The sequence below is a fragment of the Euprymna scolopes genome, chromosome 45, assembly GCF_053919585.1.
Source record: "Euprymna scolopes isolate OS-2025 chromosome 45, ASM5391958v1, whole genome shotgun sequence".
NCBI lineage: Eukaryota > Metazoa > Mollusca > Cephalopoda > Sepiida > Sepiolidae > Euprymna > Euprymna scolopes.
In genome coordinates, this window is record NC_136526.1 from 28,968,030 (window position 1) to 29,040,118 (window position 72,089).

Sequence of the window (72,089 nt, forward strand, 5' to 3'; positions counted from 1 at the left end):
TGTTGTTAAAACAATTTATTTCATTTATTTTTTCAGGTTATGACTGACATCAGTGTATTTACTGTTGAGGAGCGCTTAATTGCTGCTGTTTTATTAAAAATACATGTATAGTGTCCTGGGACTTTTCGGCCACCCTGTACTTGCTCAGAAGAGCGAGAGGTATGGGTTTCTCAGAAATTAGTATCAACATCGTTCCACTGATGTAGTACTTGATTAGCTGAAAAATCCAAACGTCCAAAATCTACATCAACATCACGAAACAAGAGCCAGCAGAAGTGTCTCCATTTCAAAACTGGCTAAACCTTTAGAAAAATAATGTCTTACAAATGAGATAGAATCAGAAAACAAAGAACCGTCAAAAATATACCAAAAACTTCCATGAAAAAATTGCCAAGAACTTTGCAGCTAATTCTACCCATTGCGACCAAGGCAGCCCCCCCCCCCGAATATTTCTACCTGTATCAGAAAACACGCTATATGACATGTACATATTTGTACTTGATGTTGCCAATCTTTTTTTTTTTTTTTTTATTCATTTGTACTTGATGTTGTCAAGCTAATCAAAATCCTTGATTTCAGTAAAGCAACTGGCCCTGACAGCATTCCAATTATAGTGTTCAAAAAACTTCAACCAGAAGTAGCGCCCATACCTACAAAATTGTTTAAGCGTTGTCTTAAGGAGAATTGTTTCCCATCACTCTGGAAAATCTTATCAGTATGCCCTGTATTTAAGAACTCGGGTGATCGCTCATCTCCCTCTCAGTACAGGCTAATAAGTCTCCTGCGCATCATGAGTAAGTTGCTGGAATCTGTGTTAAATAGAGAAGTAGTCAACCATCTCAGCAAAAATAACCTTCTTAGTGACATGTAATATAGTTTCTGTTCTGCTAGATCTACAGCAGATGTGCTTACAGTTATATCTCATAGGATTAGGGAATCTCTCGATGGAGGCTTCCTTTCTAGGGCAATTGCTCTTGAAATATCAAAGGCCTTTGATAGGTTGTAGCATAAAGGTTTACTTTACAAGATCTTCAGCTACGGTATAGCCGAAATGTCTTCTCAATTATTAAATCATTTCTCTCTAATAGGTTCATAAGAGCAGTGGTTGATTGGCAAAAATCAGAAGCTCACAGTATTAATGCTGAAGTCCCTCAGGGGTCCATCCTGGGTCCAACTCTCTTCCTGATCTACATTAATAATCTTCCAAATCACATCCTTACATCATTTGTAGACATTTATGCTGATGACACTATTATCTATGGCAGCACACCAAAGACTGTAAATGACCAAACTTTCTCTGATTCTCTCTCCTCTGATCTTGAGCATGTGGTACAGTGGGGAAACAGGTGGCTGGTTACTTTTAATGCATCTAAAACCAAATTCCTTCTCTCTTTACATCATCAACGCTCTGACCACCATCTAGCATCAATTGAAATGAATCGCTCTCATCTTGGGGAGGCCTCGTGTTTTGACAAGCTTCTGAGCTTGACTCCTGACTTCTTGACTTCTAACTCCTGATCTAAAATGGAACACATACATCAAATCCGTTGCCAAGGTCGCTGGAAAACTGGTGGGATCTTTCGATCGATCCAGTAGATATCTCACTGCTGATGCAATTGTCTACCTATATAAGAGCCAGGTATGTCCAAGGATGGAGTACTGTTGCTATACTTGGGCCGGAGCTGTTAGAAAGGACTTATCCTGCCTTGATAGCGTTCAAAATAGACTTTGTAGCCTAGTAGGGGACGCCCTTTTCTCTTCCCTGCGACCTCTTTCTCACAGAAGAGATGTTGCAAGTCTGTCTCTGTTTTATCACTATTTTCATGGCAAGTGCTCGTCTGAGTGCTAATCACAAAACTTTCACGAGAAACACTCCTCTAACTGAAAACACTATCAATAATTTCCCCCACTCTTTATCTGTGCCTAAACCTAAACGCAGATTCCACGAACAAAGCTTCTTTCTTAGAACTGCATGCCCGTGGAATTGTCTTCTGTTTGCCTGCTTTCCAGCTGACTACAATATGATTGTCTTCAAGTCCAATGTAAACAAATTCTTGATGAGCCGTTCCATTTAACAAATTTACCGAATTTCCATTACTAACGATTACAGTATTGTCCAATTGACTACTGTACACTCTTTAACCCTTATCCTCGAGTGGCCTCTGTGCCTTGATAAGTGGTGATGCCTATGCAAAAAAAAAAAGAAAAAACATGGATGACTGGGCCAACCAACAGCATGCCAAGTGTTTTCTGGATGAATTATCCCAGGACTACATAGATAAGGAAGGCTTTATAAATTGAATAAAAAAAGATTGCTTTACTATGATCAGGAAGGGATGATAACGACTGCCAAAAATCAATACTCGATAACCAATGCTCTTAAAAAGATGAGTGGTCTCAGCATGGACAACAAGTGCAGGTAAAGAGTGCGAGCCAGCTGACATCCAGTCGTAATGTTCGGTTAAGGGGTGGCTACTATTCGACACAACACAATGGATTGTGTAAATATCTACACTGACGATCTGTTAAAAGTTGAATATCGAATGCAACAGCAAGCCCTGGGAAAATACACCAGAAAGAACAGGTGAAAACAAGTTGTACACAATCCACTATGATTATGCAATTCCTACAGCTATGTACCTAGGATACGGGCTATTAAACCTGGCATAGTCATATCGAACAAGACGGAGAAAGAATCAAACCATTGTAGAAGTTAGTGTCCTCAATGATGCTGGGTTAAACAGCTTTTTTTTAGGAAAGAATAACGAAATAATAAGGTTTCATGCATGATATGAAAAGAAACCTGAATCTTAGGAAGATCTCCATAATTCCAGTAATTATAAGGAGCATCTGGATTATTGAAAAAGAATTTTAAAAAGTACTTGGCAAAAATACCCGGTGAAATAAGCGCAAGAGAGATTCAGACAAATTGACATTCATAATGACCATTAAATGTAAAGGAAATACATGAAAGTATTCATGATGTACGTACCAGTCAGGAAACGAAGATGTCATTTTTTTTTTTGTTTTTTTACATAGGCATCACCACTTATCAAGGCAAAGAGGCCACTCGAGGATAATGGTTAAAGAGTGTACAGTAGAAATAAGACAATATAGTAACCGTTAGTAATGGAGATTCGGTAAATTTGTTAACTTATATGGAACGGCTCATCAAAAACTTGTTTACATTAGACTTGAAGACAACCATATTGTAGTCAGCTGGAAAGCATGAAAAACAGAAGACAATTCCACAGGCGTGCAGTTCTAAGAAAGAAGCTTTGTTTGTGGAATCTGCGTTTAGGTTTAGGCACAGATAAAGAGTGGGGGAAATTAGTGTTTTCTGCTAGGCGGGTGTTTCTTGTGAAAGTTTGGTGAGAGGGAACCATAGAATGGAGCTCAGTCAAGCACTTGAATCAGAGAGAACTTGGTCGTTTACGGCCTTAGATAAGCTATGATAGATAGTAGTGTCATCAGCATAGATGTCTACGAATGATGTAAAGATGTGATTTGGAAGATCATTAATATAGATCAGGAAGAGAGTTGAGCCCAGGATGCACCCCTGAGGGGGACTCCAGCATTAATACTGTGACCATATTGCGTGTCACTAAAACGGTTATTTTTGCTGAGATGGTTGATTACTTCTCTATTTAACAAGATTCCAGCAACTTACTCATGACACACAGGAGACTTATTGTCCTGTATTGTGAGGGAGATGAGCGATCACCTGAATTCTTAAATACAGGGCATACTGATGAGATTTTCCAGAGTGACTGGAAGCAATTCTCCTTAAGACAACGTTTAAACAGTTTTGTAAGGATGGGTACTAGTTCTGGTTGAAGTCTTTTGAGTACTATAATTGGAATACCGTCAGGCCAGTTGCTTTACTAGAATCAAGGTTTTTTTATTAGCTTGGCAACATCACGTACAGATATTTGTATATCACATAGCATGTTTTCGGATACAGGAGGAAATATTGAAGGTTGCCAGCCTTGGTTTATCCCAAAAAATACATAATTCAAGAAAATCAAATTTTATGAAAGATCGAATTGTAGTGTTTTCATCAGGCATGATTAAATCCAATAAAATAAAAAAGGGGAGACAACTCAAATCAATGTGTCATAGTAAAAAATCAGCCTTATGTTTACTGCCGTTCAGTACTAAAATCACTAAAATTTTGATTTTTTTTTAATTAAAAAAATACTTCATCGCTTTATGTAAATTTTGGAATATGACATTTTCGTCCTGTAACGTCTGCGTACATCATGCAGACTTTTCTGTATTTTCTTTACTTTTACGACATAAGTGCCAATTTAAATAAGCACTCTCCAAAAATAGCAGTCTCGTTTATGTGAGTCGAGTCACCCATTCAATCTTTTTTACCAAAGAATACACGCTATCCTCATTTATTTTTCGTTTATTTTTCATAAAAATGGTAAATATTTTAATTCTGGAAGAAAGAGAGAGCTTGTTTCCTCCGTTTAACTATAGGTGGCGTTACTGTCTGTCCACCCAGTTATGGAAGCACAAAATGTATATAATGGCACCCTTGAAATAAAAATAAATGTTTTTTTTTTTTATATTTTAATTTTAAACATGTTTTTGTTTGTTTGTTTTTTTTGCAAGCATATTTATTTTTATTTTTTTTTCAAACATATTTACGTTTTTTTTTTTGTTTTTGTTTTTGCAAACTTATTTAAGTTTTATTTTTCCAAACATTTACGTTTTGTTGCTTGTTTATTTTCAAACATTTACGGTTTTTTTTTGGGGAGGGGGTTACGTTTCTAAGAGAACATCCTTTAAGGAATACTCAAGAAAACACATGCCACTTAGAGGTAAAATGTTCCTATTTACAATGCCTCCCCACGGGACAGAATTAGACACCAGGGTCGTTTTTTAACGTGGAGAAAAGGAAAAAAAAAATAAAAATTGTCTCAGTCGTGAAGGATTTCTTCTCCGCTGACAGAGAACAAGAAATTGAAGTGCTGCACTGCTGCACTGCTCCAGTGCTGCAATGCATCTGAAGAACAGAGAGGTAAAATGTTATCAACAATTGCATCCATTATGTAGTTTGGCAAGGGTTAATTGGCGGCAAAGATCGTTATAAATTGCGCATGTTTACAAAATAATTTTTTTTTTTTTAAAACTATATTTGAAAAAAAAAATGGCACTTTTTACTGAGTGTGAACCCAAGCAAAAATTTTTTTTTTGCTTAAGTACGCATGCGCGCAATCGTAAGTCTGCGGCCAAAAAAAAAGTCAAATACACATTGAACACATTGACCTCAACAGCGATTTTCTGTAGATGTACCAACAAGTTGAGATTTTTTTTTATCCAAAAAGTTAAAGAAATGTGAAATGAAATTTTTACAAGTCAAATTTTATTTTAAACAATATACCACTGCGATATATGCAGCAACACATTGTCAAAAGCGTCTTTGCCACTTTTTCCGTAAACCTCCCTCCATAAAAATTCGTCCAAATGGGACTCCACTGTACTGGAGTGCACCCCCATCATTGTTTTGAATTTCGTTTTTGCGTTCTTCCAAAAACATTCCACGTTGTTGGTGTGCACGCCTGATACTGGATCGACGAAGTGTTGAGAATGGTTCACTTGTTTGTGGATTACCTGGGGTGGACATTTATCTGGTCAATTGGAGTATATGCTCTCCAACTGTCGGAATGTATGGTAGTTCCTGGTTTTATGTATTTTTTTATCAGTGGTATCAAGGTGTCGGAGGAGCGATCACTGACAAAAACCAAAAATCCGATTTTATCCTCTGTATCCCACCCACCGAAAACCCACCTTTGCTCTGGTACTCTACCGCGGTTATATTTCCGTTTACAGATCAAAGACTCATCAATTTGTACCACGTGGCCAGGTCCACCTATTTGGTATGGGTTCATCATCACCATATGATGGCTTGTGGCGTCGCGTAAATACTGGTACCATGAACAAATGGTCTTCCCGCTTACCTCGCACATGTAGGTACGTGAAAGAAAATTTCAAAGTTAACATATCTCAAAATGGAACAGCTCAGCAGAAAGAGTATGCAGAGAGCATTCTAATGATACTTGAACCACCTCTGTAGGAAAAATAATAAGAAAGTTACAACAGTTCTAAAGCTGAAATTTGAGGCTAATTTTTGACAATAGAATCAATGGATTTCCTTAACAAAGTTGTGACCGATATCAAGATTTTTCACAGTTATTTTGTCATAGCTTTCTTATTTCTTGTCCGATTTCAAAAAGACAAATATCACTGGAGAGCTTATTGAATGGAGAACAAGAAAAATATATTTTGAAAGTTTATTAATGAATTATTTACAAGATTAAGAGGTGAAAGGGGATGCTGGGGGCGGAAGATGCAGTCAATTACTAAGGCAATATTACATCCCCGCATATGAAGTCTACTGCTAATGCTGATTTTTTATGTCAAAATAAACTGCAGAAGCACCGTTTTTTTTATTTCTCATCATACAAACACCAATAAATATAAATTTTTTTTACATTTTTCATGAACTTTTAGCATATAAATTATTAAAATTTCTTTTAGCATATAAATTAAAATTTCGAAAAAGTTGTCAAAAAAACAAATATATAACAAATAAATGTTATCAAAGGCAAGATAAGTTACTTTTCTACCTAACTGGATATATTTTTCGTGTTTTTATTCAGCTCGAATACAGTGTTAATCGATGTATTGGAAAATTCAAAATGGCGCCCGACACTCTCTTTAACACGGTAAGTTCAAGAAAAGATGTTATAAATAATAAACTAGACAAAATACTGTTAGAAATTCGGTCATTATATGTTACCGTGACATAAGTTGGCATATATTCGGTGTTTTTTTAATAGTATTTTGTCTTGTTTATTATTTATAACACCTTTTCCCAAACTTACCGTGTTTAAGAGAGAGTGGCCGCCATTTTGACTGCATGTTTTTCGAGCTGAATAAACATGTTACATTGAATAAAAACAAAAACTGTATCCAGTTTGGTAGAAAAGTAACTTATCTTGCCTTTGATAATATTTATTTGTTATATATTTGTTTTTTGACAACTTTTTCGAATGTGTACAGTAATACAAACCCAAAATTTCTTTTAAATTATTAAAACTTTTAGAATTTAAAGTTTGCAAAATGTGCATAATAAAAAATATATTCATGAAAGTTTTATTTTTTTTAATTTTAAAAATAACTTGTATTTTTTTTAATTGTAAATTTGTTTATTAGTTTATCATAGAATAAAAAAGCAAAGTAACAAAATGGAAGAAAAAAAAAGCAGCTCGATAAAATGATAAAATAGAAAAAAATACATTTTGCCGGGGAGAAATGTTTTGGTTTAAAGAAAGTAAAATTTAAATCCTAAAAGTTCATTATGCTGAAATAAATTTTAATAATTTAAAAGAATTTTTTTAGCCAGCCGTAGTTTGGCGTCATTGCCGTTGTTGGAAAATATTTGTAAACAAAGTGCGTAGGTTAACGATATGGCGTTAGTGAAATTTTGAAAATTTTCGTAACGGCTTCACATTTTAGGTAAATTCAAAACCAATGAAGGTAAAGTCATATAGGCTTCATATTTCGCACAAATAAGGTTTAATATCTATATTAACGAATATATATAGTTTCAAAACTATTACAACTTACCTTCAGGTCTAATAATGATGATTTAAATGACACAAAACTTCACTTCAAAATTTTTTACACTTCTACTGAACGTATGGAAATAATTCAAATACCAGCATGTAGCGAAACATGTGTGCTACCTCATCAGTATCCCTGCGGTGTAGTTAACCCCCCGGATATAGGTGGTAGGGGCCAATTTATGACACATACCTCAGTGCACAGAATTACGGCTTACTCAAGTTACCAATGCCACTTAACCCTCGCAAAAGCCTTGGCATTTTCACATACCTAGCACATGTCAGAGGCGACAACACCAGCTATCTGTCTAGACCAGACATATGCAATTCGGATGAATTCTTGCAATGTTATTTTGGAGTCTTGCAAAAATGAACCCTTTTTTATCGATGCCTTCTGGTTCTTATGGGCTTTGCATCGGAAAACTTTAGTGTCGCGATTTTTGATAAGAGACATCTCCTGTTGACAAACAGTAAACACTGCATACCATTTTTTCTGCAAGGATTTTCCTCTCTTTGGGGAAAGTATAAGCGGAGTCAAAATCTTTCGTCCACTCAAAGAGTTGTGTGAGCATTTTTCGAAATGTGAAATAAACTTTTTAAAAGTGATAGAAATGTGAAATGAAATGTTTATAAGTTTAAAAGTCAAATGTAGTTTCAAAAGTGAAAGGAATGTGAAATGATATTTTTTAAGTGAAAGAATTGTGAAATGAAATTTGTAAGAAATGTGAAATGAAATTTTTAAAAGTCAAATTTGGAGTCTTGAAAAAAGTTCCGAGAGATAAAATCACTGTTGAGGTCAATGTGTTCAATGTGTATTTGACTTTTTTTTTTGGCCTTTTTTTTTTTTGGCCGCAGACTTACGATTGCGCGCATGCGTACTTAAGCAAAAAAAAAAAAGTTTTGCTTGGGTCCACACTCAGTAAAAAGTGGCAAAAAAATATATTTCCAAAAAAGAAAAAACGTAAATATTTTTGGAAAAACAAAAAAGAAACGTAAATGTTTCCAAAACAAACAACAACAAAAAATAAATATGAAAAACGAAAAAAAAAAAACCGTAAATGTTTGAAAATACACAAGCAACAAAAAATAAAACTTAAAAATGTTTGCAAAACCAAAAAAAAAATAAAAATAAAAAACGTAAATATGTTTGAAAAAAACAAACTTAAATATGTTTGCAAAAAAAAAAAAAAAAAAAAAAAAACATGTATAAAATTAAAATATAACAAAAACATTTATTTTTATTTCAAGGGTGTCATTGAATTTAGAAAAACTCGTCCCCGGAAAACTCGTCTCCAGAAAACTCGTATCCGGAAAACTCGACCCCGGAAAACTCGTACCCGGAAAACTCGACCCCGGAAAACTCGTACCCTTTTGCTAGGTCCCTTATTGAATAAATATCGATTGAAAACACATTTTATGACCGTTCTTGAAGAAGATATTGTCTTTAAAAGAGAATACACATCCCATAATATATTTTTTTAAAATATTTTACTTGTTTTACTGTTGTTTAAAAAACAATTAAATTGAATTTTCTAAGTGTTCGTTTTCTACCTAGCTTTGAAAGTTTTTGGTGTTTCAACTTATTTTAAAGAGTTTATTTAGTAAAAAAAAACAAAAAACAAAAAAAAAACAAGTAATGTAGAGTGTTACTTTTGTACAAAAAGTGCCCGACATGAGACAATAATCACATCTTAGGAGTCTCGATAATTACTCAAAAATAGAAACTTTAAAGAAAATACTGAGGTAGATATAGTTTTAAAACGAGCCCCCCACACTGATAATAAATTTGTATATTTTTAGGTAATGTTCAAGATCACTGCTCGGAAAAAAAATCAAGCTACTGGACGTGGATACGGTTGATTATGTAACGAAACCGAACGAAAGACACGAAAAACGAAACCATATATTTAAAAAAAAAAAAACTCTAGTTTTTAACATTCCTGGTGTTATTACGAAATAAACAAAAAAAGAAAACACTTCTTGTATTATCAAATAATAAAACAAATATTTTATTTAGAAAATTTGGTACTTCACGGGAACGTGGGTGTATCAGAATTTTTGTAGGAATTTTTGACACCCCTAACACGAAACTGCCAATAAAATATAAAAAAACTCGTAATTTATCTTTTAAAAATGGGGTTGTTTATTTTCTTTATGGATTATACTCCCAAAATAAACTATTAAAGTTGTTTTAAAAGTAATAGAAATATTTTTTTATTTTTTAAAAAACAGTAATGAATTTTACGAACTCAATATTTTTCAATTTTTAAACTTTAAAAATCTATCAAAATTTTTCTATTTACGATATTTTCAGGGTCAATGTGAAATTTTATGCTCTTTCCAATAAACTGCATGTAATATTTTAGACAAACGTTTTTTTAATTCACCCCCCCCCATTTTCAAGTGTCTATTAAAAAGTAAATAATTAATTTATTCACCAAAGTTTTATATATCACAAATTTAAGAGAAAAGGGTCAATAAATAATATATTCAAATTAAAAAAAAAAATAGTGTTTTTTTTTTAGAAATTTACCTGTAAAGTTAGAAGTTTAAAACCCTTTTTTTTTTTTACACCACGTTGTTTGTTTTTTCTTTTGTTTTTTTTTTTTAATGAAACCTTGGCCGTTGCTCCTTTAATTGAAAAAAAATAATTAGGGCTTGAATTACATCTTTTGAGTAGTTGGAAAGACAGGGGGTCGAATAATTCACGCCTCCCATTTTGAAATATCTATTAAAAAGTAAATAATTAATTTGCTCACCAGTGTTATATATCACACATTGAAGAGAAAAGGTCAATAAATAATATATTCAAATTTAAAACAAAAAAAGGTAGTGTTTTTTTAGAAATTTACCTGTAAAGTCCGAAGTTTAAAACCTTTAAAAAAAACAAAAAACGCGTTGTTTGTTTTTTTTGTTTAATGAAACCTTGGTCCTTGCTCCTTTAATTGAAAAAAAAATTAGGGCTTGAATTACATTTTTCGAGGAGTTATAAGCTTGGAAAGACGGGGTGGAATTATTCACTATTTTTCACGAAATTTCTGACACACCTGTGGGCCCTGGTGTTTTTATTTAATCATTACTCCTTCAAAGCGCATGCACAAAAGGTTTTCTTTGGTTTATTTAATCACGAAAACTTTTTGAAGGTACTATTTGAGGCCAAAAAAAGTGGGGGGAAGCATTAGTTGAATGTTGTTCGAACATATTTTCCCTTACATATACACACCCACATGTACGCATGCACATACACACACACACAAACACACACGCATATACACAGCCTCATACACACACTCACATTCATGCGCATACACACACCCGAGCTGTGACGTCACTTCCTTTTAAGTGAAAACAAGACATGCACACCCAGAACACTAACTCCAGTATAAAAGTCAACAAAACCTGTTAACTTCCCTTTTTTCGTCTGGACCAGCATTCGAGTTGCTTAGTCGACGAACCGACCGCGTGCTCCAACGTCATTTTCCCTGCTACTGTAATGTGGGGCAAGCGCAAGTACACTTAATACACTTTCTCTTTCCACGAACTGGATTGACTTTTCTCACTCTATCTCCCCTTCGCTTTGTCCCATCGACACAGACATGTGCGCGACATTCTACTGAGCTTAACCCTTTCTTTCTACAGACGGCTTGCCACTTCGTGTTTCTCTATTGCATTCCCCCCTTTCCTCCCACGCGCGTAGTAGTCAACGGCTGAATGAACACGTGTACACCGAAGACTTTCATTTCTCAACAGAAAATAAACGACGTGCTTATTTTATTCCAGCATTTGAGTTCTTTGTTTCTTTCATTTAATTTGTTTCATTATTTTTTCTTGTAGCGAGTTAGGGTATTTTATATCCTGGTCCGCAACATGAAATGGTGACCCCTTTATTTTAAAAATGAAATGACTAAATGAATAAACTAAACCCTTCCACAAAAATTCACGGCACGCACGAAAAATAATTTTTCTCTACCAAACAAGCAAACTTGTCGACCACGAGGAGGAACAGTTTCAAACCGCGCACACGAAATTGAAATATAAAAATTTCAAAACAAAATGGAACTTCAACGGATGGACTTCGACGAAACCATGGCATTAAACATTCGGCAACCTGACCAAAACCGAGACGAGGAATTAGCAGAATTAAAGTTGGCGATTGAGAAGCTTTCGAAGCAGTTAGCCGATGCACTTCAAATGCGTCAACATTCTCACAGAAACCACGACGACACGCGGCGAAATTACAAGCGAAGAAGCTCAAGCAGGAACCGATCCACGTCACGACATAGACAAGATGTGTGTTTCTATCACAGGAGATTTGGCATCGATGCAAGAAGATGCACTAAACCCTGCACGTTCAAAAAACCGGCACAGGGAAATGAACCTTCCAGCCAGCAATGATGACGACTGTAGCTGGAGCACAAAAAAATGGTTGTCTATTTTATATCCGAGATATCGTCTATTTTATATCCGGATATAACTTTTTAATAGACATCGGAGAGGAAATCAGCATCATACTGACACTGCATGGCCATCAAATAGGGACCCAATTTTTCAACTTACAAGCCGCCAACGGTACCAAAATACCCACTTTTGGCTAAAAAACCTTAGATTTGAACCTTGGAATGCGGAGGAATTTTTTATGGAATTTCACCATAGCCAGCGTGACCACTCAAATTTTTGGACAGACTTTTTAGCCCATTTCAACCTGTCTGTCGACATGACTCATCACACATTGACAGACAATGAAACGAAAATTTCGGTGAGAGGAACTACCTCGAAATTTTTAACCACCGGAATCAGCACCGCCCTACCCGAAGATTTACACGTCCGCTGGTTACTCTAAAAATTTCCTCAACTTTCCCAGCCGTTTAAAAACACAGACCCCATCAAACACAGCGCTAAGCACTATATTAAGACAACAGGACCGCCCATCTATTCAACCTCCAGACGCTTGAAACCAGACAAATCGGCAAAATCCGAGTTTCAAAACCTACTCCACATGGGAATAATACGGCCCTCATCAAGTGCTTGGTCATCACCACTCCACATGGTACAGAAAGCTGACAACACCACATGGCGACCGTGCGGAGATTTTAGACGCTTAAACGCAAAAACTGTTCTAGATAGATATCCTATTCCCCATATCCATGACTTCGCCAATGGACTCCAAGGCGCCACAATTTTCTCCAAACTGGACCTCGCTAAGGCATATTTTCAAATTCCAGTCGCAGAAGAAGACATTCATAAAACTGCACTAACCACACCATTTGGCCTTTACGAGTTCCTAAGGATGCCTTTTGGGCTGAGAAACGCCTGCCAAACTTTCCAACGTTTGATTCACAAAGTTTTCAGAGGTCTGCTGTTCATATTCGCTTATGTGGACGACGTTTTAATCGCCAGCAGAAACCTCGAAGAACACCGGCTACACCTGGAACAAACTTTTGAAAGACTGTCACATTTCGGTCTTAAACTAAACACCGATAAATGTGTTTTTGGCTACCAGGAAGTTCAATTTCTCGGTCATTTAATTGACAAGGATGGAATCTCCCCTTTGCCTAAAAAAGTAAGTGCTATTTCAAATTTCCCTCTACCGTCATGTCAGACAAGTACGCCGTTTTGTAGGCATAATTAACTGTTACTGACGTTTTTTGCCTAACTGTTCCACGTTACTTGCACCTTTAATGGACTTGTTAAAAAAACGAACCAAAAACCAACAGTTAGTTTTGGAAGGACCTGCACTACAGGCCTTCGAACAATCGAAAACTGCTTTGGCAAACTTCACCAAACTTACATATATCCAAGATAGCGATACAACGGAACTTACGCTTATGACAGACGCATCGGAAATAGCAGTAGGAGCTGTCATTCACCAAATTTCTGACAACAAAATGACCCCTATTTCATTCTTCTCTGCCAAGTTAAACAAAGCGCAGACTAAATATAGTACTTTCTCGAGAGAGCTACTTGCAATTTACCTTGCAATTAAGCACTTTAAACATCTCCTCAAAGGCAGAAAATTTTCCATTTGTACAGATCATAAATCTCTAACATTTGCTCTACACACACATGTCGAAATATATAGTCCATGAGAAATTCGACACCTGGACTTTATAGCCCAATATTCTACCGATATACTGTACATAAAAAGACACGAAAACATTGTAGCTGACGCTTTATCTCGCGCAACAATTGCTTTTGTAAATTCCACTCCACTAAGTATGGAATTAATAGCACAAGAGCAATTAACCAATACCACGCTCCCAGCTATAATGGACAAAACTTCACTGAAGCTGAAAGAAATGCTAATACCATTCAGAACAACAACTTTCTATTGCGATGTTTCACAAAAACACCCTCACCCTTATATTTCACCCAGCCTCAGATGACAAGTTTTCCAGCACTTCCACAATTTGTCCCACCCATGAAAAGTGCCACCGTGAAATTAATAGCGGAACGTTTTGTTTGGCCAAATATGAATACGGACATCCGTAGTTGGACCAAAATTTGCATTCCTTGCCAAAAAAACAAAGTTCACAGGCACACAAAATCACCTTCAGGAACTTTTAGTGTACCAGACACTAGGTTTACTCATGTGCATATCGACTTGGTTGGACCCTTGCCCACTTCAAAAGGACATACCCACATCCTTACTATAGTCGATAGATTCAGCAGATGGCTGACAGCAATACCAGTGAAAGACACATCAGCCGCAACAATAGCCAGAGTGATTTTACAAGATTGGATAGCGATTTTTGGAGTGCCTTCCGTAATCACAACGGACAGGGGCTCTCAATTCCAATCAATTCTTTTCACTGAATTCAACCATTTGTTGGGAACAAAGTACATTAAGACTACTGCCTATCATCCTTGCGCAAACGGTATGGTGGAACGATTGCATAGACAATTAAAAGCATCTTTGGCTATGAACGAAAACAAATCGGACTGGTTAGACAACTTGCCACTCATTCTCTTAGCAATTCGCAACACTGTGAAGGAAGATTTGCAAAGCACACCTGCAGAATTAGTTTTCGGATCAACACTGGACAATTCTGCGAAAACAATACAGACATTTCCCCAACGACAACTGTTGTGATAGACTTCAAACACAAAATGTCACAATTAAAATTTACCCCAACCAAAAAGCCAGATATGAACATTTTCATTCCAAGCAATATTCACACATGTAAATACGTTTTCGTCAGGAACGACGCAGTAACAAAACCACTATGTCCAAATTATTCCGGACCTTATTTAGTTCTCGACAGGAGTAAAAAGTATTTTACGATATTAAAAAGAGAAAAAAAGACACTATAGCAATAGCCAGACTTAAACCTGCATTCATAGACGAACAATTACACGTTTCTCCTACTCCAATACAAGAATATATACACTCAGAAACGGACAAATAAATTACAAAAAACAACATACCACAAACAACAACAAAAACTGGTCGAAAAGTTCATTGGCCAAAACATTTCAAACAATACATAACTTATTAAAAAAAATATACGTATAAAACAAAAACGGAATACGTTTCTCTTGAATATATATATATATTTTTTTCTCCCCAGGAGGGGGAGACTTGTTCGAACATGTTTTCCCTTACATATACACACCCACATGTATGCACGCACATACGCACACACACACACACACACACACACACACGCACACACACACACATGCATATACACAACCTCATACACACACTCACATTCATGCGCATACACACACCCGAGCTGTGACGTCACTTCATTTTAAGTGAAAACCAGATATGCGCACCCAGAACACTAACTCCAGTATAAAAGTCAACAAAACCTGTTAACTTCCCTTTTTTCGTCTGGACCAGCATTCGAGCTGCTTAGTCGACGAACCGACCGCGTGTTCCAACGTCACTTTCCCTGCTACTGTAATGTGGGGCAAGCGCAAGTACACTTAATACACTTTCTCTTTCCATGAACTGGATTTTTTTTGAACTTGGACTTTTCTCACTCTATCTCCCCTTCGCTTTGGCCCATCGACACAGACATGTGCGCGACATTCTACTGAGCTTAACCCTTTCTTTCTACAGACGGCTTGCCACTTCGTGTTTCTCTATTGCATTCCCCCCTTTCCTTCCACGAGCGTAGTCGTCAACGGCTGAATGAACACATATTTTCTGTTGGGAAATGAAAGTCTTCAGTGGAAGACTTTCATTTCTCAACAGAAAATAAACAATATGTTTATTTTATTCCAGCATTTGAGTTCTTTGTTTCTTTCATTCAATTTGTTTCATTATTTTTTCTTGTAGCGAGTTAGGGTATTTTATATTCTGGTCCGCAACAATGTGTACGAAAAAATAATTTAGAAAAAAATAATATTTAGTGGAGAAAACAATATAAAAAAATTAAATTAAGTTAAAAGAAAAGAAAAACAAGCACGAAATAAAAGTATGAATCAAATTTACCCCCCCCCCCAAAAAAAAATTCAAAAAAATAAAATAAATACACGCGCGATTAAAAATAAAGTCAGAGATACGAAGAAAGTGGAAGAAAATGCTTTGAGGAAACAATCATAAAAAAAATATGTTTACATTTAAATAAATGTTTTTACAATTATATATTGATACATTTCGATACAGTAAATGTTTTTACAATTATATATTGATACATTTTTATACAATAAATGTTTGTGTTTCAAATATTTTTCTGTTCGGAAAAAAATTTGTTTGTTATTTATTTGCTGCGTTATTTGACCAAAAAGAAATTGGAGTTATCGCCCTCTAACAATAGCCGCCGTAATGATTTTTAAACGATACCCTGCCCTTCCCCATGTTAAGAATGGCTTTCGAAATAATAACGTTATTATTTCAGTGCGGTACCAAAATTACATAAACCGTGTTTTCTTTTTTGTTGTTTAGTAATAACACAAGAATTATTTAAACTAAATTAATTCTTCTAAATAAAATAATTGCTTTCTTTGATAATACGTGTTTTCTTTCTTTTATTTTTGTTTCATAATAACACAAAGTGTTAAAACTAGAGTATTTCTTTTAATAAATATTTAGTTTCGTTTTTCGTATCTTGACTCACTCCGTGATCAAGTTTTTTTTTTTAAACAAGAGATAAAAATAATTTTTTAAAATATTATGGATGTGTATTCTCTTTTAAAGATAATTTCTTCTTTAATAACGCTAAAAAAAATGTGTTTCCAATCGATATTTATCAATAAGGGACCAGTTTTCCTACTTAGCAAAAGGGGGGTACGAGTTTTCCGGGCATCGTGCCATTATATACATTTTGTGCTTCCATAACTGGGTGGACAAACAGTAAAGCCACCTATAGTCAAACGGAGGAAACAGGCTCTCTCTTTCTTCCGGATCACCTATTTCACTCGTGATTATAGGAGGGATTGAAATTTCTTACGAATTTTTTTTACATTTTCTTTTGTGGTGGGTTTTTTTTTTTTTCATTTTCTGCGAACCTAATTTTTGGTCGCCATTCTGAATTTGATTTTGTTTGACCCAATCACTTCATCAAATTCGAAATCAAATTCTAAAGTAAGTATCAGTTGAATGAATTTCTTTTATTCAAAACGTTTTCAATTATTTTTAAAACGGATCAAATTTTAGTTATTCGAAAAATGTATTTGGTTTGAAATTACATTTTATTCTGAGATTTGCTTAAATGGGTGAATTTGTTTAAATGAGGCTTAACAACAATTATTGGGCAATTTCAGTGCTTGTGTAAATTAGTGATATTTTAAACAAACGCATTTCAGACGAAAATATTGCGTACTTACATGTCATGTCGAAATTAGTGTAAATTTTAAAGATTACTAAAAAATAACCGTGCTAATGCAGAGAGTGATCCGCGCTATTTTTTAAATCGTATTTCCACGTTTAATTAAAGTTTTATGATATATTTTTTTTTAATTCAATTGTAAGGTTAAAGTACAGAATAGGTACAAAACACCCCCTCCCCATGTTAAGAATAGCTTTTTAAATAATAACGTTATTATTTCAGCACGGATCGATCACTTTCTGCATGAGTACCAAGATAATTACAAGAAAAATATTATTTAGCCAATTATTGACCTTTATCGTATATTTTAATGTGAAAGAGTTGTGCGAATACTTGTGTATGACAAAATATCTTGTCTCTCTTGAGTCAAATAAAGAGTACACCATTTTTTTAACACAATATATTAGAGAGTGATTGTTGATTTTTGTGTGTGCGTGGGTTAAAAATACTAGGTACGGGCAAAATGAATACCGATGCTCAAAATGTATAAACCTTTACTTAAAAATTCGCCCAAAATCTGGAAATCAACTAATTTTAATTACATTTTCGGGTTTGTATTACTGTACACATAGATTCGAAAAAGTTGTCAAAAAACAAATATATAACAAATAAATGTTACCAAAAGCAAGATAAGTTACTTTTCTACTAAACTGGATATATTTTTTGTGTTTTTATTCAATGTAACATATTTATTCAGTTCGAAAAACATGCAGTGTTTACCGATGTATTGGAAAATTCAAGATGGCGTCTGACTCTCTCTTTAACACGATAAGTTTGGGAAAAGGTGTTATAAATATTAACCTAGACAAAATAGTATTAAAAAAACACCGAATATATGTCAACTTATGTCATAGTAACATATATTGAGCGAATTTTTAACTGTATTTTGTCTAGTTTATTATTTACAACACCTCTTCCTGAACTTACCATGTTAAAGAGAGAGTTGGACGCCATTTTGAATTTTCCAATACATCGGGAAACACTATATGCTTTTCGAGCTGAGTAAACATGTTAAATTGAGTATAACACGGAAAATATATCCAGTTTGAGTGAGATTAAAAATACAATTTTTTTTACATAGGCATCACCACTTATCAAGGGCAAGAGGCCACTCGAGGGTAAGGGTTACAGTGTACAGTTGAAATTAGACAATATAGTAATTGTTAGTAATGGAAATTTGGTAAATTTGTTAACTTATATGGAACGGCTCATCAAAAACTTGTTTACGTTAGACTTGAAGACAACCATATTGTAGTCAGTTGGAAAGCAGGGAAACGGAAGACAATTCTTTGTTCATGGAATCTACGTTTAGGTTTAGGCACAGATAAAGAGCAGGGGAAATTCTAGACAGTGTTTTCTGCTAGACAGGTGTTTCTTGTGAAAGTGTGGTGAGGGGAGGGCATAGATTGGAGTTCAGTTCAGCACTTGCCATGACAATAATGATAAAGCAGAGACAAACTCGCAACATCTCTTCTGTGAGAGAAAGTTTACAGGAAAAGTTTACAGAAAAGGACATTCCCTACGAGGTTACGAAGTCTATTTTGAACTCTATCAAGGCAGGATAAGTCCTTTCTAGCAGCTCTTGCAACAGTACTCCATCCTTGGATGTACCTGGCTCTTATATAGATAGAGAATTGCATCAGCAGTGAGATATCTACTGGATCGAAAGAAGGATCCCACCATTTTTCCAGCGGCGTTGGCAACAGATTTAATGTATGTGTTCCATTTTAGATCAGGAAGAAAGATCATGCCCAGAAGCTTGTCAAAACGTGAGGCCTCCCCAAGACAAGAACCATTCATTTCAGTTGATGTCAGATGGGTATCAGAGCATTGATGATGTAAAGATAAAAGCTTGGTTTTAGATGCATTAAAATTAACAAGCCACTTCTTTCCCCATTGTACCACTTGCTCAAGATCAGAGAAGAGAGAATCGGAGAGAACTTGCTCGTTTATGGTCTTAGATGTGGTACCATAGATGGTAGTGTCATCAGCATATGATGTACGAATGATGTAAAGATGTGATTTGGAAGATCATTAATGTAGCTCAGAAAGAGAGTTGGGCCCAAGATGGACCACTGAGGGACTCCAGTATTAATACTGTGAGCTTCTGATTTCTGCCCATCAACCACTACTCTTATGAACTTATCAGAGAGAAATGATTTAATAATTGAGAAGACATTTCCAGCTATACCGTAGCTGGAGATCATGTGAAGTAAACCTTTATGCTACAACCTATCAAAGGCCTTTGATATTTCAAGAGCAATTGCCCTAGAAAGGAAGCCTCCGTCGAGAGATCTGCTAATCCTACAAGATATAACTGTAAGCACATCTGCTGTAGATCTAGCAAAACAAACCATATCGTGTTTAACTAAGAAGGTTATTTTTGCTGAGATGGTTGATTACTTCTCTATTTAACACAGATTCCAGCAACTTACTCATGACGCACAGGAGACTTATTGGCCTGTACTGAGAGGGAGATGAGCAATCACCTAAATTCTTAAATACAAGGCATACTGATGAGATTTTCCAGGTGACAGGAAGCAATTCTCCTTAAGGCAACATTTAAACAGTTTTGTAAGTATGGGCGCTAGTTCTGGTTGAAGTCTTTTGAGTACTATAATTGGAATAACGTAAGGGCCAGTTGCTTTACTGGAATCAAGGTTTTTGATTAGCTTGACAATATCACGTACAGATATTTGTATATCACATAGTGTGTTTTCTGATACAGGAGGAAATATTGGAGGTTGGCGGCCTTGGTTGCAAAGGGTAGAATTAGCTGCAAAGTTCTTAGCAAAGAGTTTGACTTTGTCTTATGCTGATGAGATTACCTCAGGTTCATTTATGATAGTTTGGATAGAACACCCGCAGGATTCTGTTTGCTATTTGCCAAAACTGGTGGGTACCAAGCTGCTGCTCAGTTACTTTGGACTTGACGGACTGAGCATACAACTCTCTTGCGTTCTTTATTACTTTTTTACAGTGGTTGCTGGCAGTCCTGAAAGCGGCTTTAGTCTCAGTACCTCTATTGCATTGGAAGCAATGGAAAAATGATTTCTGTGCACAATGGCAGCAGCACATTCTGGAGAGAACCATGGCTGGCTGTTAGGTTTTTGCTGGAAATTTTTTGAGGGTATGAAACGGTCAATGTACGGAAGCTATCACAGTAAGCCATAGAGTATCGATATACTGTACGATGGAGAGGTACATCTGAGGACTTATTACATTTCATTTTTATCTTAACTGATGAAATTACTGAAGACCACCAACCAGTCATGTCTGCTGGAATCATAAGAGCATGTTACTTTTGTGGATTAAATTCGAAATTCTGTACAGATTCCCGCGTTCAAAAGGCTGCTGCTGATGGTTTGAAAGGATGCTGCTGATGGTTCAAAAGGCTGCTGCTGATGGTTTGAAGATACATCGACCAAAACAAAAGAATAACACTTCAGTTTCTTTTAATTGCAATCAGCTTACACGATTGTCTCAAGTTCAGTTTTTGCTCTCCTTCTTTTTCCATTAAGGGCTCAATCTTGAATTGTTCTGAGCCAGTGTCGACATCACAGATTATTGATGATACGACTTGTTGGTTAGTGTGACCTCTAACTTCTTGGTTGGTTATTTGATCGCTGCATTTCACCCCTAGAATCATTCTTAGATCCTTGAAATCAAACATATCCGATTTAAAGATGCCAAGTTTTATTTCCATATAAAAGATGAACAAGACGTAGGTGTTATAAAATCTCAATTTAGATCTGCTGGTGAATGTTCAGATTAAATGCTGCTGAGGTCTTACCTATCCTGTTCTCATAAGCTATACCGCTTTCCTTGTTTTGGGAGCTTCCTAAGTAGTTGAAGTTGTCAGCTATATTTAAAAGAAACCTCTATGAAAATAAAGCTGATTTTCATAAAGGCTTTTTTTTTCAACAATAAAATTATTTTTTTTGATAATTAAATAATAAAACTGTTTTATCGTGTAAATTCCTAATTATGTTTTGTATAACAATTATGAATTCCTTTCAAAATTAAAGAAATTGGACTGTATATACTGTATACTATAGAAATTCTGTATTTTAATTTGTATCATGTTAAATTTAATTTGTATCATGTTAAAAAAATTTTACGGTTGAAACAGTAGAAGACATGAGCGACTAATAGAGGATATTGTTGCTTGAAAGAAACTGCTTACCTTGTAGACATGTATAGAAGCATGTTCATTAGCTATTTGCACTTATAAAATATTTCATTTCATTCTCCAGATAATGGTGGGTTGTTATGATCTAATACACAGTGTCTTGAAGCCTTCATCTTGACAGCTATTCTGCGTATCGATGCCACATTATTTGAATTACTTTGAAATCAAATTATTTGTTCAATGTAATCAAAACTGGACATTTAACTTCCTAGTGTTGCTAGAGTTCAAAACTTAACATCTTACATCTGATATAATGGCCGCGTTGTCTTTGTTGTCTGAAAACAAAGAAAATATATAGATATGTATTATAAAAAATAAATACATAGATAAATAAAAACAAATAAAAAAATGATTTTCACTGCACAGGTCCCTCATCTTCATCTATTGTATGTTTTCTTTGACGGGTGTTTTAGTTGGTCCCTTTTTCACTGTTTGATGCAATACAAATTTGATGTTTAACACGACTATATTCTTCCAACTGTTGAGCATGTTTGTTGCTGGAAATTTAATTCTGGATAGTTTTATCTCATCCACTAGCTCAATAACTTGGATATCTTCATCAGTCTGGTTGGTGCTGCTTATGAATCATTGGATGAATCGCACATCCCACTGTGTTTTTGCGAATGTTCATTCTTTTCGGGAGTTGGATATCTATTTCACATGTTGTTGCGCATTATCCATTTACCTATTTCATTCTTTGTATCTACATTTCCATTTGTATCGCTTTAATAATTTGGTTCCAATTAGTCAGATATTTTAATAATTTGGTTCAAATTAGTCAGATATTTTAATAATTTGGTTCAAATTAGTCAGATATTTTAATAATTTGGTTCAAATTAGTCAGATATTTTAATAATTTGGTTCCAATTAGTCAGATATTTTAATAATTTGGTTCAAATTATTAAGTTACCAAAAGTCTAATTCTTAAATTGTGAGTTTATTTGAATTATATTAAGATGTTCTTACAGAGGAGGCAAATTTAAAAAAAATCCACAACTACAGTTTTACAAAAACAGAATCTCTTCCTCAGGGTTCACCACAGTACTGCATGATTGATTCCCTACAGACTACAACATGGTCGTTTATAAATCTAATGTAAACACATATCTGTCATCCTTTGTCTCGCCCACTCTTTATCTGTTTCTTTCTTTCTCTCTCTATACATATACACACACACGCATATATATATACACACATATATTACACATGCATATATATATATATATATATATATATACACACATATGCACATATATATATATGTGTGTGTGTGTGTGTATTACAAAACTCAAATTTACATCCAAATATATTCATCGTTATCTGAAACTTGCTTATTTAATATTCTGTTTTATTTGAGCTTTCTCTTTATTAAAAATCTATTCTTAAAATTAAGTAGTATAATGTTTTCACAAATTACTTTAAATTGTTGATATGCCAAAATGGCTGTGTCTTTATAATGGAAATATGTATAAGTGTTTAGTGGGGTCCCGTTTGTTGGGCTGTACACTGACTATGCTCGTGACTTTTGTTGGTGGATTTGAAGTTTTTTTTTAATGTTAGAAGGCTATGCAATGCAAGAAATGAAAAGTCAGAAAAGGATGAAAAACCAAGTGACTTTCTATAAATTTACATTTTTTTTATTTTTGTTATTTTTTTATTTTTGTTATTGCATTTTCATCCTAAACAAGGCAAAGTGTCACTTTGATGTAAGGGGCTATTATCTGGGGCATAATTTGCAGGGATACTATGTAGGGAGTTGAGTAGCAAGATGTCTGTTTACATCAAAGTTGAACTTCGGCATGTCAGTAAAGTCAGAGAAGCAGGAACCCAGAAGGGAATTCGAGAGTCTAGCAGTCATCTAGGGATTTATACTGTGTAGAGATTTTGCTGCTTGTCGAGTTTATGTCAGGGGGGGGCACAAAAGCTTGTAATTCGTCAGAATATCCACCATTAAAATACTTGTAAAACAGAGGCATGCAACATTTCGTCGATGGGACAGCAATTGAAGCCTAGCTGATAGTGTGGGACCTATTAGGTTAGCAACTCTCTTTTGAACTCTGTCTAACAGGGAAAGTCGATGCACCAGCCCAAATGTGGAAACAATACTCCATACATAGATGAATGGTGGCCTTGTAGAGGTACAGGATACTCTTAAGTGTAAGTAACTTTCTAACACGGTAGAGAGAGCCCACATTCTTTGTAGCAATGCCTTCAATGTATCTGTTCCAACTCATGTTCCCTGTAAACATTAAGCTGAGGAGTTTGAATGAAGTATTTTCACGTAATATATCATTAGCCATGGTTAGGAGTGGTTGAGCTCGTTTCTTGTAGTTATTAAAGGAAAGAAGTTTAGTCTTGGCAGCATTAAATGTAACCATCCATTTTTGTCCCCATTCCATTACAGATTGGAGGTCTTCCTCTAGTGTTTCTGCCATTGGATGCATGTTCATTTGTTTCCCCCTCATGTCTGTTATAGAGCATAGTGTTGTCAGCAAATATACATTTCAAAGACAATTTTATCAGGTCATTTATGAATATCAGGATTTATATCATTGTTTTGACATATGACCATCGAGGATAACCTGGATTCTTATTTAAGAAGGATTTAATTATATTAAGTATTTGTCCAATAATACCATAGAATCTGCTTTTGATGAGAAGATCATCATGCCATACCCTGTCAAAGGTCTTAAATATATCTAGGGTTACTGCGCTAGCATCTCCTGCTTTATCCAGTTCATGGTATATATGTTCAGAGATTACTGTTAGGACATTTGCAGTAGAATGGACTTGTCTTAACCCATACTGTTGGTTGGACAGAAGTTTAACAGCTGTGAGGTGCTGGGCTAAAGCTTAATTAATTATGGACTCAAATATTTTGGCAAAAAGAGAGAGGAAAGTAATAGGGTGATATTTAATGTCAGTTCTTTCATCAGATTTCTTGTAAACTGGTACAACAGAAGCAATTTTCCAGCAGTCAGGAAAGCAAAATTTATTAAAGCATTTGTTGTAAAGTTTGAAGATAAGTGGAGCAACCTCACTGGAGCATTTTTTTTTAATAGTACATCAGTGATAAGATCAGGTCCACATGATTTTGAGGTGTCAAAGTTTTTTATGATATGTACCTGAGAAGAGGTGATTTTCAGATCATCTAGTGTGGCTTCTGTCTGCAGTGGAAAATCTTGGAGGGAGTTGTTTGCGGGGACTAAAGTAGAGTTAGAGACAGACTGATGGGCAAGCATGTTAGCTTTCTCTGTGGCAAACAACTTCAAAATTGTTAAAGAGTGAGGAATTGTTTATTTACTACAGATTTTACAGAAGTCAGGAGTTCCTAATTTCTGCACTTCAATGCGTTTTTTGGTGGTTTTGGTCTATTCTCTCTTAGCTGTGGCTATTTCCTTCTTACAATTACTTATAGTTTCTGTATACTTTTGTCTATTTGTACTGGATATATGTTGGATAAATCTGTGGTATGCATGCTGCCTTTGAGCAATGGCAGCTGCACAAGTAGAAGTAAACAATTAGGAAGAGTGGGGTTTGCTATAGAACTTACATGTGCTTCAATTGCCACTTTGAACCATTTATTGGTCTCATTTGCACACTGTTCAGCGAGAAAAGATATTTCCCCATGGAGCATCTCTGATGTGATTCCTGATAGTATCACAGTCAGCTTTATTGTAGTACCTTGTCGTTTTGAGCAGTGGCTCTTCAACTTGGGGTGGAGAATTTAGGGTTATGTATATCATTATCACAGCATGATCAGCATTCCCAAGAGTGCAATGTGCATTTGTTACAAACATCCTCAGGAACTCAGAAATGTGAGGCTTGCTGGTCCTGGCGATCTGGAAGACAAGTCAGAGACGTTACTTTCTGTGTCAAGGAATTATATAGTTAAAGAAAAGTTATGTGTGATGCTACCAGCTGTGTCCATGTAGTTAGAAAAGCCAAGCCAATTACTGTGGTGGACATTAAAGTCACCAAATACTTTTATTTTGGCACTAGCATCTAGAGAGAGTACAACATCTATGTTGTCAGAGACGTGATTTATTAGAGTACAGTCTTAGGTCTAGGGAGAGCAATAATGAAAGTATAAGTAGCTAACAACACTATGTTGTAAAGTTAGTCTAAATCACATGAAGGCCTGGTCTTCTGATTCTTGTTTAGATTCTCTAGTCATGGGGAGGGTGTTACAAATATAGACTCCAAGTCAGTGCATGTTTGTGCCAGAGTCCTTATAACAAAGTTGAAGATAACCAGACATGTTACATGTAGGAGGAGTGCAAGTTAGTTTCACTTAGCGCTATGATATTTGGGGAGTTTGCTAGGAGAAAGGATTCTATATCGTCTAAGTGATAAGGCAACGGATATTTGTAAATGCAAGCCTCAAGAAAGGAGGTGAAGTGTTGTTCAAGTGTTTGTCTGGTTTAATCGTTATTTTCGATTGAGTTGTGATTTTTATAATTTAAGTTTAGGGTGCTAGGCAAAGTCGATGTACATTGCCACCACCATGCCACAAAAGTAGACCATCAGCCGACTCCTCATCCTCAGGAATGTGGCCTTTAGAAGGCCCACCAGAGATGAGTGCAGTGTCCCTTTCCATGTGTGATATGGCAGTACAATCATTCTGATATCATACAACTGATGATAGAGTATGTAATGAAATCAGTATAATAATCTTGATATTAAATGCATTGTTTGTAATAAGATTTGGAGCAGATGGACTTTAATTTCTCATCCATTTTTGTATTTATAATCAGTAGTAAACAAATATGCTACATTAAACACAAGACTTGAATAAATATCTTGGCATGAACTTTTATGCTGCAAACGATACTCGAACAGAGTAGTGTAAATTTTGCTGTGAATGTGCACGTTATTTTTATTATATATATATATATTAATTTAAAAAAAAAAAAAAAAAAAAAAAAAAAAAAAAAAAAAAAAAATGTATATATGTAAAAAATAAAATATTTTTAACCTTTATATATCTAATTTTAAATAAATAAGAATGTAAATATACAAACTACTAACTATAGTGGGGGTGATAAGTAGTTAAATGGATTAATCCAAATCTTATAAATACAAGACTGATAAATTAAAAAATTAAAAAATGTATCCATTGTAAATGTGGAAATTGATGAATCGCACAGGTAAGAAATTCATTTTTATACTATGAAAAGGTTAGTAATTACAATTAAGAATAGGAAATTGGGAAAAAAAAAAAAAAAAAAAAAAAAAAAAAAAAAAAAAAAAAAAAAAAAAAAAGTTTTTGTAACTTGTCTTCTTCCTAAGATTAAGGGTGGTGGTGTTTGATCAACACTGCTGGGGAGCCATGATGTAATACACTGTTTTGTTTTTAAATCCCCGAAACAGTGTTTCATGGTAAACAACTGATGATCCCTTAAAAAAAAAAAAATATAAAAATTGGTATTATAGTAAATTTGAGAGTTGATGCAGTGATTGCAGGTGATTAAATGACTTACTGACTAGATGTTTTTTTTAATGAATGATAAAAAAAAAAATAATTTTTTGTGTGGTTTCAAATGTTATAAACTTCAAAGACTATATATATATATATATATATATATATATATATATATATATATATATATATATATATCCTAAAGTGAAGTTTATTTTATATCTACATTTATTTTATTTTACAATTTAGAAAGGTTTGGATTTATTTGAAATTTTTAATTTCTACTTCTCACTAATACATAATTTACACAGGTCGTCTAAATGTACTAGCCTAACGTAATATTCTCTATTATTCATCTTCTTTAAGCTCCCAATGCTAGTGATTTTTTGCTTTTGTAGTTATTGTATGTTGCTTTAATATATAAGGTTTTGTTATTCCTGAATGTATATTGTGGCTTTGGTTAAGCCGTTATTCATAGTGAATAAAGTGCATACAAGTTCTACATTTCCTTTCTTTTCATTATTAACTTTCTTATTCTATTTCCACTGTCGCTATATATATCTTAGTAACTAATAGTTATTATGCTTTAATCATTGCCGAAATTACCACGGTGATGATAGGGCCTGATTGGACTTTGGACTCATATATAATGAATTGGCGTTATACTTTAAATAAGGTTTGTATGTATTTTTATTTAAGTTGAAAGCGACATCGAAAAAGCTAGTTATATTCATGTTAGTAAATCCAGTAAAGTTACAAAACATTTGCTAATGTATCTCTGTTATATGTGTAATATATAAAGCTTTAATGACGTATTTTGTTTCCTCGACACAAAACAATCAAACGATTTACAGCTGAGGATTCATCTTTTGAAGCGGTCTTTTTACACATTTATTCAAGATAAATAAGTTGTGCCTGTAATAATTCACATTAATTTCTAGAAGAACATTTTAGATGACTGGTAGATATCTATCTTCAGTATTTTTTAAGGAAAAGGAAAACTCTTATATAAAGCCTAAGATCTACTGTTTGCTTTGTCCGTGGCAATCATTTGTACAGAAAAGTATGAATGCTTCTATAAAGCCTCTTTCATTATAAACATACCATTAGAGTGGATTTTGGACAACTTATCGAGTAAGACTCATATATTGAAATTAATAGGAGACTCCATTTTTATGAATGATGAATTTTAACACTCAAAATCAGGAGTACAGATTTCTAAAATTGTATAAAATCTACTAGTGTTTAATTTTTTTGCTGCTCTTATGCTAGTTATATGACATTTGAATTGAAGTCTATGAAGTAGACTATGATTTGTAAGTTATTGTGTCAATGTGTATATATGTACTTTTGTTCAGATATATAGAAACACAAATTATTATCTTTTAGTTGACTAGAATTATAATTGAACTTTAGCATATTTAGCTATGACTTTTGCTTCTGTATTATAACTTTATAATAAAATTTAAAATTTGTGAAAGTAATTAATTTTCAGTATAGTTCTCATGTGTTGATATCAGTTCTAGATTCTGGTATGAATTAAATTACTTTATTATGAAAAAAAAAGAAAACATTTTTCTGTAGTAAAACAATAATGAAAGCAATAACTGGTATTAAAAGTTGCTTATTGTACCCTGGATAGTTTCGGATTCAACCTTCATAGTTGTGTTTAAAGAATGCGGAAAGTGGAGAAGTAAGCATATCAATGAATATGTGTTGATATTTTTATACCTGAAAAATTTCCTTTAAATTGTAGCATCTGACCTAAATCCAGTAATATGCATAAACCTATGCTAATGTATCTGTATTGTATGTCTAATTAAAAAAAATGAATAATATATTCTTTTTCATTGACAGATAACAGTAAATTGGAGATGAAATGAAATCAATTCAAAAGTAATTTTAAAGCTGCAAAATATTCATCTTATGAATTCCATTCAGGAATAAACATGGAAACATTGACTGAAGAGAAACCTTATTCACCTGATGTGTGCACAAGCACTTCGGATTCAGAAAACCATGTAGAAGTTCCGACTAAAGAAAAACCTTTTCATTGTCAAGAATGTGGATCTGCATTCATGAGAAATGCCGATTTAAAGCTACACATGCGCATACACACTGGAGAAAAACCTTACTGTTGTAAAGTTTGCGGTTTATCATTTGTGCGTAATTATTCTTTAAAAATTCACCTGCGGACACACACTGGTGAGAAACCTTTTTCTTGTGAAGTGTGTGGTTCTTCATTTTCACGCAATGATAACCTAAAAATCCACATACGAGCACATACGGGTGAAAAACCTTATTCTTGCAAAGTATGTGTAGCTGCGTTTTCTGATAAATCAAGCTTAAACAACCACATTCGTACGCATAGTGGAGCGAAACCATATTCCTGTCAAATATGTGGTGCCACATTTTCAGAAAATGGCAATTTGAAGAGACATATGCGAATTCATGAAAATTCTCAAAAAACTGAGAAACGTTTTTCTTGTGAAATTTGTGGAAGTTCGTTTTCATGGAATTCATCATTAAAAATCCACGTCCGAACGCACACGGGAGAGAAACCATATCATTGTGAAATTTGCGAATCATCATTCACAGACAGTTCTAGTTTGAAGCAACATGTACGAACACATACTGGGGAAAAACCTTATTCTTGTAAAGAATGTGGAAGATCGTTTTCAACGAATGCTCTCTTAACCCGACACATTCGAACACATAGTGGAGAAAAGCCTCACATTTGCAAAGAGTGTGGAGCAGGATTTTCAACAAGTTTTCATTTACGTCGACACATGCAACGACATTCTGGCCATAAACCTTATTCTTGTGAAGTGTGTGCAGCTTCGTTCACAACAAATTACAGCTTAAAACAACATTCGCAACAACACAGTGACGGGAAACTTTATTGTTGTAAAGTGTGTGGCAATGCATTATCTTCCAACTTCGCTTTAACACGACACTTACGTATACATACTGGAGAAAAACCATATTGTTGTGAGGTGTGTGGGAACTCGTTTTCTGATAATTCATCACTAACAAAACACGTTCGTGTACACACTGGAGAGAAACGTTATCCATGTCAGGTTTGTGGATTAGCATTTTCTGAGAGTTCTTCCTTAAAAAATCACCATCGTCGAAAACATTCTGGTGAAAAACCATTTCATTGCGATATATGTGCATCTTCTTTTGTAAGAAATGCTGATTTAGTAAGTCATGCACGAACACACACGGGCAAAAAAAAGTATTCAAGTAACGAATTTCGATCTGCAATTTCTGGAGATGCTAGCTTAAAGCAAGCATTTGTGATTCACACTGGAGAGAAACGTTATTCTTGTGAGCTGTGTGGATGTGCATTTTTTAGTGAATCTAATTTAGAATTGCATTTGCAAATACATACCAGAGAGAAATATACTTTGCAAATAAACAAGGTGAACCTAGACAAAACAATTATTAAAGACTCAGCCACTTTCTCTTCATAAATTATCTTAAGCTGCACGACACTACCTCATGTTATGATGTTTGCTCTGAACTGTGAAGAAAATTGATACAGAGATCAACCAGCAATCAAATTATTTCAAAGCTTTTTTGGAATAATTATATGAGGAAAATTCTGTTTATTCATATTCAATATAAATGTGGAAATTATACAAAAGTAAAACGTCATAGTAAATCTAAATCATTAGAAATTTTTAATATGTGGAGATATTTAAAAAAGATGTAATGGTTAATCACATATGAAAATCATCTTCCCTTACGGGATAGTATATCTGATATAGAATTTTTTAGAAAGCGTTGATAGTAGACTAGAACACACACATATATATATATATATATATATATATATATATATATATATATACAAATAAGCAACCTAAGATATATCTATATATATACATATATATATATATATATATATATATATATATATATGTGTGTGGCTTCCTTCAGTCTTCTATGGATACCCACTATAAGGGTGCCTGCAGAGTAAATTTGTATGCCAAGAATCGCACAGTCTCCAACCAGGTCTGAGTTGCATACCAGTGGCAAGTGTATGTACAGGATGACTGGAAACAATGCCGAGATGAGCGGAGAGCACATACAGCACCTAGAATTCCTAAATTGTCATCCATCTGGTACCAGCCAGGCTCAATGTTGCTTAACTTTGGTGATCTGGCAAGAACCGGTGTGTCAACGTGATGATAAATATTCTAAAGAACAGCATAATTGCATTGGCACACTGGTTCTGAAGTTAAGTCGCAATCAGCCTTGACAGTATCAGATGGGTGACCATTTGGAAAAGCTAGGTGCTGTATGTACTAAGCTGAGACATACAAATTTACAGATTGGTATTTGGGGGCACATTTAATTCACTGGGATAGATGTACCCCCATTTTCTGTTAAGGTATGCATCTAGGAGAAGAAATAAAACTGATGTAAAAACCCAAGGTTTACTGTTTACTCTGTCACCAAAGATTAATGGTTGTACAAAAATGTGGTTGGTTCTGCACGAAACTGTAACCATTAAAAAAAATCATGTATAGATTTCTGAACAACTTAGTTGTTGTGGCTCATACGTCAAAATCTATGGGAGGCGTCTATTATAGCAAAAAATTAATTCATAACTTTAATATGTTAAACAATATTTCTCACTTTTAGTAAAACATTATGTTAACATTTGTTCGATTTTTAAATTCCTTTCTAAAAATGTAAGATGGGAGGCCGTTATAGTTGTTCAGACACTATCTTATGTTGTGTAATACATTCTTAAATTATATTTTTATGAAGTTTAGTCTGGACCGATATACGGAGTACCCCCTTAGTGCTTTGAATAATATCAATGCAGAGAATCGACCAAACAACATTATGCCAAATATTTGCTAAAAAGGTTATCTTGGAAGGTTCTGTATACTGGCTCGAAAGGGGATTTCACTTGTAAAATGATAATGATTATTCTTGTGGAATTTTAAGTCTGGCTGAAAAAAGGGGAAAAAGAAAATAATCTGTCCTTGTTGGATGAAGCAAGTTTTAACGGACTTGATATATAAGTTATATAAGCTAGAGATACAATTGGTTATAAATAGTAGACAAGAAAACCATTATATATATATATATATATATATATATATATATATATATATATATATATATATATGCTGTAACATAGAATATTGAGCGGTATTTTTTTCCTCAAGATCTCACAGAAAATATTTTTATATCAAAAAGTGTAAAAATATTGTAAATATTTCCAAAAGAAATTATAGAAATGATAAAATTGAACATTTTCTTTTTGTTTTCTTATCTGGTAATACAAGAAGTGTTTTTTTTTTGGGGGGGGGGATAACAGAAGAAGTGTTAAAACTAATGTAATTTTACAAAAAAATTCATTTTTCCTGTCATGCTTCTGTTTCATTCCATAATCAACGATATCCACTCCTGGGAGCGTAATTCTTCTGAGCAGTGATTTTGGAGATGAATCCAAATACTACAAACTTTTTAAACCTTTGCTAAAAAATCTGCTGATATCGAATATACTGTATACCGAGATCAGCAAATGACAAATTACGCACACATTTTTGCTTTATACAATTATGCTTTAATCGATTGTTTCCCTTTCAATTTTACTTTTTTTTTTAAATAAAAGCCAAAAGTTAAGATCTAAAAGGAAAGAAATGTATTTTTATACGTGAAAAAAAAAATGTTTTCATGGCAGCTAAGAAAACCCGAAAATTCAGGTCAACTTGAAATTTGAATAAATTATTCATAACATCCCTAAAAAGAAAAATATTCGTATTCTGGAACTAATTCAAAGATAATTAGTAAAGTTACTTCTTAAGATATTTAGAAGAACACCTACTTTTTACTAAAAATTGCATAATTATTTCCAAAAGTGAAATTTTAGTAATAAAAACGGTCTTTATTTAATCATAATAAATGCCTATTGACATGCGGAATTTGTGTGGGAGGCTAAAATATCAAAAACTTTTATTTTTAAATTTATAACTTGACACATTATGCATTAAATTCTGTATTTTTGAAGATTACAAAAAACGTGCACTAATTTAAGTACCTCTATTTTATTGTGATAACTATAATGTGCTTATTAGAATATTTTCAACGTCTACAATGTAAATTTTATTTTTATTTTAAAAGTTTCATATTTAACTTGGTATTAGTTTAAATTCAGAAACATTTTTAACACTAGTCAAGAGTTTTGTTGGCTAAAAAAATGCTATTCATGTTGAATTAAAATATTTTGTAAATTTTATACGCATGATTTATTCTTAAATGTGTTGTAAAAATTAATTCTTTTAACAAAAAAGCGAATTTCAGATGTGAAAAAGTCAATTCATTGATTTCAGTGACAATTCATTCATTGAAAACAAAAGTGAAAACAATTATTTATTAACAATTAAATAGAATACGCCATGTTGTATGCAAATCCAGACTGATTTTATGTTTTTACCGATGCTGTACATCCCACTTCTCCAAATAAATTGTTATTAGAAATCATCCAAGTAAAATAAATTGGGTCTTTAATTTTTTTTACTTTAAGAAAAAAATTAAAGATTATAAAAAAATTCCTATGCAGACGTTTACACCCTGATGCATACGAGGGAAGTATTAGAATATCACATTTAAATTTTTCTTAGAAATTATTATCATAAAAACCACATGACATATTTTTGTCATTATTTTTTAGTGGATAAACAATAATTACTTTCATGATAATATAGCTAGTTCCTAAAATGAATTCTTCGAGATCTATTTATAAATGGAAGAAAGCCTAGTCACTGAAAAATAACGCTGTGGCTGAGGTAGAATGAGCAAGATCAAACTGTCGGGCTGTTAATAATAAATGAAAGCTTTTTATACAAAAGGATTAGAAAACGTAAAAACTTGCATTGAAAAAGAGAAAAATAAGAAACATGATTTATTCTGAAATTTAATATATTTAATATTAATTTTACAAAAGAAGAACGAGAATTAATTCAACAAGGAAAAGTTGTTTTATGAAACAACTTTATACAAATAAACATTTTGCTTGATGGGGTTAAAAAACAAAATTGTTTATTATTTACTTAAAATTGCATTTATAAAGTAAAAAAAATGAACATTTATTTCTTATATTAAAACATGAATGAACATTTATTTCTTATATTAAAACTTGCATATAAATTAAAAAGCAAAATACAAGAATTGTGTAAAATTACTTATGTTTGAAGAAGATATTCAAATATTGCAAAAACTAAATTATGAATTTTGAGAAATAAATAATTAAAAGAACAAATTAAAATCGAACGATAATTTTTCAGAACGAAAGCAAACAATAATTTTTAATAAGATTGAACGATAAATAATTTTAATTTAAACAAACAATAAATGAATTTTAAATGAAAACGATTAAAATCTAAAGTTACATATGTAAAAATGTATCTTTTTGAAACCAAATTAAAATTTTTTTTTAATTTACTTCAAATGGGTTTTTAAATTTATTATCGTTATTTTTTCAGCAAGGTCCTTATGCCACATCAATAGCAAAAATGTATTAATTTTGCAAGTGTAATAACGCCTGTGGAACTGTCTTCCGTTTTCAATCTGATTGTCTTCAAGTCCAACATAAACAAGTTCTTGATGAGCCGTTCCACTTAAGTTAAAAAATTTACCGAATTTCCATTACTAACGATTACTATATTGTTCAATTGTCTACTGTACACTCTTTAACCCTTTTTTTTTTTTTTTTTTTTTACAAGGGTGTCACCACTTATCAAGGCCCAGAGGCCACTCAAGGATAAGGGTTAATAGGTAGACATTAGTCATTGTGATTTTAGCATAGTAAACAGTGGGAATTTTGAAACTTGGATTACTTAGGGGGACGATTCAATTAGAACTTGTTCACATTGGACTTTTTCTTTTTTTTTTTTTTTTTTTTTTTTTCATAGGTATCAACTCATTATCAAGGTCAAAGAGGCAACTCAAGGATAAGGGTTAAATAATGTACAGTAGAAATTGGACAATATAATAATCATTAGTAATGAAAATTTGTTAAATTTGATAACTTATATGGAACGGCTCATCAAGAACTTATTTATGTTAGACTTGAAGACAACCATATTGTAGTCAGCCGGAAAGCAGGAAAACGGGAGACAATTCCACAGGCGTGCAGTTCTAATAAAAAAGCTTTGTTCATGGAATCTACGTTTAGGTTTAGGCACAGATAAAGAGTGGGGGGAATTATTGATAGTGTTTACAGCTAGACGAGTGTTTCTTGTGAAAGTTTTGCGAGGGGGGACCATAGATTGAAGCTCAGTCGAACACTTTCCATGAAAATAACGATACATCAGAGACAAACTCGCAACATCTCTTCTGTGAGATAGAGGTTGCAAGGAAGAGAAAAGGACATCTCCTACGAGGCTACGAAGTCTATTTTGAACTCTATCAAGGCAGGCCAAGTCCTTTCTAGCAGCTCCTGCCCAGATGTGGCAACAGTATTCCATCCTTGGACGTACCTGGCTCTTATATAGATAGAGAATTGCATCAGCAGTGAGATATCTACTGGATCGATAGAAAGATCCCACCATTTTTCCAGCGGCCTTGGCAACAGATTTGATGTACTTGTTCCATTTAAGATCAGGAGTAATGGTCAATCCCAGAAGCTTGTCAAAACTTGAGGCCTCCTGAAGACGAGAGCCATTCATTTCAATTGATGCCAGATGTGGATCAGAATGTTGATGATGTAAAGAGAGGAGCTTGGTTTTAGATGCATTAAAAGTAACCAGCCACTCCTTTCCCCATTGTACTACATGCTCAAGGTCAGAGGAGAGAGAATTGGAGAGAACTTGGTCGTTTACTGTCTTAGATGTACTACCATAAATGGTAGTGTCGTCAGCATAAATGTCTACAAATGATGTAAGGATGTGATTTGGAAGATCATTAATGTAGATCAGGAAAAGAGTTGGGCCCAGGATGGACCCCTGAGGGACACCGGCATTAATACTGTGGGCTTCTGATTTTTGCCCCTCAACTACTACTCTTATGAACCTATCAGAAAGAAATGATTTAATAATTGAGAAGACATTTCCAGCTATACCATAGCTAGAGATCTTATGAAGTAAACCTTTATGCCATACCCTATCAAAGGCCTTTGATATGTCAAGAGCAATTGCCCTAGAAAGGTTACCTTATACTCGAATGGTCTCTGGGCCTAGATAAGTGGTGATGCCTATGTAAAAAAAAGTAAATAAATAAAAAATAAAAATTGTTGATGCAAAAATATCAAAATTATTTGAGAATAATTATAATTATACAGTTTTTTGTTATGAGAATATGTTTGTATTTCTTAACTCGAGTTATAACTTTTATTCCTTATCTTTTATTTTGATTTCATTGTTTCTTTTTAATAGTTTTGAGCTTTTCTCATTTTGATAAGTTTTGCTTTGTTAAAGATTTACTCTTTGATAACATAATTATTTATATCCAACAATAATATAAAACATTGGTTTACTATCACAACACATTATCTCAGCTCAACGTGTATCTCGTTTACTCTAATAACAAAAACAAATGACTTCCATCCTTTCAATGTAGACGCAATAATACAAAAAGCATACACAACCATAACAACACCAAAAGAGTACGAATTCAGAAAGTTATTTTCATTTAAAGTAGACATGCTACAATTTATTATTTTCATTTAAAATAGACATGCTACAATTAATTATTTTCATTTAAAGTAGACATACTACAATTAATTTTCATTTAAAGTAGACATGCTACAATAATCATATAAAAATAATATCAAACTATTTGTAGACATGCTACAATAATCATATAAAAATAATATCAAACTATTTGTACCTATTTACTAAGCCTCCCCACGGGACAGAGTTAGACACCAGGGTCGTTTTTTAACGTGGAGAAAAGGTACAAAAATAAAAATTGTCTCAGTCGTGAAGGATTTCTCCTCCACCGAAAGAGAACAAGAAAATGAAGTGCAGCATCTGAAGAACAGATATTCAGATACTACACTTTGATCTTGATCAAAAGGCTACAAACTATTTGTAGACATGCTACAATAATCATATAAAAATAATATCAAACTATTAAAGTGGCTAGCATTATAATTGACATTACCAAATTATTCAGCGTTATTATTCACAATAACTCCATTACTATAAAGTCGTAAATAAAACTCAATACTAAAAGACATTATTGGAGACACGGCGAGAATAATTAATGTCTAATAATGCTTTGACGAATCAGATTGAAAATTTTTATATGAGAAAAATGCGACGAGAGAGACATGGAATTTATATTGTAAAACTGAATGAAAAGCGTCTCATTTTAACGTTCAATAACAGCTTTATTATCTTCGTTAGTTTGTGTAGAGAAAGGGTTAATTGTAGAAGAGTTTCTGTGACGTTTATTAAAGTTTATTTATTATGTTGAAAGGCAGAAGAGTTTATGTGTGTGTGTGTGTGTGTGTGTTGGAGTCATGGTCCATAGCCCTGAGAGATTATTTGTCTGCTTCAAGTTGGAAGCATGAGTCATGAAAAATTAGAGACAATCCTGTAGAATGAGAAAAAGAGTTTGTGTGTGTTGCAACTGCTGCATTTGAGTTCATGTGCGGAAGTCGCCATGTTAGTTCGTTTGTCTTGGTCAAACCAAAGGCCAGGGATGGTTGTGTAGCGTCCCACGTGAGTAGTTGGAGATTAGTCAGTGCCAGATAAAGATGTCTTTAGTTCAAGTGCCAGGAAGAATGAGAGAGAGGGGGGGGGGTTGCCATAGTTTAACCTTTATGCACTTTGTTATGTATTCAGCTCGCCTGAGAGATATTGTCTGATTGTGAAAGAAAGTTGACTGCAACAACCAATCAGCAATGATGTTAGAAAACGAAACATTCAAAATCTTAAACTGCGAGTTTTTGCTGCTGTTTGGATTTGTTTTGGTCGAAACCAAGAAAAATAGTGTTTCCAAATAAAATATTCTTTTTGTGTGACCATATATGTATATCTGTCGGTGACAATAAGTTTGTATGTCAGAATTAGTATTTCATCGACTGATACTTTTAAATAGTCAGGGATTTTGAATTTGTCCGTGTGTGAAAATACAGAATGGAACGATAAAAAGATAGAAAAGATGACATGATTCCATTTCCTTTTGACGAAAACCGGTTTTCTTTTTTGTTGCAGAACATCTACTAGTTGGCTACTTGCTTAGAAATGTCAATGCGATAGAGGTTATGGTCTTTGGTGTAGTTTCAAGTGAGGGTCACATCATGCCACCTCACATCTTCAAAGTCAGCTTAAACGTCAACACCAAAGTGTATCTAAATGTGCTGAAGAATGGGTTGATCCCCTGGTGCAATAAGGTGGCCGTTGACAGACAATGAGGGTGGCAGCAGAACTCAGTGGCAGACCACAAGTCAAAAGAGACCGTCGGGTTTACTTCAGAAGGAGTGCTAGGATTTTGTACCCTTCTCTCACTGCCCCTCTTTTCCTCTGACCTGAACATAGTGGACTACTTTGTCGAGGACATCACCAACATGACCTCCCACAACACCAAAGCCAGCCTGATCGCCACCATCGCTTATGGAAAAGGCACGTCTCAGTTCTGGACCAATATCAAGGTGGTGACTGAGGCAGGAGGCAGCTACATTGAATACATGTCAGCTGCATTTCAAAACAAAGTTACCTGGATAATGTTTTTCAATAAAAGTGTTAATAAAGTGTTGTTTTTTTAGGGCGACAACTTTATCGTTCCCCCTGTAGTTTTGTCAAATCTGCTTTAATGGCAACATGAGGCTTGTTGCTTTGACCATGTTCAAAGTGTTTTGTAGAATTTCTGTATACAATTTCTTTAAATTTGAATTGTTCCAGTGGAATTTGGAGAAGTAGTTGCTGTCCTTCGTTGCTAAACGTTGGTGACGCATAGTTTGTTGCCAATGTTATTTCAGATAACTCTGGTGAGTTTTTGTGAAAAAGTAAATGTTTCGAGTTGTCGTTCCATGTAGGTTATATTGAATGGCTTGTCGCCAGTAATAGGCTATGGGCCCAAAGGTCAAAATCCCTCTAGATTTTTGATTCTGTGACCTCGGTTGGGGGTGGAAGAAAAAATGGTGTCAAATGAATGCCAATAGACTCCTGAACATCATATTTTTTTTCACAAGCACAAATGTTGCGCATTAATGAAAACGGCGGCCATATTTAAAGATGGCCGACAATCATCAAATAGAACATTATGACTTGCTTAAACCTTAGTAGCACACAAACCGATAACAATACAGACATCTAGTTTAGCACATTTTATTCCCAATTTATTTCTTCATCATTTAATACATAAATATTGGACTTAATATATTTACTATGCTTCAAAATAGGGAATATTTTTCTAAAAAAGCTTTTTTCAAACATCTTATTTGAAACAACTTCAATCTTTTCTGTGGATAACTAAAGAAATAGATTTACATTTTGATATTTCTCATGTAGAGACACCTATAGTCTACCAATATTATTAGTCATACAAATCTATTGCTATATTTTGTATGTAACAAGGTCGTTTAAACCTGAGGTAGAGCTGCGATTTTGTGTCATTTTTTATACACATCAACTTGGTAAAATATACAATGTTTGTCAATTTTCATTAAAAAGTATTTTTTTGAATCTATGAATAATAACACAGATTTAAAGGACAAAAAGGCATTTTTAATGAAAGTTAAACAACAACATGTTAGTAAATAAGATCATATATGCTTTTATTTAAAACTGATCACTGCTTATGCCACTTCATCATCATCGTCGTCGTCATCACCATCATCAGTGTCATCATCATCATGTCCAATGTTTTTACTAATTTTATAACAAGAATCTCTTGCACACTTGCACATATCTGTGCATGGGACCCTGTTTTGGAGACATGTACAAATGTTAACGTCTTTACAATGACTTTTTTTACATTTGGCAGAGCAGTTAATTAAATCCATTAAACTGTCTGGAGCAGGAAGAAGATTCATCCAATGGATTACTAAATCTCCATTTTCTATCTTCCATCCATGACAATCAGGGGATGGTATATCAGGATTTGCATGGAGGCTCCTTTTATAGACACCTGAAAAAAGAAAGAAATTAACATTAATATTGAATAATTTTCATCCTTTCTAATAAGCAAATAACAATGAAACTCCATATATTTAATTTTTACATATAATTGGAAATTAAATATTTATAAAACGTACCTGCTTGATAGTTAGCTCGCTTGATGTGTTCACTCAGGGCATCTTGATTTGGAGGCATTGTGATTTCCAATTTTCTTTGGAATCTAAACATGTTGTATCTGGCTTCATTAACACTTGTGACATTTTGTTGGCCATACAACCTGCAAACAAACATTTCCAATGATTTTGCTGTGTCTGGTTTCACATAAAATTCATTACCAAGATCACTGAATGCGTAACAAAACTCATTCTCTCTCAGTAATAAACTAAGTGCTTTCTTTTTGCCCTTTCCGTAAAATGAACTGACACTATCACATCCTGTAAAACAATGTAGACCAATCAAGGCTTGACTGACAGACTCTCCAATGTTGTCTTTTATCATCTTGATGTCTATTGTTCGCAAATTTGTTCCTCTTCCTGTGTGGAAGTATAAATGTGCGGGAATAAGATTTTGTAAAGAAACTCCAATTACAAACACATCGGTATCAGGACTCATAATGATTACATCCGTACTAGTGTTGGCTGCAAAAGAAGCATGCAAATAAATCCGTGTATCAGCTTCTTCTTGTGAGCTACAAAGTTTTGTCTCTTCTAACCGGATGACAATATCACTTGCCTCTTTTCCAGGTGAGAAGGAATGACATTTCTTGTTATGCGCCAAGAATACCTTCACTCCTCTAAGCTCTGATGTTGAAACATTAGACCATGTTTCATCCAAGAATTCTATTAAGGACTTTTTATTCTCTCCATTTGAAAGAAATTTCTTCCATTGCTGAGGAAGGAGCTGACCATGGATTCTTATCTGAGAGCTAGTAGCAGCTCTTTTATCCCTCTCGATATTTTTTATAGAGATCTGCTGGTATGTATCAGTAACAAAATGAATTTCTTTAGAATGATTCGATTTTGCCCTGTTCACTAAACTTTTCAAAATAACAAGAGCAAGATTAAGAAATGTTTTCTCTCCTTGTAATTTGTTCAAATTTAATTGGTGTATCAGCGACATACCATCCACTATATATATGCCACCTACTATAGGGTTCTCAACAATAGGATTGTTAACATGGCTTTCTAAAGCATGAAGTAAGTTTGCTTTATTAGTTTTAACCAACGATCCATGTGAATTTGCAAGGGACAATGGTAATGGACCTAAGGAATATGACAGTAATTCTTGAAGATTAATGTTCCGGATTCTACCAATCACAACCAATCTTGCTAGGAGATTTCTATCTGCTTCCAAAGTGATATCCTTTCCGTGGACATGATGATTTGATTTTTTAGACATACTGGAGAATGTTTTTAAATTCATTCTTTTCATCGGGGCAAAAAAATCAACTTCTCCCGTTTGTAGACGCTGCCCACAGAAATTTTCAAATTCTGATTCGCCCCTTGCCTTAGCAAATTGCAGATCATTTTGAACATCTTGTGTCGCAACTAATCCTGATGCAATATGGATCAACTCAGCTGGTTCATACTCAAATGGATTAAACATACTGTTTACTGTGTCTATTATCTTTCCAATAGCAAGCTTATCATGTTTCATCCGACTGTGTAAAAGATCTGATCGTGTTCCACTTCGTTCTCCTTTGCCAGCCATAGTTTCACATTCATGGGTAATAGACCCTCTCGCATGATGGGACCATATCCACCTGTTGACGGCTCTCTTGTTTGTGCTGAAGCCTGTCATACCACCTTTTGTTTTTGAATCACGATTAGCAGTTTGTTCGATGGTTTGGTCACAAGGAATTTTAGCAAAGGCATTTGAGCTTCTTTGAACAGCAAAATCTCCTCCAATGCATTGTGTATATATCACTGGATGAGTATTAGCGAGATTAGACATCTCCAACCAGTAAACTGGAAGGTATCTGCTATAATTTACATGGTCATATGCAAACACCCAAGGTAACATCTGTCTAACACTTGCCAAGTGAAGTTCCCAGTTTGACTCTCGAATACCTCTAAGGAAAAGTAAAAGAATTTCTACAATGTCAATATAAGAACTCCAGAATGCAAAAGTTTGCTTTTTGTTGCCAACCTGTATAAATTCTTCATAGGATGATAGAAAACTTTGAAAATGTTCTCCCTTCAGAATTTCTTCATACTGAGGTCCTGGGAATGATTGTGACAAGGATGTCATTAAATGCTTCACTTTTTCTGCCTTTTCTTCAGGAATGCTGTTTAAATAGGTTGTCAAACGCATATGCTGCATTGCTTCGGCCACTAATTTATGGGCTCTAACTGCTTTGTTATAGTGTCTACCTGTGAAAACTCCATTTATTGAGCCTACAGCAACAACTTCTGATTCTATTAGAATATCTTGAAGCCCGGCATCACGAAAACGCTTTCCCAAACACCCAAGAAAGGACATTGCTGTATGAAAAGCACCAAGTCGAATCACCAATCTCTTCATGAAATATGGATTTCTCCATCTAATTAATTGTGCCTTTGAATAGATTGCTTGATCCATTACAATAACAAGAGACTCTAACTTGAGTTGATCTGCAATGTCAATGCTTTTTTTTAGAATTGTAAGGACTGTATCCATTTCTGTGGGGCTAACATCAATTACGGGTAAATAACCTATGGTAGATTTTGATGCAATCTCCCTTTTGCACAGGAGTTGGTTAAACCCAGTCCAAGATGGTAATATAATTTCACTGCCGAATTTTGTGATATAGTACGCTATATCAAGTTTTAGAGAATTTTGCAGAAATACACGATCTGAATGAAGTGAAACATGTTCAGCAAATGGTAGTGGGCCATCTTTTCTTCCACCGGTGTATGTAGCCAAATTTACTTCTGGTGGTTCCAATGTTCTTTTCCGTGTTCTTTTGAGTCCTTCTACTGCAATCTTAGATGCACACGGTTCGACTAACATATTTTGTATTATTATCCCAGTTGTGTTGTGTGTTGTTCCATGTCCAGATAAAGTTTCCTCACCAAAATCATTATTGTCCCAGACCAAAGTTGTTGGAATACCTGCCTGGATGGTGGATGGAATAGAATTTTCTCCACGATTGATTTCAAGTTCAGCTAGTGCTGTATCATGATTTAAAACCACCGAATGAGAAACACAATGTCCCAAACCATTCAATAAACCAATCACTTGGGCAGATCCAGACAGATGGCGTACAGCCATACCAAGTGATAAATGTTTTGGCATTAATGTACGTCCGTTAGAAGACAAAAATATAATGTCTTGTGAAATAGACAAAATCTTTCTATAGACGGATGCAGATATGTCCATTATTTTTTCTGTGCACAAATCTTCAGATGCCCCAACTATCCATGCAAGAAAGTTAAATAAAATATGGGGCACCATCTTTTCAGCCTCCTGCAAATTTAATGTTTCTGCTGTTGGCGGCCATAACGAAGGAGGTTTTACTTGTTGAATAATATTTCTCAGATCCATAGCTGTTATGTACAAGTTAGAAAGAGGATTTGGATCTGAGCGTACATGACTTGTTTGTTGGTTTGTGTCATTTTCTGACGACTCTGTTTCACTTGGAGTTGTGGTATGTGTTTCATCATGGAGTACTGTTTTTTCCTCTACAAGAGAAGACACTGTAATGTCATTTACATACACGATGTCACCTTGTGATCTCATTTTAGGAGTGATGAAGCATAATTGAGGAAATTTTTTCATTAATCTTTGTTTTAAATATCCTGTTTTATATAAATGCGCATCAACTCCATGTGTTTCTTTAATCTGTTTGACAAACAAATCTTTCAATTTTTTAAGTCTCATGATTTCCTTGTTTTCGATAATCCTTGTTTGGACTAATTTCGCAAAGACCTCAAATGCTTTAGCATATGAAGTTTGCTCAGAGTGTTCGGTTTTGGTTGGTTTGGTTAAATATCGAGTGAAGTCACGGTAACATGAGTTATGATATTTCACTTCGATTGCTACACAATCTTTATTCCTTATTTGCATGAGGAGTGATTCATTTTCATTTTCTTCTGCTGCTCGTTTTAAATTAGCAGCTTCTATTGTCGAACATCTGACAAGTTTTTCCCTGTTTCTTTTGCCAGATCCTTTGCACACTATAGTTTTTACTTTTTGGCATAGTATGCAAACATCTGGTAAAATATGCTCTGATCTAGCTGGCAAAGATGGTCGATCAAAATTGGAACGAAGAACCCGTCTTTTTTTAGCTGGTGGATCATCATTTTCGGCAGTAGTCGCATCAATGTTTTCTTGAGATGGGGACCCTGTAAAAATAAATATATTTAGGAGTTTAATATGCATTTGAAATAACAAAGTATATGGAAAAGTTCAAATTAAAAATATCCAATCATTATTTCATAAATCCAAAACATTTCATTAAAAATTTAAGATTTTTTTTGTATAGTGCTGATAAAACTTCTGTGAAAAAATTGTATGTTATTAATTTACATTCTACAATTAAATCGTCTGGTGACTCATTATTAATCGGACCAAGGGATGTTTACAAAATCATGAAATATATTTATCATTGGAATTGGTAGGTAAATTCAATATGCAATGCACTTTATTTTACTAGTGAGTTACCACTTATCAAGGCTAAAAGCCACACGAGGATAAAGGTTAATGGAATAGATTGTCAAGTGACTGATTGTGGAAGTGCTAGAATCAAGAAATGGTACCATAGACAGTTGTATCTATATTTAGAATCATAAAAGAAATGAAACATTTCCAGATTAAAACCAATAGCTAAAATTATTGAAATTATGAAAACTGTTAAATAGTAACAGCATTTGGCTAAGAGCAAAGTGTACCCTTTATTCTGATAATACAGGTTATCTTTTGTTTCAGATTTGTGAAGGAGAAATCTTTCTAAACTGAGGCAATTGTAATTTTTGTTCCAATCAGAATACATTTTTGGTGAACTAAATTTTACCCACAATAAAACCCTGTTTTGTATCTATGTTCTCGTGGGGGAGGCAAGTAAATAGAAATAAACTCTAGTTTTTTTTTTTTGTTTTCTTTACAAGTGAAATTTTCTAAAACAGATGCCAACTTTTATGTACATATTCAATTGTTTGAAAAGATATTAATGTAGATTAACACCCTCATTTAAATCGCTCCCTCCCCCGAGAAGAAAAAAGATTGTACAACTTAGAAGTTTACAAAAAAAAAAAAAAAAAAAAAAAATTAAAAATCAATTAAATTGAATAAATATATTTTAGAATTTAGAGGTGTTGACCTTTTTTCTAGTGAAGATAAATTCTGTGCGTTTTTTTATTGGGAGAGGAGGGGGTAAATTACAATCTTGGCACTCAGACTTAGGGTTAATGGTAAAAAAAAATTAACAATAGTCTCCAGGAAATGGAGGATGATTTTCCATTAAATTTATATACGAAATGTTACTCTAAATCCATTTTTTCCTACCATAAAATTTTTCATGCTGTTCAGTTCACACGTACTTGCCTAAGTGAAGAGGGAGTATAAGAAAAATTGTCTCTTTCCAAATACGTATCAATAAAAATAAAAATTACTAAAAGCTTAAACTTACCTTCGAAAACGTTATCAGTATTCTTTTCTAGTTTTTTCTGAATTCTTTCAATTTTCTGATAATCCGTGAAACGTGCATAACAAGTTTGGTGAAACTCAACACGAGGTGGTATTTCAGTTGAATCACAGCTTAAGTCAAAGTTTTTCGCAATTTCTGCTTGTGGTCCATGTAAACCTTTCCATTTTTTAACATATTCTAAAAAGCGCGTCCATGTCTTCACTGAAAAAGATCTAACATTCAATGTTTTAGTTGGAAATATGCACATAACGCACTCTTTTTTGTCTTTGTTTACAAACATTTCTTCTTCACTGGAGGCAGCCATATTGAATTTTTAACTCGCACTACGATGATTGTGATTGGTAGATTGTAAGGAGTAAATAAAAGAAGTATTCTGAATGGCTACTTTTTTGTACGAAGGCAACTTAACAGTTAGCATTTTTTTGTGCATTAAAATTAAAATTATTTATTAATGCACCATAATCTTGCTTGTGAAATTTTTTTCCATGTTTCTTATGATTTTATACATATTATATCCAAAAATCATGCCCACCCCTTTTACATCTCATTAAAATTAAGAATTTTCACTCTGGGCCGACGGCCTATAAGTAACGCATTTATTTTGACTCCAATGTTCAATGAACAGTTATTTTGTCTGTGGAAAAAAGAATCATTGCTTTAATTTAAATTTATTTCCCATGCTGGCCAGTTGGGGAAAATGTGCTTATTATAACGGATATTTACACCACATACGTTTAATAGTGGAGATGTAACTCATTTTTTTGTTTGTTTAAATATCCGAGGTAAGCATTTATACAGGAAGTTTGTAATAAAAAATGGCAGCATGAAAACAGCTAAAGTCCACATATTAAATTGTTTCTGTAAACGAACATTTCTAAGATGGTGTTTCGTTTAATTTGATATTCGGAGCTGTTATTTTTCAGTTAAAAACGTCTGGTGAAAGAAATGATGTTTTTTCTTTGTTTCGACAAAACGTATCTGGTTAAGCGTGTTTCATTAGCAGTGTCAGAAACTGATCTTAAGAATGAGTGAAAAAATTGAATAATTCGACCTCCTATCTTTACAAGCTTATAACTACTTGAAAAATGTAATTCAAACCCTATTTTTTTTTTTCAATTAAAGGAGCAAAGATCAAATTTTAAAAAAAGATTTGAAGAAAATCAACGAAATTTTATTTCGATTATAAAAAATCGATATTAATTCCAAAATCACTTACCTATAAAAAATACTATTGAATGTGTAGTTCCATTCTTCATTGTTCAGAATTTATCCATATTTATATTTGAAATTCCATTTATTTTTTAAATAAAAAGATTTTTAAACGATTATTTGAAAAAGGCGACATTATGTAGTACTTACCAACAAAACAAACGCCCACGTGTTTGTGCCTTGTATAGGCATGCGCGACAACAAAACTTGGGTTTTTATAAGCGGAAGTCTCGAGGTTGTCAGGAATCTACAGGCGCATGCGCAAGAGAACGGATTGAGATAGTGGTATAAAAGGCAGGTCGAGTGAGAAGGTTGTTGTCATTGGACGTTACAGTGACGCGTGCGTTAGCAGGTGATTAAGAGGCTGTTTTTTTTTGTGTGTCAAGTCGCGCGCCTCGGTGAAAATCATATAAGTCGTGAACCTCGGTGAAGGTGAAGGTCATAAGCTATTTCGGCTATTTCGTTTTGTCTCTTTTCCTGGACAACTATGGCTGAGGCAAAGTTTGATTTAAAACTGATACCCGAATTCGACGGATCCACTTCTGTTGTCGACTGGGTCGAAAGGGTTGAGCTGACCTGCAACCTCTGTGAAGTAAAGGGGGTGCATACCGTGATTCCCCTGAGATTGGCTGGAGGCGCCCTAAGTGTATATCAGCAACTTAGTGCCGTGGAGAAGGCTGATGTTACCTGTATAAAAAATGCTTTATATAAGGCATTTGCCATGGATCCCTGCATGGCCTACGAAACATTTGCCTCTAGGAAGCTCATGCCAGGAGAAACCGTGGACGTCTTCTTCGCGGAGCTGAAGAAACTTGCAGTTCTATTTGGCAATGGAGTGTCAGAGCAAACACTGGCGTATGCGTTTGTGGCCGCCCTTCCCACCCATGTTAAGCAACTGTTGAGGGCTTCCACCAGCGTATCTGTAACGCCCATGGAACATTTGTTAGAACGCGCTTGAGCCATTATCAGAGATGAGGAGGACCTGAGGGAACCGGTTGTAATGATGGCGCAGGCAGCCAAGACTAATGCTGAAAAGAGTCCCAGTTTGAGACCCACAACCACTAGGAGATGTTTCTGCTGCGGCCAGCGAGGCCATTTCACAAGAAGTTGTACTAACAAGGGGCGGGGGCGATGTGGAAGTTATGGACATTTATCCCAAAATTGTGCGGGAAATGCATCAGTGGGCAGAACGTCAGCACCGCCCTGTTCCCCGGACAAGGTTTAATTGAGGCGCAACCGACAATAAATGTGTACATGGACCAAGTGCCTTGTTCAGCTCTTCTCGACTCTGGGTGCTCACACACCATCATGAGCGCCAAGTTGTGTCGAAACTGGACAAAGCAGAACATCAAAGTAACCACAATAGGTGGCAATACGCAAGCTTGCTGTGGAGCCGGAACTGTCAAAGTCCACACAGACTCTGGTGTGGCCGCAAACATTAATGTGCTGGTGATGCGAGGGGATTTGCTGGGATTCGATGTACTGTTGAGATATGATGCTATTAAGGCACTGGGGGGAGTAGTTATCGGAAGAGATGGGACTGTGCGATTTTTGGAAACCCCAGTGTGTGCTGCAGTTCACATTGATCGGCCTGATTTTAAGGTGGACTGACCCTCACCAAAAGCATGGACTGCATCGTGGAAGTGGACAGAAGGAAGGGTGCCAACCGAACTCAAGAATAGCATTGCAGAGTACTCGATACCCGACAAGGCCCCTAATGAATACGAGAAGGAACTTGAGGCATGGATCCAGGATGGATGGCTGATCCCCTACCCCAACAAGCTGGGACCACCCAAGGGTCTGATTCCCTTAATGGCGGTAGTCCAGCATAACAAATCAAAAGTTTGTCCGGTGCTGGACTATCGTGAACTCAATAGATACATTGAGACGTACACTGCCGATGCTGACATGTGTGCCAGAACGCTGAGAGAATGGCGCCAGAAGGGCTCCAATGTGTCTATAGTAGACTTGTGGAAGGCTTATTTGCAGGTGCGAGTGGATGAGACATTGTGGCTGTTCCAGACAGTGTGGTTCCGGGGTCAGAGATACTGCCTTACTCGACTTGGCTTTGGGCTGAATGTAGCACCGCAAATCATGAAGACCATCGTAAATGCAGTGTTGTCCCAGGAAAAGACCACTGAGGATGCAACATCGGCCTATATTGACGATGTGTACATCAATGAAGATGTACAATCTGCGTCGCACGTCAGAGAAAAGTTAGCTCAATTCGGGTTGGAGTGCAAGGATCCCGAACGTCTGAGGGATGGAGCACGGGTATTAGGATTGGGCGTTTGCGGGAAAGACGGTACCTTATGATGGAGGCGTGGCAGTGAGATTCCAAACATCCCTGATGTTATTACGCGGCGGACTATTTTTTCCTTGTGTGGGAAACTTATTGGTCACTTACCAGCGTGTGGCTGAATCCGAGCAGCTGTGGGCGTCATCAAACGCAGGGCAAGTTTAGTAACTACAGGTTGGAATGATGTATCTGATGATGCTCTTCTAACTCTGATGACGACAGAAACCCTAGAGAGAGTTAACAAGGAGGACCCTGCCCATGGAGAATGGTGTGTCGATGGGGACACTGTGAATGTGTGGGTTGACACTAGTTCTTTGGTATTGGGAGTGTTATTGGAGCAATGTGGAAATGTAATTGAAGACGTGTGCTGGCTGCAACCCGTGAATGATGCTCAACACATCAACCTGGTGGAACTAGATGCTGTTGTGAAGGGTTTGAATCTGGCACTGCAATGGCAGTCAAAGAAGTTACACTTGTACACGGATTCTCTCTGCGTCTACCACTGGGTGTCCGACACTCTTTCAGGACGAACGAGAGTGAGATGTTAATCCGGCAGAGGCTAAACACCCTGAAGAGTCTGGTATCAGAGTATGACCTGTCAGTGAGTGTAACGCTCGTGGCATCACACTGTAATCATGCAGACCAACTAACCCGTGTGCCTCACAAATTGTATGAAGCTGTGAAGACACGCGTGGAGTTCGCTGCTCGATCTTGCGCAGTTGGCGCGATTAGCTCATGCCAAATACAAAGAATTCATGTGCAGAGTGGACATCCAGGTATCAAAAGAACTTTGTATTTTGTGAGGCATGTGGACCCGGCAGTGACAAGGGCGGATGTCAGGCAGATCATCAAGCACTGTGAGGCATGCCAGTCTATCAATCCTGCACCTGAGCAATGGCAGAAGGGGCGATTGGAAGTTGAGCATGTGTGGCAACGATTAGCAATAGATATTACCCATTACAGTGGTAAGCCCTTTCTAACCCTTATCGACTGTGGAACCACTCGTTTTGCGGTGTGGCGGCAAATGATCAGGCAGGACTCAGCGAATGTTGTCCGCCAACTGTCATCTATCTTTTCTGAGCGAAGTGCGCCGGAAGAGATATTGACGGACAACAATGCTGCTTTTTGTAGCCACCAAGTTTGGCAGTTGTTGAATGAGTGGGGTGTCCGACTACGACTGCGATGTGCTCGTGCCATCAGAGAATGGCATTGCTGAGAGGAGCTATCGCAATATCAAGAGATATGCTGCCAGAAAGCAATGCACCATTACGGAGGCCACGTATTGGTATAACATCACACCAAAGGATGGGAAGACACTAACAACAGCACCGGCCAATGCCATACGCAAATACCATGTTAGGATAAAGGGCATTGACACTGTCCAGCCAATCGACGAGGAGAGTCATGACAAATACAAGGTAGGGGATCCAGTTTGGGTTAGACCCCCTGGAAACTGGTGCACCACCAAGTTCAAGCGAGGACGAATATCTGGAGTGGTCAGCCAGCAGTCAGTCCTTGTTGATGGAACCCCACGCCATGTGCGCGATCTTTGCCCAGCTAGTTAAGTACATCCCACAACTACAGAGAGCGATGAATCATCAGATGATGAGCTGCTGATGAGTGAGGTCACCGAGCAAGAGAGTGGTAGTTGTAGTTCGTCTAATCAGGCAGGATCAGAACCAGAACCAGAACCAGTACCACACCCAGAACCAGAACCAGAACCTGAATCCGAGATTGTAAATACCACCCTTTGCAGAAGCCAACAAACTCCCGGAGTGTACTCTATGTGATCATCAGATCAGGGGGGAGTGTAGTACTTACCAACAAAACAAACGCCCACATGTTTGTGCCTTGTATAGGCATGCGCGACAACAAAACTTGGGTTTTTATAAGCGGAAGTCTCGAGGTTGTCAGGAATCTACAGGCGCATGCGCAAGAGAAGGGATTGAGATAGTGGTATAAAAGGCAGGTCGAGTGAGAAGGTTGTTGTTGTTGTCATTGGACGTTACAGTGACGCGTGCGTTAGCAGATGATTAAGAGGCTGTTTTTTTTGTGTGTCAAGTCGCGCACCTCGGTGAAAATCATATAAGTCGTGCACCTCGGCATGTTTATGTTCTTATCAAACAACCGGAAGTACAGGTTTCTTCCTGTTTAGAACTACAGATGGACAGAAGGCCGTAAAAACCACACATTTGCATTAGTCATCTAGCATTGTGCGTGAAGAAATATGTGTTCCCATAGTTTAAAGATAGTCAAATTTTACTTATAAGTTTTTGCCTAAAAAAAAAAAAAACAGTCGAGGAATTTTTTTTTTCTTTTCTTAAAGAAATACATAAATTTTTGATTTATTTTATTTAAATTCTTCTTTATTGGGTGAATTTTTTTTTTTTTTTAATATCTAAAAAAAAGAAAACATTGAATGAAATAGAAAAACTTGCCATTAGCGTCCAATACTTACTGGAGAATATAAGAACATAGGCTTCCAATTAAAAAAAAAAAATCAACGCGTTTTTTAAAAAAGAAAAAAAGGTTTTACACTTTGGACTTTATAGGTAAATTTCCAAGAAACACTTCTTTTTTTGTTGTTTTAAATTATAATATATTATTTATTGATCTTTTATCTTCAGTTTGTGATGTATAAAACTTTGGTGAGTAAATTAGTTATTTACTTTTTAATAGATATTTCAAAATGGGGGGGGGGAATTAAAAAAAAACGTTTGTCTAAAATATTATATTCGGTTTATTGGAATTCACATTGACCCTGAAAATATCGTAAAAATTGAACCAATAGAAAAATTTTGATAGATTTTTAAAGTTTAGAAATTGCCAAAAAATTAACTCGTAAAATTCAATTGATTTCCTTACGTAAAAAAATGGCTGCATGAATAGTTTATTTTGGAAGTATATTCCATAAAGAAAATAAACAACCCACTTTTAAAAGAGAAATTACGAGTTTTTTATACTCGCAGTTTCGTGTTTGGGGTGTCAAAAATTCCCCCAAATTCTGATACACCTAGTGTTTCATTATTTCCAGTGAGAATGTGTTCAGTTAAACATGTTTTTCAGCTGTTTCTGTGACTAGTGTCCATTTAAAAATGCTTTCAGTTGACTGAATACTAAATCGATATTCAGAAGTTGGCAGTATGCGATTAACCTCGAACCCAAAACAACTCAAACCAAAAATGAAAGGGACACATTATATCGATTCACCGGTTTTTATCTATGAAAACAGTGACCATATCGTTCAGTTTACAAATAAGCTGAACTTGTTTTTCAAAATAAAACAATATAAACAGAATTTTTTTCGGTACTTATGCAGAGAGTGATCCGGACGTAACTCACCGGACGCTCGGCTAGCCCCGTAACACGACGTCAACAGCCGGAGTTAGCCGAGCGTCGGCGATGTAGTTCGACGGTTTTCAACGAGCGTCGCCGATGTAGTTCGACGGTTGTCAACGCTACGCGCGTGCGCGACGCAAGAAAAAAAAATTCAAAGCAGCAGACGACAATAAGGAAAAAGAAGAAAATAAAGTAAAACAGTACAGAATCAGATTTATTTAACAACAACCGTTACAATTTCAGATTTATTTAACAACCCTTAAAATTGCGTACCTATGGAAGGAAATATGAACTTAACATATTTGTCGGAAAAAAATGCAATTTGTCAGGAAAGGAGTTTGCTTGCAAAAAAGAAAACCTGTCCCTCATAGTCGTGTGTGATGCCGATGCCCTCCAACAGTCTGAGGAAATACCAACAGTAAATATTCCTTGCATTTTTTCTTTTACCAGGTTTTTCCTTAACCAACCAGTAACCACCCAACAAAAAAAAAAACATGTTTTGTACAAAAAAAACAAAAACAAAAAAAAACAGTTTGCTTGTTACCTTTTTATTTTCGCTGTTTATTCTTAAAAAAATTAAAAAAATAACCCTAACCCTAAAAAAAAACACCAAAAAAAAAACATGTTTTGTAAAAAAAACAAATTTTGCTTGTTACCTTTTTTCGCTGTTTCTTCTTCTTCAAAAAAAAAAAAAAAAAAAAACATAACTTTCTTGTATATAAAAAACACTTTACATTTACAAAAAAAAAAAAAAAATTTGTTTTCCGTTACAGTAAATAAAAGTTTTAACAAATTTTACATTAAGGTAGGTTTCTCTTTTCTTGTTATGTTTTCAGCGCCAACGCTCGGCTTGCTTTTCCTCGCCGACGCTCGGCTAACTCCGGCTGTTGACGTCGTTTTACGGGGCAAGCCGACGAGCGTCCGGTGAGTTACGTCCGGATCACTCTCTGCATAAGTACCTTTTTTTCTTTTATTGTAAACAATATTATAAATTTCTTTTAATATTGACCTATTTTAATATTAGTCTTTTTCTTTATCGCTAAAAGGCATTAATATTAATTTTAATTCAATTTTAGTGCTGACGTTTGCGCGCAAAAAAAAAAAAAAAAAAAAAAAAAAACCGCTGGAAATGAAAAAAAACAAAACAATATAAACAGATGTTTTTAAATAAAAAACGAAACAATTTTTATTTACATTGTAAACATATACAAATAGAACTTTGGATAATTAAAAAAAAAATTTAAACAATACGAACAGAATTGCGCTGGTACTTTTGGTGGGAGGTGTTTTGTAACTATTCTGTACTTTCACCTAACAATTTCATTTTTTTTTTTTTCACAAAAACACATTGTTTACGGATGCATTTTATTATAAGGAGAAACCTCCCCCCCCCTTTTCGCCACAATTATTCTATCATGTGTGTATCAAATGCTGTCTTTACACTTTTCCTCATTTTTTTAACCCATAGTTGACGTCGCGCAAAAAAATGCTGGAAATGAAAAAAAAAAAAATTAATATAAACAGATGTTTTAAAATAAAAAAACGAAACAAGTTTTATTTACATTGTAAACATATAGAAATACAACTTTTGATTATTTAAAAAAAATTTAATCAATACAAACAGAATTGTTCTTGGACTTTTGGCGAGGGTGAAACCCCCCCCCCACCACCACCACCACTAAAAGTACCAGAACAATTCTGTTCGTATCGTTTCAAATGTTTTAATTATCAAAAGTTCTATTTCTGTATGTTTACAATGTAAATAAAAATTGTTTCGTTTTTTATTTTAAAAAATCTGTTTATATTTATTTGTTTTATAATAATGAAAGTTTGTGTAGGACCATCCAGATTTTTTGGAATCACTGCTAACCTCAGTCGGTGCAAATGAGAACCGATGTGAACATGATTATACCATATCTCTCCCTCTCTGTCTGTCACTCTCTCTGTCTGTCTGTCTGTCTGTCTCTCTCTCTCTCTCTCTCTCTCTCTTTATATATATATAAATTCTCCCCCATTATAACTCAAGAAGCGTTTAAGAACACCAAAATACACTATCCACATTAAGGATATGTTGCGAATAATGTCTTGGTTTTAATCAGCCTTGTAGCAGAATACCTAATGGATCAGTTAGATGAAAAATCCAGCATTGGTTATGGTCTGAATTCTTTTAAACCCATACAGATTGTCTTAGTAAACCGGTTTCCAACAACCAAGTTCACCGCCGGATGAAGAGGAGTTCTTTTAAGCCTTAAACAAACTGAACACGAATCAGAGAGACATCCTTAATAAGAGCCAGAAACTCCTTATCATGAATAGCCCTTCTGCCTTTCACCAATAAAACCAATTTCTCTTTTAATTCATGAGCAAACTGTTTATGTAATTTCTCAGCCTTGGTTCTTTTCTCCATTCTAGAGCATTTTTCTAAAGCTTCACAATGCAACACAAAGTTTGGTGACTGTTTGTTACACTTGTTATCCCTTAACACTTTGGCTCAATCTGCATAATCTCTTGCCCTATTTGCCTTCTAGCTTTTATCTTTCAAGTTGCGTTGTTCTTGCATTGTTTATTTTGTGCCTCTTGCTGCAATGGCTAGTCTTCGTTTTGTGTTTAAAAAAATTTTTTTTTGTCATTGTTTAGTGTTTTTTTTTCTTTGTTTTGTGGATGTTTTTTTTTTGTCTTTGTTCTGTGTTTTTTCTAGTTATTTGATTTATGTTATCCACACAGTCCCCTCACCCTCTTTTTCTGGTATTTAGATAGAGACCGTCAGTATTATTGTTCTTGAGCAGGACATCGTGCATGGGCATTAGTTGCCTGTTTTTTTCTGGTCTAGATGTCCGAGTCCTTCTTTTATACAAGACTAGCAGGACCGGTTAACCAGCATTGCCCGGTGGAAACATGCACCCTCCTCATAAAAATATAAACTACAGTTGTTGATGGTTGCCAATCCCCAACGTAAAGAACGAGTTTCGGAATAGATACCCACAACCTCCTCATATTAAGAACGTTGTGTGGAGTAGATACGACCAACCATGGTAAGAATGGCTTTTGTAATAGACATCTCATTTTATGAGTCCATGGGAGACTGTCAATGTATTTGACCTAAGTTCAACCTTGATACATGTTGTCAGTATACCCGACCGCAAAGACTATAAACTAAAAAAAAAAAAAAGTGGGGATGGGTGGCAGTGTCATGCGGAGAGAAGTACACTTCTTTATCACGCATTCGTAGAACATTGAATTACAGTGCATAATGCATGTCATTATATCTCGAAAACTACTTGTGTCCGCCAAAGTTAAAATAGATTGCCTTATTCAGCAGAGTCTAAAATCTACAGAAATCGTCAGTTAAAAGGAAATGGTGTAGTTGGTGTTGAGGAAAAAAAGTACCTAAAAAAAGTTAATATCTGAGCAGTGTGGAAGATGATTCCTGAAATGAGAACTAAACAAAAAACAAGTATCTTTAATATATATATATATATATATATATATATATATATATATATATATATATATATATAGCAAATAAGTATATCCTTAGCAATGTAATAAAGGGGAAATTTGTACTTTAGTAACGTAAATTATTTGACAGGCAAAGAAAGTGATTAAAAAATTTTTTAAAAAACTGGCGTAAATGTAGTCAAATACAAACTGAATGAAAAGTAATCAAAATGATCATTTATCTGGATGTAATTCAGGCTTAGAGTGTAAAAATATGTTTTAAGAAATAGTTTTTATGATTTCGAAAGTGAAAAATATTTTTTTGTTTTTTGTCCAATCACCCTAATGTAGGCTCGGTACCACATGGATGTGGGGGCTACTACAACTTTATTTATGAAACCCTAACCCTAAATTCCACAATTTACTTTTTTTCTTTTTTCACTTGAATCTCATCGAGTGCAAACTTAACTTTCAGATTAAACAAATAAAACTGAAAAAAAAAAATGAATCGGGGATCATTTTTCAATTATGTTATTGAGCAAAATATTGTTGCTGATGGACACAAAGTATGTGTTCAATTTAGTAGAACGTTATAATTAAAAACTGATCCCCGATTATTAATCTGAAAGGTAAGTTTAAGAGATTAACGTGAGTAAAGTGTAAATTGTGAAATTTAGAAGGGGGACAATTTCATAAACGTCAGCCAGAGAATCGTTCATATCATCTCATAAGTTTTGACGCTCGATCGATAGGTATCCCAAAAACAATGTGAAAAAAAAAAAACGAAGCACATGTTCCCGTGACGTCAGATTTGTGTTAGAAGCGACTTAATGATTTTTTAAAACTTTTGTTTATCTTCTTCAAACTGCAATTAATAATTAATCTTTGTTATAATTTTGTTAGGTTTTAAAATTTAGTGTTTCATGATTGATAATATTATAAACATTTCTATATTAAATATGAAATACGGTTTTACTGACTATCCTTTTGGTTACCTACGGGCTTCCATATTTTGTTCGGTAAACAGAGACGAACAAAATATGAGGGGGGGGGTGAAGTGAGTAGAGAAAAAGACAGAAATAACCTTAAAAATGGAAGGCTTTAATACACGATAAAATATATACAAGACTGTTTTCTTTAGAATATAGTTCTCTACTGAAGAGCGTATAGACAAGGGGGAGATAATACACGTTAAGTCAACACGATTAAAGTTATTGGTGAAGGGGGGAATAACTCCGTATCACCATATATTACATTCTCCCATCCTTAAAAGATTTAGAGTTCGTCATATCGTACTGGTTTGCGACGCTCTCGTGTAGACCGTCTCAACTTTTCAGGTTCCTGGGTTAATGCAGGATCTTCATTCTCTGCTGACGAGTGGATGCTCTCACCATCCGTCATGCTCGTCTCTGCCAGGTCATCTTCCATGTCTGGTCCTTCAGTTGGTGTCGGTGTGATTTCCTCATTTCTGGTGGTGGTTGTGTCTTTTCTTAAGGATAAGTCACCAACTGGAGCCAAGTCACTCATGGAAACTGTCAATCCCTTCCGTCAGAAAAACGCACATGTGCATATTGTGGGTTCGCTTCTACTAAATGCACCTCTTCTACAAGGGGTTCATACTTACTAGTACGAACATGACGACGTAAAAGTACCGGGCCCGGTGTAGCGAGCCAGGAAGGTAGGGAGTGTCCACTTGGTGAGCGTCGTTGATAAGAAAATAGTCTCTCATGAGGGGTTGCGTTAGTTGCAGTGCAGAGCAAAGATCTGATTGCGTGTAGTACTTCTGGGAGTACGGTTTACCATTGAGCTTCTGGGAGGTTTCTAGAGGCTAGCGCCAGTTGTACGTGTTTCCAGACAATGCCATTGTAGCATTCACATTGTCCTTCCCTTGAGGGTTATATGGAGTCGTTCGACTGGTTGCTATGCCTAAACCGGTAAGGTATTCCCGGAGTTCCTTTGATGCAAATGAAGACCCGCGATCGGTGTGGATATATGAGGGCATTCCAAAAATGGCGAATAACTGGTTTATACACTTAATCACCACATCTGTTGTCATATTTGGACAAGCGAAGGCGAATGGGAAGCGCGAATATTCGGCGATCACTACCAACATATATTGATTTTTGGAGTTGGAAGGTAAGGGTCCTTTGAAGTCCATGCTGAGTCGTTCCATTGGTTGTGTGGCCTTAATTAGTTTCGCTGCGTCTGGTGTGTGGAAACGAGGTTTCCAACGGGCACATACAGGACACTCAGCACATACCTTTTTAACGTCTTCTATCGAGTATGGCAGGTTTCTAATTTTTATGAAGTGAGTTAGTCTGGTGATGCCTGGATGACAGAGTCGAGTATGGAGGTCGAATAGTTTTTCTCTGCTAACGACAGCTCCACAATGTGCTCTTGATAGTGTGTCAGCAGGGATGTTATTCTTGCCTGGGCGGTACATTATGTCATAGTCATAACACCCCAGCTCCATCCTCCATCTTTGGATTGTATTGTTTTTAATTTTACCTAGTCTCTCTGAGTGGAACATGTAATGCACTGCTTGTTGGTCGGTGACAATTGTAAAATGTTGAGTAGATAAATAGTGGGACCATTTTTTGACAGCTTCAATTATGGCGCAAACCTCTTTCTCGACTGAGGCGTGTTTATGCTCAGTGGGTGTTAGTGTATGTGAGAAGAAAGCCACAGGATGACTGGCTTGGTTCAATGTAGCCGCAACAGCTGTATCAAAGGCGTCTGTTTCCACTACCAGTGGGATATTCTCATCGATGGAGTGTAGTAAGGCACCCTTGATCTCTTCTTTGAAGTTCTTGAATGCCTTCACGGCATTTTGCTTCAGGGGGAAGGAGTCGGCTATAATGAAGGGTCTGATCTTGTCTGAAAATTTGGGAATCCACTGAGAGTAGTATGAAAACAACCCGACAACTCACCGTAGTGCCGCTTTATCTCTTGGGGTTGGCAGTTCCTTCAGTGGCCATAGTCTTTCTGCATCGGGTTTTATTTTACCCTGAGTTATAGTGTAGCCCAAAAAATCAATAGATTCTATTGATATAACAGATTTATTTTCATTGAAGGTCAGGTTGTGTAGCCGAGCTACCTCCCTGAATTTCGTGAGGTTCTTATCATGTTCCTGCTGGGTCATTCCTACTATTACTATGTTGTCTACGTACACATAGGTACCAAGGAGGCTGTTTTGTTTTACTAGATTATCTATGGTTCTTTGGAAGCAGGCCACTCCATTCGTGACTCCAAATGGTACTCTACAAAATTGGTATAATTTCCCGTTAGCTTCAAAAGCCGTATACGGTTTTTCTTCCTCCTGTATAGGTATCTGGTGATAGGTGCTTTTGTCTAGTGATGTGTATAGTTTATATCAGGAGATTTCCCACGCCAAGTCATCCATTCTAGGTAAGGGGTTAGCATCTAGTTTTGTAAATCTATTGATTGTTTGGCTGTAAACAACCACCAGTCTTTTTCTTTGTCGTTCATTCGAGACAATAAGAACTTGAGCTCTCCACGGAGATGTACTCTCTTCAATTACTCCCTCCTGAAGCATCGTATTTATTTCGGATTTGATAAAGTTTCTTTCATTGCCTCCAAATCTCCTAGATCTAGTAGCAATGGGTTTGCAGTTAGGTGCAAGGTTTGAAAAAAGTGGGGGACTGTCTACTGAAGCTGATGGTACGCTGCATGCAGTAGGGTTAGACCCGACAAGATCTTTCCTAGGACCACCGAAAGTGAACAAGACTCCAGAATGTTGTCTCATGAAATCCTGATCAAGAATGACATCACTGCAAAGATTTGGTAGTACAGAGAGAGGAGTATTTGGGTAAGACTTACCTAGCAAGTTGAGGTTGACTGAGCAAACTCCTTTACTGGAGCGTTCAGTGGCGAAGAGGCCATGGAGACGGATCCTGAAGCAGGTTTTATTTTTAATTTATTTCTTTTCGCGTAGTCGAGCGAAATGAAAGATCCAGAGCTCCCGGTGTCCATTAATGCCGCAGCTTCATTTTTTCCAATCATTATGTATACAGTGGCTTGCCTTAGTATCGATGAAGAGGAACAAGGAGAAAAAGCTGCCGTTGAATCTGAAGCTACTGTTACGGGTGCAGACTTATTGTTGTTTGTAATAGTAGCAAGTCTGTGTGTTTCAGTTGACGAATGTATTGAAGCTGAAGTAGTTGTATTTGGCCTGGACCGACAGACTTTCGCGTAATGGCCGATTTTGCTACATCGGCGAACATGCTTTCCTTAGCTGGGCAGAATTGGCGATTGTGACGTGGTCCGTTGCAGAAATAACACTGTGATTTTGTGTTGGGGAGCGCGGCACAATTTTCCATCGTTGAAACGTTCCCATTCTCGGTTGTAGAAGCACTGACTGGTGGAAAATAGCGTGAATAAGATTCGCAGTTTTTCTGAGTTGTGTTGAGTGCTCTAGCTTGGTCAATGGTGGTATCTAGGTCGAGAGTCCTGTTTTCTAATAACCGTTGCCTGATGGTGTTCAATCGTAGACCAGTAATAAAAGCGTCTCTTACATTATCATCCCGGTTTTGTGCCTTTGACTGCTTTAAAATTACATTCTTTTGATAGAAGTCGTAATTCTTGTACGTACTCGTCAATGGTTTCTCCCTCTTTTTGTGCGCGAGTTGACAGCACGTGTCTGGCGAAAATTTTGTTGATGGATTTAACGTATAATTCCCTGATTCGATTGATTGCTGCCTCGTAGGTTTGTTGCTCCGCTACATATTCATAGACATCCGAGGAAATGTACGTAATCAGCAGGTCTAGTTTATCGATATCATCCCGTATTTCAGTTCTCCTCATCAAAGCCGAAAAAGTCCGATACCAGTGGCTGAATATTTTCGTAGAGAAAGCGCTGTTAGGAAGTGTATCCAGTTTGTCAGGTTTTAAGAATTTGTCCATCTTCGTGCTTTCGTAGTTATATATATTTAATATTTTATCGTGTATTAAATTGAAGTGAGTAGAGAAAAAGACAGAAATAACCTTAAAAACGGAAGGCTTTAATACACGATAAGATATATACAGGACTGTTTTCTTTAGAATATAGTTCTCTACTGCAGAGCGTATAGACAAGGGGGAGATAATACACGCTAAGTTAACACGATTAAAGTCATTGGTGAAGGGGGAATAACTCCGTATCGCCATATATTACAGGGAGGGCTACAAAAGGCTTAATATTTGTGCAATAACATTTTTAAATCGGTTTTAATCTGGCGATAAAATAGCTGACAAGAGCCATGCTTATGTAAAAATTTAATATTAAAAAAAAAAAATTTTAACGCAATTAATTAAAAAATCTATGTTGTAACGGAACATTTTGAAATAATGGAATTTTAATCGTTTTAATCTTTTAAAAATTAATTAATGTTTAAAAAGTTTCTTTTTCTTGGCAATTCAACTGATTATAGTATATATTAATTCGAAAAAAACTCTATTAAAAAACACAACATAATAATATTAAATTTATATCATTTTTTAATTGCAACTTCAAGGTAAATTTTTGCTCAATATGTGCATTTAAACCTTTAAAAAAATAAATGTTTTACTTATTTGAACTCTTATGTTTCATAATAAATAGAAATTTCGATAGATTTAAATATATTTTGTTCGAATTTCGAAAAAATAAATAGGGGGGGGGGCACACACTAAAAAAATATTTCCCCTCATATATTTTACGGAAACTACATCTTATATGTAATTTCATTCTAAAATGGATAAGTATCGAAAATTTCACGAAAATCTGACCATTAGTTGATTTTTGCTAGATTTATTAAACACGGGTATGTTTTCACGTTCGGAATGTTTACTACATGGGAACATTATTTTAAAGCGCCAATTATGTAAACACGATTTTCGTCTCGCAATTTCATTATTTTCGTTCGATGAAAATTTTTAAAAAATTATTACTTGTTTATTTTGCCCTTCTTCTTTTAAATGGTACAAAAGTTATACTGAGAATATTAATCTATCTTCTTCTATCTATATAAATAAAATGAACTCATTTTTTCCCGTCGGATTTTGACATTAATAGGATAGAACAATATCTGAGGTGTGTTATAGGCTTATTATTTCTCAAATTCCTCGATAATCTTAGATTTCTATACTTTTTCTGCTGAGAAGTCACGGCCAAAATCGGTTAAGATCAATGGAAGTGGTAAAATATTTTCTCTCTAATAAATTCCTCCTCCCCCTGCCACCACTTAACACCGTTTGGGGATCGTTCACAAGGAACAGTTGAGAAGAGAACACCGGTTTGGCTTCGTAGTTCTTTCATGTGAAGTTATTTAAAATCACTAAACTAAGCTGCAGTGCTCTGTGGCGTAGTGGTTAGTGTGCTGGACAATTCACATTATATTTTCACGTTTGTGCCGACCTACCGTAGTCGTTTTTTTTTTTGGTTTTTTTTTTCCTAAACAACTGGAATGGACTTTTCTTGGTGGCCGAACTGTTAACGTTGCAGATGTTTTTTTTTTTTGGTTTTTTTTCACACTTTATTTTCCTACTTTTACTCATGACTCCGGGTTTGATCCTTCCTACTTACCTACCATAACATTTTTTAAAACTCCCCCCGCCCCGTCCCGGAAACAAACACTCGGGCAACGCCGGGTACCCCCGCTAGTTTATAATAAAGTTACATCGTGTTACATATAGGGGGGAGTAATTCTGTGGTGAATTTTGGCAGTACTTTCGATCGAACGATATTTTTTATAAAATGAAATCATTAAAGGAAGAAAGCTGGGACGATTTGTGTGTGTGTGTGTGTATGTGTGTGTGTGTGTGTGTGTGTGTGTGTGTGTGTGTGTGCGCGCACGCGCGTGTGTGTGTTTTATGTAGAAGACGTGTACTGTTATAAAGAAAACAGAAATGAAATAGTTGCTGCAACTTATTTTGTAAATGTTTTAAGTGACTGGAAATATTATTGCTTTGTAAATTGTTTCAACAACCGTACTGTATTACTTACGGCTAAATCAAAGAAAAGATGCCGCTTTTTAAGTAAATGTTTTCATGTAATGTAAGTATCGGTACTTCATTGTTTTCTGTAAATACTTAGTGCAGTGTTTAGTCGTTTACTAAGAGATCAGTTCATTTTAGCACCAGATAATTTAGGATGCGGAAGACATGATAAAAAGAAAACTGCAACGTAACTTTTTAATGTAACAAGATATGAATAATGTTAATCCAAACAATGCAAAATGGCATAATTTACGACGCTGAACCAACAAAGCAACGGTATATGTAGTAGTAGATGTAAACATCACCTGAGCTGCACTAACTTATTTATATGAATGTTACGACTATTTTGTTTCTGTAATTTTAAGCTAAATGCTATGGTTAATTTTTGTAAACAATAGTCTGTAAAGTAGAGTAAAAGCAACGATAGGAAAGTATAAATGTTTTAAAACAAAGTGTGTTGATTGAGCGGCCACATTGATTAAAGGCTGACATGTTTGTTTTTTTTGTATTATTGCGTATATTCCGGAATAATAGAATTTCATAATCGTAGCCAATGAGAATAGGCGGAATGTTAGTGTGGAGAAATTGTTCTTTTCGAATAGTGATGTGTGATGGTAGTTGTATGTGAATTAGTGTTTAATCCAGTTAATGAGGGTGTCAGGCCAGTATAATTATAGTGGTTATATATTTACCCGGTCTTGACTGGGAGAGTGGGAGGACTTTTCAGGTAGAGGGAAAATACAAACTACTTCGTCTATAGATCTTATAAATCATAGGAAGAAAGATAGGAATGTATTATAATAAATAAATGTGTCTGTAATGGCGTTCAAAAGTTACATAAGATGATGGGTAAAAGTTTAGACGGAATAAATTTGTATATGGCATCTGTTATTGCAAACCTATCCTAATTTTATTCAACGGAAAATTCCTGCAATCAAAATATTATATAGATGATATAAAGCAATCAAAATATTATATAGATGATATAAAGCAATCAAAATATTATATAGATGATATAAAGCAATCAAAATATTATATAGATGATATAAAGCAATCAAAATATTATATAGATGATATAAAGCAATCAAAATATTATATAGATGATATAAAGCAATCAAAATATTATATAGATGATATAAAGCAATCAAAATATTATATAGATGATATAAAGCAATCAAAATATTATATAGATGATATAAAGCAATCAAAATATTATATAGATGATATAAAGCAATCAAAATATTATATAGATGATATAAAGCAATCAAAATATTATATAGATGATATAAAGCAATCAAAATATTATATAGATGATATAAAGCAATCAAAATATTATATAGATGATATAAAGCAATCAAAATATTATATAGATGATATAAAGCAATCAAAATATTATATAGATGATATAAAGCAATCAAAATATTATATAGATGATATAAAGCAATCAAAATATTATATAGATGATATAAAGCAATCAAAATATTATATAGATGATATAAAGCAATCAAAATATTATATAGATGATATAAAGCAATCAAAATATTATATAGATGATATAAAGCAATCAAAATATTATATAGATGATATAAAGCAATCAAAATATTATATAGATGATATAAAGCAATCAAAATATTATATAGATGATATAAAGCAATCAAAATATTATATACATGATATAAAGAGCGCCGAATGTCTTATGAACACTGCTTGGGTATTTCTTCTTTTTATCAGTTTTCTGTTCTATATTTTTGTTTCTAAGAGTTTATTTGTCGTTTTTAGGTATACTTTTATAATCTTCCCCATAATTTCTCTTGATTTTATGGTATCTGCTCATACACTCACAGATCTCTATAAGTATCATTATTTTGAAGTATCTTCATCTCCTCTTGATTGAGTAGTTCCATAGTTTCTGCTGTCTTAAGTTTTCCTTTCTTCACCTTTGGTAGTGCAAAACTTTCCATTTAAATTCCATTAGAAACTCATGGCTGAATCCTTTAAAGTTCCTTTTTATATTTTTGTAAATAGCTTCAAGTTGTTATATATACATGAGGTTTATTTTCTCCTTGATCCTGTATCTATGACCTTGCGTTTGACATTACACTCTCTAAGTATATTGTTCAGTACTACCATGCCTATGATTTATATACTATTATTATTATTATCATTATTATTATTATTATTATTATCATTACTACTACTACTACTACTACTACTACTAATACTACTACTACTACTACTCACCATGTGTTCTCACGCAGATCATAATCAGAGATTACTCATTGACCACAACCAGTAGTGCTTCCTGATTTCCAATACTATCGATCTCTCTCGCTAACCAGTGCAAGTGGTTTTATATTATCTTAACAGCCCCTTATCATTGATTTTTCACTGGTATCAGCCATTGGTATTCTTTGGGGTTTGGATAGCAAAAAGCCATGCTCTTCTAGTGGAGGTCTGGCATGTGCTCTTCATCCTTGGTCCTTCCAGACCATTCACCATTCTTTTCTCTGACGCCTTCCAATGTAGATCATGCTAATTTTTAAAAGTGAGGCATAGTTATTTTGCAGTTTCATGATAATACATTACCCACTTTTCCATCATGATAAATGGAAATTGAATTAAATAATAGGTTTCTTTGCTCTGAGTCTTTGGATGTAAGAGGCATCCAGAAGGAAAAATAATAAAAACAATAAAATGAATTCTCCTGTCACCCAATATTTTGGAGCATCGCCTAGCTACCCCAATACACACATATTTTGTATTATTGAATGTTGAGGTGGGTAAATCTAGTTGTGGATTGCTCAATTATAAAGTAACAAAGGCATTATCTCAAAAGAGGAGGGGGATGAAGAAGAGGAGAAGGTCTGTTATTACGTGTTTTCAGATGAGATATTTATTTCTGTGCATGAAAAGAAAAAAAACTAGAAAGAAAGAATAGAAAACAGAGAGACATTACCAAACTCCCAAATGGACCTTCAAGCTTTAAAAGTGTAATTTACAATTTAAATTTTAATTTATCTACTACATCGTGGACCATGTAACGAGTTTGACAGAAAAAATTCGAGTATAACAGCAAGAGTCCAGATTTGACAAAATATACCCGAAGAAGGTTGGCGGTTACATTGACCGAAACGTTGTAAAAATAAGTTATGATAAACATTTTTTTACTTTGAGGTTTTTGTAAAGTATGATTTTATTTTTAATAAAATATTTAATGATAAAAATATATATTTACTTTCTTTTCATTTTTCTATGAAAATCAATTCAAAGTACATTTTTATATTTTACACGTTTATACAATTAGTTCATACGATAGAATACATGGAAGAAAAAACATTTCAAAATAAAATACATGGAAGAAAAAACATTTCAAAATAAAATACATGAAAGAAAAAACATTTCAAAATAAAATACATGAAAGAAAAAACATTTTAAAATTAAATACATGGAAGAAAAAACATTTCAAAATAAAATACATGGAACAAAAACATTTCTAAATAAAATACATTTCTAAATAAAATACATGGAAGAAAAAACATTTTAAAATTAAAAACATGGAAGAAAAAACATTTTAAAATTAGATACATGGAAGAAAAACATTTTAAAATTAAATACATGAAGAAAAAACATTTCAAAATAAAATATATGGAAGAAAAAACATTTCAAAATAAAATACATGGAAGAAAAAAACATTTCAAAATAAAATACATGGAAAAAAAACATTTCAAAAAATAAAATGTTTATAATAAACCAATACAGAGAATTCATTTTTATTGCAGACTATTATCCTAATCGTTTAGTGGTTGTTTCACATCGTTTCGGTCAACTATTTATCTGGCCTTCTTCAGATGTAACCGCAACAGGATAAGAACTCTGAATCTCCTAACAGCATCCTCAGCAATTACTGCCTTCTATAGTTGTTTTTTGTCTCACAACGTTTTTGGCGAACTATATTGTTTTAAAGTTGTTTTAATTATTTATTTTAAATTATAAAAAATAATTAAAATAAAACTTGTTTTAAAGTTGTTTTAATTATTTATAATTAAAAATTATGAAAACTAATCTAAAATAAAAATTGTTTTAAAGATGTTTTAATTATTAAATTATTAAATTATAAAAACATAATTTAAAATAAGATTTTTTAAAAGTTGGTTTAATTATAATTGTAAATTATCAAAGAAATAATTTAACATAAAAATTGTTTTAAAGTTGTTTTAATTATCAATAATTGTAAATTATAAAAAATATTTAAAATACAAATTGTTTTAAAGTTGTTTTCATTATTTATCATTGTAAATTATAAAAATAATTTAAATTAAAAATTGTTTAAAGGTTGTTTTAATTATTTATTGTAAATTCTATAAAATAATTTTAAATAATCTGTTTTAAAGTTGTTTAAATTATTTATATTTGTAAATTATAAACAAATAACTGAAAATAAAAATTGTTTTAATTATCAATAATTGTAAATTATAAAAAGTAATTTTAAATAAAATTGATTTAAAGTAGTTTTGATTATTTATAATTGGAAATTATAAAATATAATTTTTTAAAAATTGTTTTAAAGTTGTTTTAATTTATAATTGTAAATTATAAAAAATAATTTAATGTAAAAATTGGTTTAAAGTTGGTTTAATTATTTATTTATTTAGTATTGTAAATTATAAAAAATCATTTAAAATAAAATTGTTTTAAAGTTTTTTAATTATGTATCATTGTAAATTATAAGAAAAAATTATAATAAATATTGGTTTATAGTTTTTTTTTCATTGTAAATTATACAAATAATTAAAAATAAAAATTGTTCTAAAGTTGTTTAATTACTTATTTTAAATTATAAATATTGTTGAAAATAAAAATTGTTTTAAATTTGTTTTAATTATTTTTAATTGTAAATTATAAAAAGATAATTTCAAATAAAAATTGTTTTAAAGTTGTTTTAATTATTTATTCAAAATTATAAAAAATAATTTTAAATGAAAATTGTTTTAAAGTTGTGTTAATTATTTATTGTAAATTATAAAAAATAATTTAAATTACAAATTGTTTTAAGTTGTTTTAATTATTTATCATTGTAAATTATAAAAAATAACTTAAAATAAAAAAATTTTTACAGATTTTTTTATAATTCATTGTAAATTTTTTTAAAAAATAATTTTATATAAAATTTGTTTTTAGTTGTTTTAATTATTTGTCATTGTAAATTATAAAAAAATAATTTAAAATATTTTTTAAAAGTTGTTTTAAATATTTATCCATATAAATTATTAAAAAATAATTTAAAAATATTTTTTTAAGTTGTTTGAATTATTTATCATTGTAAATTATAAAAAATATTTTAAAATTAAAAATGTTTTATGTTTTAATACAATTATTGTAAATTATAAAAAAATAATTTATGATAAAATTTTTAAAATTATTTATCGATATAAATTATAAAAAAATAAGTAAAAATAATTTTTAAAAAGTTGTTTGAAGCATTTCTCATTGTTAATTATAAAAATGATTTTAAATAAAAATAGTTCAAAAGTTGTTTTAATTATTTTTAATTGTAAATTATAAAAAAAATAATTTCAAATAAAAATTGTTTTAATGTTGTTTAAATTATTTGTCATTTTCTCTTGTATTCTGCTCCATTACACTCGATCTGGCCGCAGGGTCAAGGCTGCTTCATGCTTATGAATGGCAAGTGCCAGCCATGTTAATTCTTACACGATTAAAATGGAACATATTTTAATCGTGCATTTTTCTAGTTTATGTGCGTAAAATAAATTTCGGGATAAGTACGTCCCCCCCCAACCTTAAAAGCCGTTTTTTAAAGAAATAAAAACAAAAAGAAATTCAATTTTAATTTATTGAAAAGAAAAAGAAATTGATTTTATTTTAAATTCAGAAAAAAATTAAGACAAGTCTGAAAATGCCTTTAAATCAAGAAAATAATTAAAATTTTCCAGCAGACATTTTGAATTCGGAATAAAAGATTTTAAATACCTTTTTTAAAACAAGAAATAAGGAAATAATCAAAATTTTGATGTTAAATCAAGAATAAAAGGTTTTCAATAATTTTTTAACAAGAAAATAATTAAAATTTTCTTGGACAGAGATTGAATTTATGATGAAATATTTTTATTTTAAACAAGAAAATAATTTACATTTTCTTGCACTGATTTTAAATTCAGGATGAAATAAGAAATAAATTTTAAAACAAGAAAATAATTTAAATCTTCTTGCATAGTTTTTGGTTACTTGATAATTTTGAAATTTATATTTTCTTAGTACAATTAACAATAACAGTTACTTTATATTTCACTAAGACTAAGATTTTTACTAAAACTACAAATTTTTTGTAATTATGCTAAAAAAATGGCAAGGATGTAGTTAGATAAAAATTAAATCGTTATTTGTATAGTCTGCTGCTAATTAATATTTAGTTAATACCAGCTTTTTTATTACTTCCTCATCATATTCAACAGTATACTTGTTATTTTCTAAACTAATTACTAAACCGTTGAATTCTTTATCTACATTATTGTCCTCCCAAATATGTAAAATACTCCTACTTATGATACTGCCTAACAAAATATCCCTAATTTCTGCATGATTTGGGAACTTCTCTATCAATAGGTTATCTCGAAGAGATGGATGATTACTTTCTAGTTTTTTTTTATTCTACTTCTAATTGTTTTCTATTTTTATCTGAAATTCTTTTCCTAACAGTTTTATTTATTGTTTTTTATATTGAGTATTTATTTTATGGTATTCTGTACTCTGTTTAATTGCTAAACTTATTAACTTATCCAGAAATTTTACATCTACTTTTTCAACACGGAGAACATCTAAAACCTTATTTCTATTTGCTTTGATGAGATTGCTTATTTAAATGTATCTAATGAGGACTGTTCTCTACCACTATACTCACCAAAGAGACTTTCTGCTTCCATAGTGTGTAACCTAGCTGAGGTCAGAACATCCTCTCTTAATTTATCTACCCTAGCAAAACTAACTGCATACTGCCTTTGGATGACACCGATGATAGCTTCTAAAGACTTTTTCATCATTGATGTAAGCAAGACACAATTTTGAGAAGGATGACGTCTCATCAATTTACCTAAGTCCTCATCCAAGTCAATTGGATTCAAAAACAAATCAAAAGTGCTTTCCAACACTTTTTATGGGATCTTCAACTAAAATCTTTAACTTATCAACTACACCTTCCACTATCCGGATCCCATCTGTGACTGTATGCTGATCTTTCAGGGATGTGTAAAAAGTTTTCATCCAAGGACTTGAAAGAAGCTTACCTATAACACTTATAACGTGTAACTCTAAATATGCTACTTCATTCCCAAAGGCAGCTTTTAAATCTTTGCACAAAGATTTAGTATTCCTAAAAGTCCTTTAAAATGATAAAAAGTCTTCTCTTTGTGTAAAGTAAACAAAAGCTAACTGAAAAAATGTAAAAAAAAATTCCACGGATTATCATGGGAGGGGAAACTACCTTCAAGTACTATCCTAAACTGGGAATGGGGCAAAGGACTTATAAAGTAGATATTAATAAGTCCTTCTTACCTTTTTTTTTCTTTTTGTTTTAATGGAGAGTAGATAATGCATTGGATGTGTTATCGGCAGCTCCAGTAACTCTCACTTCTCCTTTTCTGTCCCCTCAGTCCTCATTTCCAATGAGTGATGTTTCTGACAAAGGGTGAAGAAAAAGCTGCTTCCTAGTTCGGTAGTACTTCGTGAACTGTAGTCTGAGATGCCGGAAATTTTCTGTCTCTGTGTTTATTCTTGCGGCCATGTCACTAGTAAGGGTGCTGGAGGTAAACGTTTTCATCTGGGCTGACGTTAATCGCCTGATAGTCAGGGACACGAACCTTGGATTAACCACTAAGGAGGCTGTCCTATCAGCAGGTGCAAAGTACTGGGGCTGCTATATTGCCATTTGGTGAATGGATTCTCGACCATGCAGTAGTCTCTGGTGGGGCCTCTCGATGCCATACTAGAGGGTAATTGTTACGGCTTTATCTTATCATGTGCTACAAAAAAAAATCTTCCCGTCTTTTCTCTCTTACTTTCCCTCTCTGTACTGCTCTAACCAAGTATGCTGACCTGTTCCACAAATCCCAAAATCCTCAACATGAAATATCTAAAAAAAAAAAACACGAACAAACCTAAAACCTCATCCTCCAATATAGACCCCTACTACCATGTCTCCTTCTCCAACGTCAAGGGTCTATGTTCCAACCTTCCAGAGGTTGAAACCCAATTACAGGAAACAAAACCGCACATATTCTTTCCAAGCACAACTGGTATAGGGCCAACCACTTCCCTAGACAGATTCATAATTAAAGGATACTCTAACTTAACATCTAAATCTGACCCCCCAAGATCGCTATGGGCATGGAATATGTGCCTACATTAAAGATGGCTTCCCGTGTGGCAGGGATATCTCCAGAGAAGACCCTAATTTACCTTATATGTGCTTCCGGGTTGCACTTGCTTACACCACCGCATTTATATTTGCCCTCTATTGGCCCCACAACAGCGGAGTTACTATCTTTAAGAGTATATCGGAGAAAATTGACCACATCCTGTCTGCTCATCCTGCGGCTAATATTCACATATGCGGTGACTTCAATGTCCATAATATGGAATGGCTGGCCCATTCGAATAAGACAGATGATGAGGGGAGGTTCTGTCATGATTTTGGCATTGCCTATTGTAAGGTTTCCGAGTCGACTATCGTCGTAGTCGTCGTTCTTCTACCGGTGCGTGCGTGCGTGCTCTATATATACTACTAATCAGACGACGGTGTCACTCTTTTGTGTGTCCCGTCTTAATGGTCGTTCCTATTCTCTACATGCCCTCCCCCCACCATGTGACCACACTACCGTCGTTTTGTGGTCATGTGAATGGAGAATTCCGTGTAGTAGTGAGTTGGTCCTTGCATTTGAGGGGAAAGTGGCCTTGGTGCTCGTGTTACCCTCATGCTGCGTCGTGGGACCGGACTCGTCTGCATTGGCTTGTGGTTGATCGGATCTTAGTCCACCTCCATATCTGTTTCTGATGTGTCACAATC

General features: G+C 34.3%; 2 protein-coding genes across 2 annotated transcripts; one reads left to right on the top strand and one right to left on the bottom strand.

Moving 5' to 3' along the window:
• Positions 1-16,934: 16,934 nt before the first annotated feature.
• Positions 16,935-32,158, top strand: LOC145269324 (uncharacterized). The gene is made up of 2 exons (XM_080125023.1): positions 16,935-17,175; positions 28,891-32,158. The coding sequence occupies exon 2, from the start codon at positions 28,983-28,985 to the stop codon at positions 30,507-30,509; it is 1,527 nt and encodes a 508-aa protein (XP_079981149.1). The 5' UTR covers positions 16,935-17,175; positions 28,891-28,982; the 3' UTR covers positions 30,510-32,158.
• A 7,158-nt stretch (positions 32,159-39,316) lies between these two features.
• Positions 39,317-46,329, bottom strand: LOC145269325 (uncharacterized). The gene is made up of 3 exons (XM_080125024.1): positions 45,733-46,329; positions 40,262-44,449; positions 39,317-40,134 (listed from the first exon to the last, which is right to left on the bottom strand). Exons 1-3 carry the CDS (start codon positions 46,052-46,054, stop codon positions 39,803-39,805), a joined length of 4,842 nt encoding a protein of 1,613 aa, XP_079981150.1. The 5' UTR covers positions 46,055-46,329; the 3' UTR covers positions 39,317-39,802.
• Between the last annotated feature and the right edge of the window lie 25,760 nt (positions 46,330-72,089).

Bases quoted from the DNA above. Each gene is read 5' to 3' on its own strand.
- LOC145269325 (XM_080125024.1), bottom strand. From the start codon at position 46,054: ATGGCTGCCTCCAGTGAAGAAGAAATGTTTGTAAACAAAGACAAAAAA. The intron at 44,450-45,732 runs GTAAGTTTAAGC...TTATTTTTACAG, and splicing joins TACTGATAACGTTTTCGAAG to GGTCCCCATCTCAAGAAAAC. The intron at 40,135-40,261 runs GTACGTTTTATA...TTCTTTTTTCAG, and splicing joins GCGAGCTAACTATCAAGCAG to GTGTCTATAAAAGGAGCCTC.
- LOC145269324 (XM_080125023.1), top strand. From the start codon at position 28,983: ATGGAAACATTGACTGAAGAGAAACCTTATTCACCTGATGTGTGCACA.